The sequence below is a fragment of the Papaver somniferum genome, chromosome 1 (assembly GCF_003573695.1).
Source record: "Papaver somniferum cultivar HN1 chromosome 1, ASM357369v1, whole genome shotgun sequence".
Classification (NCBI taxonomy): domain Eukaryota; kingdom Viridiplantae; phylum Streptophyta; class Magnoliopsida; order Ranunculales; family Papaveraceae; genus Papaver; species Papaver somniferum.
In genome coordinates, this window is record NC_039358.1 from 110,813,273 (window position 1) to 110,885,361 (window position 72,089).

Consider the following 72,089-nt stretch of genomic DNA (forward strand, 5'->3'; position numbering starts at 1 on the left):
TTGAGGAGATGCGCAAGCAAATTTCTGAACTATTGGAGGCAGGCTACATACAACCGTCTAAAGCTCCATTTGGTGCTCCGGTTCTGTTCCAAAAGAAGCAAGATGGCTCGCTTCGTATGTGTGTTGATTATAGGGCTTTGAACAAGTTAACTGTGAAGAACAAGTACCCAATTCCGCTAGTGGAAGACTTGTTTGATCAGTTGGCCAAAGCTAAATCCTTCACCAAATTGGATTTGCGCTCAGGTTATTACCAAGTGCGCATAGCAGAAGGTGATGAACCAAAGACTGCAACGGTAACAAGGTATGGCTCATTTGAATACCGTGTTATGCCATTCGGCTTGACGAATGCTCTAGCAACATTTTGCAACCTGATGAATGATGTGTTTGCCGAGTACACTGATCGTTTTGTGGCAGTATACTTGGATGACATAGTCATATACAGTGAGACTTTGGAAGAGCATGCGATGCATCTTCGCAAAGTGTTTGCAAAGCTTAGAGAAGTAAGTTTATATGTGAAGAAGGAAAAGTGTGAGTTTGCCCAGACCACAATTACTTTCCTTGGACATGTGATATCGCAAGGGTGCGTGCATATGGACCAGAAAAAGGTGAAGGCCATTTTGGATTGGCCAGAACCTAAGAAGCTTGGAGAGCTTCGTTCTTTCTTGGGTTTAGCTAACTATTACCGGCGATTCATAGTTGGTTATTCAAAGAAAGTGGCCCCTTTGACAGATTTGTTGAGGAAGGACAAATTTTGGGCGTGGACTGACGAGTGTCAGTGGTCATTCGATGCATTGAAGGAAGCGGTCTCGACATAACCAGTTCTTCGCTTGCCTAGCTTCGATGTACCATTTGAAGTGCACACTGATGCTTCAGACATGGCTCTAGGGGGAGTCTTGGTGCAAGAAGGCCATCCAGTGGCTTACGAGAGTCGTAATCTTAATGATGCTGAAGGGATATACATTGTGCATGAGAAAGAGATGTTGGCAGTGATACATTGCCTAAGAACATGACGCCATTATTTGTTGGGAACTTATTTCATCATAAGGACGGATAATGTGGCCATTACGTTCTTTAACAGCCAGAAGAAACTTTCGCCAAAACAAGCAAGGTGGCTTGACTTTTTGAGCGAGTTCGAATACAAGTTCGAGCATAAGCCAGGAAGGCTTAATTCTGTGCCAGATGCGTTAAGCCGAAAGATGGTAGCAGAATATGTAGCAGCACTGACCACGATTGAGGCAGAGTTGTAGCCTCGAATCAAAGAAGAGATCAATAATGATCAGGCATGTGTGCGCCTAACTAAGCAGATATGTGATGGGATCGTTCGTCGATATTGGCTAGATGATGGAGTCATTTACGCCAAAGGAGGAAGAATTTATGTACCTAATTCAGGTGGATTGAGAAGGGAACTCTTGCGAGAGCCGCATGATTCCATTTGGGCTGGTCATCCAGACATGGAACGAACGCATACTTTGATATTTCGTTCCTATTACTGGTCTAAGATGGAAGAAAATGTTGAATTGTATGTGAAGACATGCTTAGTGTGTCAACTAGACAAAACGGAAAGGAGAAGCGCATCAGGATTGCTACAACCTTTTCCAATTCCAGACAAGCCATGGCAGTGCTTGTCGATGGACTTTATTAACGGGCAGCCAAAGGTGCAAGGCTTTAGCTCGATGATGGTCGTCGTTGATCGCTTTTCAAAGTATGCTACATTCATTCCCTGCCCCCATTCTTGCAATGCAGACGTCGCAACGGAGCTGTTCTTCAAGAATGTAGTAAAGTATTGGGGAATTCCTCAAGATATTGTGAGTAATAGAGACTCACGGTTTACAGGCAGGTTTTGGACCGCCTTGTTTGGAATGCTTGGTTCCGAACTAAAGTTTTCTACTAGCAGTCATCCCCAAACCGATGGTCAAAAGGAGCAGATAAATGCATTGCTAGAAGAGTATTTACGTCACTATGTGACTGCAAGCCAGGGAAATTGGGTGGCGTTGATGGATACGACCCAATTTTGTTACAATTTGCACAAGAGTTCATCTACGGAGCTGAGTCCTTTCGAGTTAGCTACAGGCCAGCATCCATTAACCCCTCATGAGGTGCCAAAGGCTAAGAAGCAAGGTTCCTGTCCAGCAGCTTATCGTTATGCAAGGTCAAAGACGGATATGACTGAGCAGGCGCGTGAGGGCTGCACATGGGTCGGTTTGGGTCGGTTTTGGCCTCACCCACCACCCAACCCACTGATGGTGGGTAACACAAGTTGTAACCCGCAACCAACCCAACATCACAATCGGTCGGTTTTCACCCGACCCACATTACGGCGGGTTGGATAGGGTGGGTGGCGGGTATACCCGCTATTTATTCTTGATAACTCTTGACAATCTCTATGATTCATCCACTTTTGGGTATATAAAATCATTTTCTATTGTGAAAGTAGAAATTGATTTTTCAATAAGATATCTTCATTTTCTGGGGTTTGAATTCAATTAAAAAGTACCCATACGAACACAATCCAGATTCACGGCATAGAAAGAGAACTAAGATGAAACTTGTACATCCAAATTAGCAATAATCACAATTTTTCAATTTCAATTTCTGATACCCAAAAATATCAAAAATTTAGAAAACAACAAAACCCTCTATGAAAATCCTTCTATTAACTTCAATTTTACTCATCCTTTTCATTTCAAAATTACATGATTAAGCAAGGAAATTCATGTGTTTGTAAAAGAAAAATAAGCTAATAACTTTTAAGATAATTTCGGTTTAAATAGAAATCAGAAATCAAACAATCAATTAATCAATCACTTGGTGGATGAAGCTTTATCTTGTGATTCTTGTCCATGTTGGGTGACTATTCTTCAGCTCTGTTGTGCGGTTGTTCTTCCATGTTCGGTGACTGTTCTTTAGCTTCGTACCATAATCATTGGGTTCTATTCGTATTTAATTAGGTTGGGGATACTACTGTAAGTGTAACTTTACGGTGATTTGATGTGTTACTGAGGTGATGTGAACAAGACTGAAAAACAGAAGAAGAAGATGAAAATAAGCGATTAGGGTTAGGTTATATTTTTGTACTATATATAAGAATTGAATGGCTAGGATTAGTAGTTGGGATCTAATCTAAGGGTTAGGGTATTTAGGCGGTTGGTTGGGTTGGATCGGGTGAGAGAAGTTTCTACCCGCACCCAACCCAATGCTAGGAGGGTTTTGAAGTTGTCACCCATAGTCGACCCGCGCATAGGCGGGTTGGTTCGGGTGCGGGTAATTTTTGGCGGTGCGGGTTGGGTCGATTTTGTGCAGCCCTACGCGTGATAGTTTATCTAAGGCGCAAAGGAGAATGAAGAAGTATGCTGATTTGCATCGCAGAGATGTAGAGTTTGAGGTGGAAGACATGGTGCTGCTAAAGCTAACACCCAAGATTTGGAAGAAGATTTCTAGCAAGACAGTGCATAGAGGCCTAATTCCAAGATATGATGGTCCCTTTAAAGTGATAAAAAGAGTTGGTAAGGTGGCTTACAGACTTGAGTTGCCGGACAGGTTGAAAGTGCATCCCACTTTTCATGTCATCTTTTTGAAAAGATACCATCCTGATTTGCTGGACACTTCGAGACAACAAGCGAAGCGTGCACCACCAGTAATCAGATCACAATTCGACAAGCAAGTTGAGGCTATACTTGATGGTCGAGTTGAGGGGCAAAGCAAGAAGAATAGAAAAACTTATTTTCTGATTAAGTGGCAAGGGTTGCCAGATTCAGAAGCTTCTTTGGAGACTACATTGTGGCAATTTGAAGAACAAATTCAGGCTTACCTACGACAAAAAGAATCGACGAGGGCGTCGAGTTCAGTTGGTGGGGGAGGTCTGTAACGGTGATGTCAAGTAGCCAAGTGATGATGCATAATGATGATGCATCACCAGCGGCTTGGCCAAAGTCAGAGATGTCAGTACTCCGCTTTAATGGTGCAATGCGAAGCTATAAATAGGGCTGCACATGGGTCGGGTTGGGTCGGGTTTGTCCTCACCCACCACCCGACCCACTGCTGGTGGGTAATTGAACTTTTCACCCGCAACCGACCCACCATAACAATGGGTCGCTTTTCACCCGACCCACAATAAGGAGGGTTGGGTTGGGTTGGGTCGGGTCGGGTGGTGGGTTACCCGTCATAACTTGCAAATTACTTGTATCATGATTCATGAAGAATTACAGAATTCAAGTGTAGAAAATTAAAGTTACTTAAAAATGAAGGAGACAAATATTTTCCATAAACTTCTTTGTTAACACCTAATTTACTACTAGGGGTGGATAAACCATTTCCGACGAGGCATGCTGATCAGCTGATGAAGCATCCATTAATCAATTTAGGGAAGAAGAGTCTCCGTGACTCTGTTTCTGAGAAGGAGAGAAGAAGAGGCCGAAGTGATAGGTGTGGGCTGCGAGTGCGATGCTTAGTTAGGGTTAGGTATTTTATTTTTTCAATCCAATGGCTGAGATTCATTCTAGGATAGAAAATCTAAGGGCTAGCATGCTAGGGAATATTGGGCGGGTTGGTGGGTCGGTTCGGGTGAAGGAAGTTCCTACCCGCAACCGACCCAACATACGGTGGGTTTTCACGTGCCTCACCCATAGTCGACCCATACCTAAATGGGTCAGTCCGGGTACGGATATTTTTCGACGGGTGTGGGTCGGGTCGGAGGGTCGAGTCGGTTATGTGCAGCCCTAGCTATAATAGTGCAACGCAAGCCATAATAGCGATATTCTGAGTGCATGTCTGAGCTGCATCTAGAGGATGGCATGTACCAAACAGGGTTTGGACATGGCCAAGGATGCGAGATTAGCATCACGAGATGCCAAATGAGTTTGGCATGTAACCTGTATGCATGAGGCGTGCAGGCATGCAAGAAAGACTTGCATTAGCACACTTGCATCATTGGCGGAATGATGTACAGCCGTGATGGCGCAATATTTGGCTGGAAGATGCATTATCATGCAACGAGGAAAGATGACATCTGCAGGGCACATGTACTCGATAGTTAGAGTTGGTTACACGATAAGTGGGTTTGCTTTATGCTTTCTTAACTGTTAGGAAGGTCCCGTTTGGCTTGGCAGGCGGTTTGGCAAGTTTGGCACAGTTAGCTAACTGCCAAGTTGTAAAGTAAATCTGTAACTACTTGCAGTTAGTTGTACATAGGTTTTTATAAGGCTATATAAGCCTGATCTTGTGAAGGGATTGGGTAATCCGGAACAAGAAGAGTGTGTAACCCTCAGTGTGCAATAAATAAAAGGGCTAAGTCCTGATTTAAAAGAAAAGTTCTGTTGTTGCATATTTCCCTTTGGTTTGGCTTAATTGTTTATGCATCAAGCGGAGTGTGTGCATTTGATTGAAGGCTTGGAAGATTAGTGAACAGAACCTCTATTTAGTATGTGATAAATAGAGTTTTAGTCAAGAAGTTGAAGTATTGGCTAAGTGCGAGTTGGTTGAAATTGTGTCGTGGAGCATAGTTGTCATTGTCTGGTTGGTTTAGCATTTAAGAAGTGCGAACCTGTGACACACGGAGATATGAGATGGCTTTCGTTGGGACCCGTACTAGTTGGGTTTTTCATTCTCTAGTCCACCCTTCTCAGGCCTGGTACCCAAAGATCCAAATATGCCAATTTTAAAACGAGTTAATCCTTTTCTAAGGATTCAGTCCAAAATTGAAATGTTTTGCTTTCCCCCCTTTCTGCATAACCGTTTTTTCCAAAAAATTATCCCAAAATTCTTATCTTCTGAATTTCTTCATCTCCAAATCTAAATCTACTCGGGTTTGATATATCAGATTTTCCAAGTAGATTCGGGTTTTGTAATTAGTTTTTAATGTTTTCAATATTATCTGTGATTTTAGGTTTTAGGGTTTGTTTTTTATTTTACTGTTGATATCTCATGGCTATTTCATGTCATATGAGTGTATTTATATGCGCCATTAGTGTGATTTCCTATAGCCTTCTGGCGCTTCAATTGGAATCCGATGATATATTCAAGTATATCTTCGAAGACAATCAATTTACGTGTGACGATGATCAAGATTCAATCAAGCAAGATCAATGGCTACTGGAATTGGTTATGATAATGATTTTTAGTGCAAATTATCCTTCTTGTGAAGGATTTTCTCTTAATGAAGAAGAAGAAATTTTTTCCAAATGATGGATGCAGAATCAAAACACCATCCCTCCAATTACATCGATTATTTCCATGGTCAACAATTATGTACTTTTTTTATATTACTGACACCAACTGGCTTTGATACCAACTTGATACAAATTGATTTTTGTACCTTGGTGACTATTATTATAGAGGCGGAATTCAGAATAATAATAGACGAAAATTAGAAAACAGAACACACTAGAAACCAAATTCGAAGAAAATATCTTCTCTAAATTATGAACAAGAAAAATATTACAATTCTCTTTTTGTTACACTCACAATCTCTCTAAACAGTGGATAACCTTAAACTGTTTTACTAAGCTTGCTTTTACAATAATGATTGTCTCACAAACTTATCTCTAGGGATTTGTCTCACAAACCTCCTTTCTTTGATCTAGGTGAGTCTGTATCACAAACCACACTTTAGATGTCTTAGCTATGAGTTAAACATCTCTATTTATAGGTTTAACGGTTTCCAAAACCTTATAGGAATTTATTTCCTTATCTAGGAATAATTCCTTTTCTAGGTATATTTCCTGTTCTAGGAATTTTACCTTGTTCTAGGAATATTCCTTATCTAAGAATACTGCCTAAAAATCATTATTCCTTCCTTAAATTACAATTCTATCCCAATTCCATCTTGAGGATTACTAGTTCCCGGAGAGAGGAAGATACACATGTATCATGCGTCCCCCCTCAAGAGCTTGAACTCCTGTGAAAGTTATGTTTGGAGGTTAGGGAACCCGAGAGTTCCTTTCACCCTGCTGAACCATCTCTCTTTGCTAGAAACTTGACCTCGACGTCTAATTAGAAAAGCGTCCTTATCTTCTTATCTTGTCTTAGTCACTCTTCGCTCCGTAACGCAATCCTCTTCGAGTAGTTCGTCTCTACCAAACCACAACTTTTCCACATGTGTCAAGATCATCTTTTTATCTCCATTGTATCCTTGTAACGATGGATCAAACAACTTCAATTGTTCGGTATCAATAACCGAGCAAACTCTTAGATAAGGTGGTAAATCAAGACTAAAGGCATTGTTACCAATCTGACCGAAAATACGAAAGGATCCACATCTCAATGGATTCAACTTATTACCTTCTGATGTGTTTTCAAAGTTGTTGTAGATAGTGATAGAATGGTTGTTTTAAGACTTGTGAAGGCATTTAGACTTAATAAAAATAAAGCAAATTAATTTTCAAAGAGTGATGTCAAGATTTAAAATGGACTAAGGCTCCGGATTCACTATTACTTCAAGTTGATTGGTTACAAAAATATTTCATAGTTATTATCTAGCTCTTTTTCCATTAAATCACTTATTAATATATAAGGTGTCCAAATATTAAATTGTAATCCTTAAGCATGATTTATCAAAGAATTAATTCTAAGCATAAAACATCAAACTGATTCACAACTAATTAAGAAAACCATTTTTATCTCTTTTTTTTATTGATCCAAGTGAATTAAATAAAATAAATAATTAAGAAATTATAAAAAGAATTTACCAATCAAACATGAGTGAATAGCTCCTCCGTCGCCTCAGTCACCAGGTATTTTAGCCGCTCATCATGTTGGAAAACCTCTCAAAATATTTCATTGATGCTCACAAGTGTTTTACAAATGATGAAAAGGAAAATAATTGAGTAAATCGGGTGTTTGCAACACTTATAATTGTTGCAGAACACTGTTACAGAAACGATAGAAATAAACTGCTGCTGACGGTAATTCTAAGACCCTCACGTGTTAGTCGTTATCACTGTTGAAGAACGACTGTCCTGGTCTGTCCGTTCTTCGTGTTCTTCAATGGCAGCAGCAGCATAAACTTTCCTGTAACTTGATTTTCTCGCTATGTTAATGCTCTATACTTCTCCAAAACTCTCCCTAAACTTGCTAGCCCCTTCCTTCTCGACATTAGGGACCTATTTATACACAACAGGTCACTCAAATCCTCGTAATAATTCCAAGAATATCCGTCCATTAAAGAAAATATTCCGAAATTTTTTTCTTTAATTCTCTGATTTGTTACGGATTGTTCCCTGTTTTATCTCTTCTCACGCGTCATCCCTGAGCTGTAGGGATTGTTTCCAGCCAATAGAATCAACCCATGCACGTCTCTTCCATCCAAGAATTCCAATAATAGAATATTTTCCTTGATTTGATTCCCACCGGTTATCTAACCAATTTTGACCGAATCCAACACCCATACCAGCTCTATCTAGGCCCTAGGAACAAACCCATTTAATTTGGGCCATTGAATCTCACTGGAACACCTTCAAATCCTCAACCCTAGTCACGGCAGTTCAAGAACAATTTTTCCCGCCAAAATTTGAAATTCAAAAAGGTTGAAGATGATATGCCCCCTATCCTGAACCGGGGTGCGAATAGCAGATGCCTTAGGGGTGACCTGGGGCTGCCCCTTAGTAATTAGGTTACCCCTTATCCAAAAGTGAGAGTCCGAATAACACTTGTCCTCCGGGTGCCAAAATCAACTTTTCGAGCGAAATTTTCCAAAAATGTTTATTTCCTAAAAATACATAAAAACACAATATTAGTACAAAAATAGAGTTCCAACGATACAGACATTGAGGACAAAGTAGACACAAAAATGTGTCTATCACCTTTGTCATACGATCGTTCCTTATCTACCTTCAACCACTCCATGGTCATCTTGTTATTCTAACGTTTTCTTTCTTCTCGAGTAACTCGCCAAGTTGTTTGTAGAAAGACCTAGTGAAGACCATAAACCACAGGAATCCTCCCTAAAAGAAATGAACCTGGCTTTGATACCAACTTGATATGTATTGATCTTTGTACCTTGGTGACTATTATTATACAGGCGGAATTTAGAATAATAATAGAAGAAAACTAGAAAAACAGAACATACTAGAAACCAGATTCGAAGAAAATATCTTCTCTAGATTATGAACAAGAAAACTATTACAATTCTCTCTTTATTACACTCACAATCTCTCTAAACAGTGGATAACATTAAACTATTTTACTAAGCTTGCTTTTACAATAATGATTGTCTCACAAACTTATCTCTAGGGATTTGTCTCACAAACCTCCTTTCTTTGATCTAGATGAGTCTGTATCACAAACCACACTCTAGATGTCTTAGTTATGAGCTAAACATCTCTATTTATAGGTTTAACGGTTTCCAAAACCTTATAGGAATTTATTTCCTTATCTAGGAATAATTCCTTTTTTAGGTATATTTCCTGTTCTAGGAATATTACCTTGTTCTAGGAATATTCCTTATCTAGGAATATTTCCTTATTCTAAGAATACTGCCTAAAAATCAGTATTTTTTCCTTACATTACAATTATATCCCAAATCCGTCTTGAGGATTACTAGTTCCCGGAGAGAGGAAGATACACATGTATCAATTACGATTCTTATGTTGTTCTAATATTTTGCTTTTGTACTTATATGTTGTATCAATCCGATGTAATTGAATTAGCCTGTTCATGACTTCCAACTAATATAATCTAAAGAGGTATATCCTCTTATTTCCTTCAAAAAAAAAGTCCAAAACTATATTTTTTTAATAGGTAAAATGCCTTTTGTATAAAAATTAATATACTCCCTCTGTTTCAAAATAATAGGTATTTTATTCCAGTTTTATTCTTTTTGGGTTTCTTTGCTAGCAAATATATGAAAGGAAGACCATTTTCACATTTGAAATCAATATTATGGCTTTGATATGGTCTTTAGTAGGAAGGGTTTCATTTTTCGCTTTTTCTCCATCACATTATTCTTTTGTTGGTGATGAGTTGGTGCTTATTCGATGAGTTTTATGGTATTCTCAACATGGTGTTCGTCTAAGATTTGGATATTTTTTTATTTTTTTTGTTATGGTTCAGATTCAGATTTGATTACAAATGATAAAAGGTTCTTCATCAAATCACAACTAGTTTGTTCTTCTCAAATCTGATTCTGCTTATTCTAAAACACTGGTAATCCCTTTTTCAGTTTTCAATTTCAATTTCCATTTTCTGAATCCTTCACATATGTCTTCTATGATCGATTCATGGAAACGGTGTGAGAAACCTTTTATTCATTGATTAAATTGATTTACTTACTTTATCAATCAACTTTGTTCTTAGTCCATTCCCGTGTTGATGAGCACATGATAAATCAGTTTGTTGTTGGTTTAGAAAAACCGAAAGATTTACCCGACAAACTAAATTAACGGAATGTCCAGTAAGGCAGTAACCAGTTGATCGCTCTTTGTATAAAAACATACACCACCCTTAGAGCAACGACTATGGATGGACTGTTTCAATAGTTGATCCCTTTCAAAATGAAATAAACTCTAGGTGATTGAGTATAATCGCTATTATGGCCATTAGAAGTGCAAATAAAATGCCTTATATTAAAAGAATTTGAAATAAAAAAAAAACAGATAAAGTTAATTAAGGACGAGACACAAATAAAAACTTAAAAATATAAAAACAAACAAATTATGCTATGGGTAGGACCTAAATCAATTTTTTTTTTAAAAAGGAAAAGTTTACTATGAAAGGGATGATAATTCGCCATATTACCTCTCATTTTTTTTTCTCCATTTTTTCATACTTTATGTTGTGTAATGGAGACTGTCACCCACTCATTCAGCCGAACGACACGTGACGGAGTTTGGGGGTGAAAAGGGGTTTCTCTAGCCGTAGTAGCCTCAAATTTGATCAAATTCAATGAAATTTTTTATCTTGTTGATTTTCTCAACCCCACAGTCCGTGCTCTTAGGCCAGTTACTAGGGAGTATGTCAAAATATTCTATTTGTTATACCAGCTAGCCTGGCAAACTAGCAGTGTCACTATGAAAAAATGGCTCAACGGTATAAAGATTCTATCATTGGTGATTTAGTTAATTTCTCTCGGTGGAAAGTCAATTTCCTAAGGCTCTTTTTATGTCACCTATAAATAGGTGATATTCAAACTTAATTTTTACAGAAATATTTTCTCTCTTTCTCAAAATATTTTAAATGGTAGAATTTCAAGCCCAACTTGATTGCCAAAGTTGAAAATTAAGAAATTAATTAACTTGGTTTTACTTGGTGCAGCTGGTGCTTTATTGTCAAAGCATAGGCAAATTTTGACTATAATTCATTGGGCTTGTATTCGGTTTTGAAGATAAGTATTCTAAAGCCCGAAGCGTTGTTGTTGTTCTTGTCAAATGTAATTTTATGCAAATTCTTTTCTTATAAGAGTCTCCAATATTCTCAGTTATTAAACTAAGTTGTCTAAATTTGTACCCCTTGTTTACATATGTAATCGAAATAAATTGACAACTCATATTTCCCTTAGAAACGAACTTGTGCTTACTACTATATGTTTATCCATATTTGTGAGGCAGAGAATTTGAAAATTATTTTGCTTGGATAACAACCGACCAACAATATTCTGTGATAGGAAATAAAGAAAATGAATCTCCATTATTAATAGAATCTAGCTTTGAGTATCAAATGAATAAATATGAACAATAATATATTGAGTTATATATATGTTCAATATTTCTTGACATGTGAACTTTCCTGTTCCAACTTATGTCATCATCGAAACCCATTAAGCAAGTATTAGATAATTCTAAAAACATAAGTCAGAACCAATTTAAGACCGATCACGAGATCAAATATGTGATCATCATTTGAATTCGAAACTTAATTTGAGTTCAAACTAGCTTTAACCTATGTTTCTCAAAATTCTTTCTAGCATGTTTTCAAAGCATAGCTTCAAGTCATAAATTGAACATTAAACAATACCAAGTATATTGGTATTGTTATGTCAAAATCACGAAAATATAAAAAAGTATAATATGTAACTTAATATAATAAGTTGTAGAAACAACTAATATATATCCTTCTGCTTGGTACTTTAATAATATATATTAATCAAATCATCTAAATATTAAAGTCATGCAAACAAATTTCGCATGTTATGTTTCAATGAATACGACTATAAGAACTTGATAGAAATGGAACAAGTCAAGTCAATAGTCACTAACCTCGATATGAAGGATGATGTCTTTGTTTTCTCTTCAAAACTTCTTAAAGTCTTCAATGAGTAACTAGAAATTGTCTCAACATATCTTTGTCTTAAGTCTGACCTAACAAAAGGGCCAATAACGTCTGGTACCACAATAGAAGTTAACGAAACACAAAATACCACAACTTAAAGACTACCAGTTTAGAAATCTGATTCATATATAAACAGTTTTAACCCTAACAAAAGAATTTATTACTTTTATATCCTTATAAAAAACGTCGCACATAACTCAGTTCCAGTTTGTTCACCTAATTACAGTTAGCTCAAATCTCTGATATACTCGATTTGATGATAAAATCAAGTAGTTATCTCAACATCTTCGCGTATTAGAGGTGATGAAAGGTTTTTAGGGTTAGTTTGTACACTTGGTTTATGTTTATCTTAGTCGAATTAAGTTTCTGTTTAAATTAGGTTTTAAGATTTGTTTCTTTTCGATTGAATGTATTAAGGTTTTATCGGTTCTTGTAAATCTTAGTTGTCAGTTAGGGTTTTAACAATGAAGGTTGATGGAAATAATTAGGATAACAGGAAGGTTCGGATGGTTTTCAAGTTAAAGAACAAGAAAGGAAAGATTGATGAAGAAGATGACTGTTGAGTCAGACTCGAGTCAGTGATTCAGGAATGTCGAAATTGAATCACTATAATGTCACATAGATATCCAAAAATTCATGGGGTATCACCTCTATGTCGCACAGAGATCGCACATGGTTCTAGTATTTGATGGTAGAGTATTAAGAGCCGAGATGATTTTACTCAGCTTGGGGTCGTGGGTATCACCTCTATGTCGCACAGAGTCACATGATTCTAATATTTGATGATAGAGTATTAAGAGCCGAGATGATTTTACTCGGTTGGGTTCGTCGGTATCACCTCTATGTCGCACAAAGATCGCACATGGTTCTAATTTTTGATGGTATTTTTTAAGAGCATCCTTGTCATCGTGTCTTCTTCACTCATTATGATTGAATTCCTTATATTTATCCTCTTCAGGTTTATAGCATGCTTAAAGAGATGTGGAGACTGTACTAGCAATGAGAATTATGGAAGATGTAATCATTATTCCCGAGCCAGCAAGAGGTAACTTTTTTCATTCTTCTGAACTGCATCATGATTTTGTGTAATCACTCCTAGTTTTTTTTTGTTTTTTTTTTTGATTTACTATGAAACTCGGGTTCTTATATGTTTGCAGATAAATTGATTCGACAATTAACTGTGTTGAGCGTTTTAATAGAGGTTTCTCTGCTGGTGGTGGAATTTCAAATGGGTAAGTGAATATTACACTGATGCAGTCTATGCACCCATGGAGGTATCAACCACTAACATTTTCCTGTCGTGTACTACTAGACTATGTCACTATCGCAATTATAATCAATAAATTGGCTTCCAAGACAACTGCCCTGGGTGGTCATCCATAGACATAAATGAATGTACAACTTGAAATTCCTAAATTATATGTATAAGTCTATAGTATCTTCCTGAAGAGCCCAACTGCCATCAACTAATTTTAATACAGCAAAAATCTATAAGCATAATTTTTACCATATAAATCTATTGTGTTCTAATTTCTATGAGAAATTAGATGGTGCCATTAGCGAGTCAAACTTAAACAGATCTTGGCATGTTCAAGTAACATTCAGAATTTCCAAGCACTACACATATAAGTTAAGCATATTTATATTCCCTACATGTTAGTACCACATGAGACCCAAATCAATTCATCTTTCAAGGAAGCAACACACATATAGTTGGATTAATCTAAACTATACACAATTTCCTAACTAGAAGAATATGGACAAAGTGATCAAAGAGATAATTTGACAACCAATCCCACTTCCCTGCAAAATAAAAATGAGTTTATGACATTTCAAAACATCCATCAAAGTTTATAATCACACAACACAGAAATACTTGATTACCACAAATACAGTAGATTATACGGTAATATAGATATAAATTTTAGAGACCTAGTTCTATGATAAACCCTTGATATTCAACTACAGAACCCAATTTAAACCTAAAGTTTTCCCTAACACAGAGACAAAGCAAACTTGCCTCAAACTGCCGCACACAAATTCCCTCCAACTTATGCAGAACTACTTCAACTGATCAAGCCCTAAGAAAAAAAAAAACAAGAGATCCAGTTCAAAAACTAAATTGTGATCTGGTTAATCAATATTTATATCAGAAGTCGTATCAAAATTAACTGGATCTACTAATAAAATCTCATTGAAATGAAGAAAAAACTAAAAAACCTCCAATAAATCCATATCTTGCAAAGATAGTTTCTTAAAGATTATCCCAAGTGCATCAGGAAGTAGTTCATCGCAGCATCTCAATTCACCTCCTTCCGTATAAACAATCCCTGCATAAATAAAAAAATAACAAATCAGAAATCCATCACACACGAAAACCCCAATCCTGAAATCAAAACCGACCATGGACAACGCTTTTGTGAATTTAACAGAGAGAAAGTAAGGGCTTTCAAGCTTGAGTAAATAAAATGTAGAAGCTTTTTGTCTGGTTTTTGTTGTGGTGATTTGGTTTTAGAAATTCTTCCATAGGGTTTTGATTTTGGAATTTAAAATTTCAGTGGCATGAATTGAAAAATGTAATTGATAGTTGTAGCTTTGAATCTGATCTCACCAAACAACGATTTGTTATGGCACCAGTAATCTGAATTAGAAAAAAAAAAGAAAAAAAAAGGAAAAAAACGAGAGTATGATTGATGTCTGAATAAACTAGGGCTCATCCGGAACGAGAGATAGGAGAGAGAGTTATTTTTCTCGAATGACCTACTTTCAAATTTATATGGCCAAGTTATATATGATGGAGTTGCGACGTTAGTTTAGGATACGCACGTTATTTATGAGAAAGATACTAACTGGCTTGGGTATATTGGAAAGCTCATGGTAGTTTATCAAACTATTTTCAAGTCGTGGTATCGAGCATAAATATATCTCCCGATGTGCCTTCCAAACATAAATTAATCCCTAACAAAGTTTATTTTAGTAAGTAATTCAGGCGGTGGGTTTTGGAACTAAACTTGACATACCAAAAAATGGTAGGTTCGACCGAGAAATTCTTTAGAAATTAATGTTGGTGGCGTCTTAATACATCGTGTGTTCAAATAGAACGAAGTACCGATCTTTTCTGCTTTGCAATTTTCCTCGTTAAATAAATTTTCTGGTGTGTGCTTTGCTTTACTTTTAATATCCGCATTATACTTATTTTATCTTTATGATCAAAAGTACAAACAAGTTGTAAGTTAATCAATCTTTGTGATTCAATATCTATTTTAGATATTATCCAAAGTAGTTACTTGTGTTTAACTCTGTTTAAGGTCTACAGAATTAAGTTTTAAAATGAAAGATTTGGTGGTGCACTTCATAACCTTCTCCTTTTAAATGGTGTATCATTACAACATTGATGTTAGAGATTAAGATAAGGTTGATCAGAGAGCTGCCAAAGTTTCGTGGAATGGCTAATTACAATCCAAATAAACATCTAATGGATTTTCACAAGATAGTCATGTCCATGCTACCCAAGGATACCGATGCAAATGAAATCATGCTATGTTATTTTTCATATTCCTTGGTATACAAGGCTAAAGAATGGATATAGTATTTACCTTATAACAATATGACATCCTGAAAGATATTGAAGAATTTTTTCTTAGAGATGTATTTTCCAGCATAGAAAATTACTCGGATTCAGAAAGAGATTTGTGGTATTAAAAGATGCCAGGTGATACATTATATATGGGAACGCTACAAGATATTGGTGGTTAGATACATGCATCAATAATTCAGTGACAGGTCTCTAAGAACTGGATTTCCTCATGGAAAGTATATGGAGGATCGGGTAGCAGAGTTTGAAGAAACTCAAGTAATACCTTAGAGGCACAAAGCTCGAGTCCCAAGTTAGGAACTTCAATTAGGGATACTCGACGATCGCCAGAATCATCATTACCCCCAAACTCAAGGTGAAAAATATCCTCTACTGTACCAAAATCTATGAGATAGATTTTAGGGTCCATAAAGTCAGAACAATGACTAGCTTCTTTTGGGGACTGGTCATCTAAACGAAAAACATCATCATACAATAAATCATCAAAGAAAATCTCTATCATATGCTCATCAACTAATGTGTTCGTCATGGTTACTTCCTCCGAATCACTGAAGGATCAGGAACTAAAATGTTAATCATGTTCACCACTTCTAAAACATTCATCTCATAGTTTGAAAAAACTTAAATGATAGTATATTTGAAGTTAATATTTTGGGGATACACTCGTCTTATAGTGATCTAGATGCCCACAAAAAATGAGCACATTCTGAAATACCAAGAACCCCCAATTGGGGGATAATTATGGTTACATGGGGTTGAATTTTGGTTAAGTGGGTGTTTTTCTTTGATGATGAAATATACATACTGACATTTACCCTATTAGAAAATAAAAACAAAACCTAGAAAATACTAATGTATCCCCTTCATTCATATGCCGACTCTTCTCATCCTCTTCCTCTTCATTTGATGATTTGTCGACCTGAGGCTCGTGCTAGAGATCCTGTTGGTGGTTGTGCTCATTTAATTCGTGATCTTCAATTCAAGATTGCTCGCTACAAAGATGGACTTGAGTATGTTCTTAATCAAATCGATACATGTATCGAGCAGCAGCTCAAGCTCAATCTGTGGTTGACGTTAATGTTAATGTTGTTGTTCCTCCTCCAAGCGACATGGGGAGGATAGAGGAATTATTAATAATCAAAATATTTTTGATCTTATAATCATCAAAATATGTTGTATAAGTTCCACGATATGCAATAACATCACGATATGCAACAACAACGACAACCTTACAATGTTATTCCAACGCCGACAACCTTACAATATTACTTAGTGTCTGATTTAGGGTTGGGGTTTTGCGTTTTTTCATGGATGGAAGTTTGATTCTCTGATAGGTGTCTTAAACAACATGATATTTATCTATAGTTTATGCTTCCTCCGCGAGTTTTCTTGTAAATTATGTATCTTATGATTGGTTTTAAGTGTTTTAGGTACTTTGGAGTCATTATGAGCAAAAGAATGAGAAATCGTCCAATTGGAACTAAATGGAGTGAGAAGGTCAATTCACAAACGATATTTGGAGCATGCTAGATTGTTTTAAGAGGAGCTATGCTGGAAATTAGACGGTCAGTCTCCTGGAACTGACAGTTGAACAGAGAATTAGGTTGTCGGTTTTCTGAAACCGACAGGCCACATATGAGCTGGTCAGCCCTTATCCATTTTAACGGGTGCCTATAGTGATTTTACACCTTTAATCCTGAATCGAGAGAATTGGGTTCTCATTTAGTCATTTCAATTATTCATCCGAGTTCTTCCTGTAAGAAAAGAGGGGAGATATGGTTAGAGAGATTGCGAATTAAAGACAGAGAACGATAAAGAAGAAGATAGATCAGCTCTTTTCGAAGGGCAAATCGTGGGTCTGAATGAGTTTTAGAAGCCGAGAAGGGGATCTGATAATGGTTTGATTTAGGGTTCTGCAAGGAATTGATTGGGAGTTTTGAGAAGAGTCAGTGGCTGGTTTGATGGGAAATGAAGAAGATGGACATGTACATTGTTTCTGCACCTGAAGAGTAGAGTTCAGACCAAGAGAAAAGGGAATCTGGTGCTAATTGAAACAAGGAGTTTGGTTGATTCAATCAAGAGATGAGAATTTCAGTACAAGGATGAGATGGAGATGGGTTTTGGAGTTGGACTGAATTGGTGCAGCGATTCAAGCTTGCTGTAGTATGGGGATGTTCAGTGAAGAGATGGTGTTGCAGTGGCTTCGATTGGAGGTTTTACTGGTGGAGTTGTGCACTTGCAGGCAGATGTTGATGCTAGCTCAGACGTGGATGCAGTTGCAGTTGGTGGATAAGACTGAGATGGACTAGGTTACAATTGTTGTGGCAGGATTGCTAGAGAGAAAAGAAGATGATGCTGCTGGTGAAGGAAACAGATGCGATTTGATGCTGTTATCAATCAAATAGGTTTTGAGCTGAACTGGTGTTGGTCCTTGGGTGATTGTTGCAGCAGAAATTGAGATGAATTGCTGCCAGAACAAGGTAGAGATGAATTTGTGCTTCAATACATGGAAAAGATAGAAGATGGGGTTTTGCTGCTAAGAGTCATGGTGCAGTGAACACAAGAACAAGAAGTGGAGGATGTTGCAAATGGTGGTGTTCGCTGGAACTGATGGGTTTATTCTTGAGTTCGATTGGCAGAAGGATGAGATTGAATTTGTGATGAAGTTAATGTCGTCATTGAAGCAGAGAAGAACTGCAGGACGGGTTTGAGTTTGTTCCTAAGCTCAACTAGAATAAGGTGCAAGCTGGTGATGGTAGTGTGAACTTAAATGGGAAGTGACTGAGACATGATGTTGTTGAGGGAACTGGAAGAGGTATTGCTGTTGAACTGGAATGGTAAGAATGGCTTAAGGAAATGGCTTGTGCTGGTGAACTACAGGTGATGGAAGTGATTGCAGGTCAGCTGAATGGGATGGAGTTGTTGCCATGTGCGATACAGGGAAGATTGAGAAATTAAGATGATGTTGATATCAAGAAGGTACTGGGGTGAACTTGCCTGAGCTGGTACTGATGGTTCATTGTGTTGGTGGTTTGCAAGAAGTAGCAGATGGAAGTATGTTGTTGTCGTGTTCGGCTGAGTTGCAGAATACAGTGATAATGGCTTGCAGGCAGTTACAGGTGATAGGATTGGTGACTTCAGCTGAGACAGATGTTGTGCAGCTGGAATAGTGGCTTTATTTGTAGGAGCTACAGGATTTGAAGTGCTGTGGCAGTGCAGTTGAGAGATAAAGAAGACTACAGGGTTAGGTTGGCTATGAGTATGGGATTGCAGTCAAGAGCATCATGGAGTCTGCTGGTAGTGGTTACTGAAGCAATGGAGAATGAGATTCAGGGTTGGAGATGGTCGTGCAAGTATTACCGCAATGACCAGGAATATGGTTGTCTAGCAGGGCATGAATGAAATGGTGTATGTCACTATTTAGATGAATGTTAGGACTTGCAGGGGAGGAGCTGTAATTGAATTTAGCCTGAGAACGATGAAAATATAGCCAGAACTTACTAATTTCTGGTCAGACGAGTCGACTCAGTGATCCGAACCATCTGACCATGTTTGACTCAGGGAATGGACCCATGTAGACTGGGCTTGGCTAATGGGCTCAGAGACTTTTGGCCGCTGGAATGAGAAGAGAAAGTATATAAAAAAGGCCAAGACTTCTCCCTGAGATATCTAATCTTTTCCTTCTACTTTTGTTTCCAGGGTTTTACAACATGAAAGCTTTTCTTTTTCTTCTTGTTATGAACTCCATGAATATGAGCTAGAGTTTTATTATTGGTTAATGATTAAGTCGATTTCACATAACATGATTCTTTGATTCAATATATTAGTTTGTCTCATATTTATCGTTCATGATTTTTTGAAAATATAGTTGCATGATTGATGTATTGCAACATGATTTGAGTATTTGTTTTGTCAAGTTGCAAATTGGTAGAACTCATATCCATATCTATAGCTAGTTTAGGATTAATCATCCAGCGATAATCCTTGAACACAAGTAGCATAAATATGATTGTAGGTTATAGTGATATATCCTTGTAATCATATGTGAATCGTGACCCTTGTTCGAATTGTTTGCGCAATGTATTTCAATTGCATTGATTAGCCTAATTTCATGAATCTTAATGCTCCATGGGAATTGAACTTGATTAGCGCAAGGCGTTAGGTTATTCTTTTGGTAGAATTCATATTTGCATCGTTTTACATTTATGTGTGATGATAAGAGGAAATTGCGGGATATTCTTTCGACTAGGTATCTTAGGGCTTTTGATAATGAGAGATTAAATATCAATTCTAGTTATTAAGACAAGAACATGTTTGTGAATGAAAACGAATCCTTTATCAATATCTTTATATCCTTGATTTGCGTGTTTGTTTTGCTTTATTTGTTTTATGTATAACTTAGTTTATTAAAAATCAAAAAAATCCCTCCATTGTTTCATATAAGAAACCGAAACATATTGAAAACCTAGTCCTCTCTGTGGGAACGATCATTTCTTGCCCTTGCTTCATTATATATTTTGAGTAGTAAGAAAGTGTAATTATTTTTGACGCATACGACAACGATCATTCTCTACAAAAGGTTGCAATTGATAATCTTATAAAAGGGTTCTTCAAATTGCTTCATAGTGTTTTTTATTTTATTTTTGTTTTTCGAGTATCCCTTAATTTGTGAGAGTATCCCCTAATTGTGGGTTCATGCCAAACCTCATCGTAATTCAATCTTGATTTTAACGGTTGAAAAACCGTTAATTTTTAACAGTTGATATTCTAAGTAGTAGATGGTGGAGTTATACATCTCAGAATGTACTCGTTTCTTATGGGTTTGCATAAATTCGTAAGACAAATATATTCCCAAAATTTTAATTTTAAATATGCTACCGCTTGATTTTTTGAAAATACATTAGTACCCATAATGTAAGGTAGTGTGAACACAGGAGTGTGAGGGATCATCCTCCCTCAATTATAATAGGCTAAACTTACAGGACAGTTTAGCCAACAGTGAAAAGAAAAGGTTAAATTCAACTATCATAAGACAAATAAGACAGATCTCAAACAAACCCCAATGTTGGGGTAAGAAAACTACGTTTGACACGGTGTTTCTCTTAGAATACTAATTAAAGAAGTACAGATATTATAAAACTAAAATCCCTCCCCAATGGTACTAAGTATGGTAATGGTAGGATACTTAACTAATATGTATGCTCTCGTAGCATTTGCAACAAAATCCGTGAACCATAGTTGACCAAAGATATCTTTTAAAGCCGAGGTACTACTAACCTTTTTCTATCAGTCATTCAGAACCATCTGGGAATGCTTGCAGAGCATCTTGATTGCCATTAACATAAAAATCGACAACTGCTTTCATTCTTGGAAGCTTATCTGGGTGGTAATTCACATGATCACGGGCTTTAACTTCTCAGTTTGTCATCTTTCCTGACCGTCTTGAAGAGTACTTTGTTGTTCATGAAATTATAATAATCCATTACTCTCTTAGATGCATGAAGACCCGCGTGTCCAGGATGTGAAGGGTAGAATAGCTCTTCACCAAATACAACCTGGTCCCATGCATTTTCTTTGGAAATCTGGTCAGTGATAGACATATTTATGTGTCTGATATGATCTCAATTATATGTGTTGATAGTGCTCGATTTATATTAATTATGGCTTTTTATGTCTTTGAAGGTGTTTCTGGAGAAATAAGATTTTGCGGCGAAATTAGCTCGAAAAATGGTTTATGTGCTCGTGGGAGAAAATTACTAAAGGTATCCCTCATTTGGATAAGGGGCACCTCAATTACTAAGGGGCATCTATGGATGAAGACACCCGATTCAGGGCACCCATAACAGCTGTTAAGGGCACACTGGAACAGGATAAGGGGACTCCATCACCTTCCCTGAATTTTGGCGGGAAAGCGCAGGTTCAAACTTTAGTTTCCTACGTAAGTTTCTGAGTTGAATCTCGGGAAGATTTCATCTTTTTTGATTATTGGATTCGAATGGTATGGACCTGATAAGGGGACTCCATCACCTTCCCTGAATTTTGGCAGGAAAACGCAGGTTCAAACTTTAGTTTCCTGCGTAAGTTTCTGAGCAGTGACGGGGAGGGGTGGCTTACCTGTTGCCCCCCCCCCCCCTCCCCCCCCCCCCCCCCCCCCCCCCACACACACAAACCCCAGTAAAAGTTTTACTTGTGCCTTGTAATTGTCCAGAAAAAAATAAAAGCCCAGGTGGTATTTTGGTTTAGCCCAATAGTCATCAAAAGGCAACCAACTGGCAGCTGCCAACGAGATGTAATCTGGAGCACGATACAATGGCACATAATGGTTTGTTTGCAAGTGATTGTATATGTATTACTGTGAAAAGGAGATTGGAGGGCGGAAAGTCAGGACGCGTTACTCGATAAAACATGTTTGGGCAGGATGAAATTACACCTCTGCACCCCCAACAATTTCAATCCGATAATATTAAGTTTGATTTGAATAATGAGCTAGCCCTTAAATATGTATTAACATCTTATTTTAAGCCATTGATGTGAAATGTCAATTCAATAATAATATTAAGCTAGATTTCAAACCATTAAGGTATAAAAAAATATCAAGTTTTTTTTTTTTTTTTTGTAAGTTAAAATGCATTCAAAAGACTAACTTGGGAGTTAGTAATCCGTACAACATGGTGAGTAGAGCCATCTAATGTTGGGCCAGAGGAATTGACCGGAACATTTGATTTATCTACTTCTAAAGCTACTCTAATACATTCTGGAGGTTCCTTCCTCCAATTAAGAGGGAAGCTGAAGTTTTTGGCTTTTTTGGCCTTTTGAGTCAGCTACATTGTTAGCTGTTCTCGGTACAAAATAAAATCCCCAAAAGTTATTATAAGATATCAAGTTTTTGGCTTCTTTGGCCATTAAAAAAATATCAAGTTTCTCCCTCATTTTTGTGGAAAAAATCGGCGGCCTTTGGCCGCCTTAGGCAGGCTTGACAATATAGCGTCGCTGAAGCCAAAATTTTGCGAATATTGTATTAACATCTATATTTTTTCTAGGCTTTTGTTAACTTGTATACCCGTATATATGTTAAGGTTTAATAAAGAGTTATATTATATCATTGGAAATTGTGTGTTTTTGTCTTATTCTACTAGAAATTGGTTTTTCTTGCATGAGAAATAATAAATCTTTTTCCCAAATGCAAAAAAATCATTGTTTTCAATGCAATAAACAAACAAATCTTGTTTCCAATGCAAAAAATAATTGTTTTAATGCACCTTAACATGTATACGGGTATACAAGTTAACAAAATCCTTTTTTCTAATGTATGGTCATAAAAGTCCTAAATATTCAGTTTGCATATGGCTAGGAGCCTAGGGCCTTCTCAAACTGTGAGATTGCCTTGTATTTTACTGCATTTTTCTTTATCGCCTTTGAGACGAATAAAATTGATAATTCATGAAGAAAAGAATTTTAGCCCACCCAAGCTTAAATTCCTGATTCCGTCGTTGTTTCTGAGTTAAATCTCGGGAAGATTTCATCGGATTTGATTATTGGATTCGACTGGTATGGACCTGTTAGAGCGTAACAGGGTTAGTAAAAGTGATTGGATCGACTGAACTGGGTTGTATCATCGAGATCAAGCTACACAGAGGCGGGAAGAATCATATTCACCTGCGAACTCCCTGAGTTGGATTTAGACAAGTTTTTCTCGGGTTTCTTCGTGGATTAGGATATATATGGGCCTGTTATATATGATAAACCATGGATGGTTGATGGTTTAGTTTCGAAGAAAAACACGAGTTCAATGATTCCTCGACAAAACAGGGAGTGAGAAAAGTTCTCGAGATTTTGCACGGAGATTTTGCACGTTCAAGGCAGCTTATCTTCTCACCATAATATTGGAAACAATGACGTGTTTAGGACCTTAAAATATAAAACAAATCTTGGTATGTTTGGAAGATTATCTAAACTAGGAAATACTGCGTAAAGAAGAGAAGAAAATATCTCGTGACTTCGCGTAGAAGAAAAGAGAAGAATTTCTAGGGATTTCTTTGCCTTGTGGTGTTTAAATACGAGAGAGGAGTCTTACATGCGATTGTAGAGAGTTTGGGGTGAAGGCAGAGGCCACAAAGCCGAAGAAATGAAGTGCGGGAAAGCTTCCTGCTGCTGCTGGTGAAGAAGGAGCTGAAGAACAAAAGCATGTAGAAGTCAGTCGCAAATTCCGCTACAATATTAAGCTGTCGTTCTTGCTACAGTACAACACCATTGTAACAGTTGACTTGTAACGATTATAAATGTTACAGTTTTATGTTTTTATTACTTTTCTCCTTTTCACCATTGTAAACACACCTTTTGAGCTATGAATCCATATTGTGAGTGTGTCTCCAACACAATGAGCTAAACCCCAACACTGAGACGACGGAGGAAGCCTTAGTTCACAATTGTTTGGTAACTATATTTGGTTCTTTTGACTTTTTGCATTGTTCTTAATTGATTTATGATTTTCACTAATTAGTTTTGATTTCGTTTGATGGTGTATGCTTAGACGTAAGAGCTTTTGATATACCATGCTTGTGATTTACATCTAATATTTTAGAAATCTACCTTGGAAAAGTAATAGAGTCCACAAAAGAGCTATAATTGTTAAGAGTCAATGTATGAACCAATTGATTGTGATTAATGGTGGAATCCCGAGTCTCAGTATCTCTCGATATTGTAACAATCTTATTGTAAATACTTTCTTTATTTTCTATTTTTAAGTCTTAAATCAAACCTTCACAAGTCTGAGCAACGAACCTTATTCTTACCACTTCAAAATTACATCAATTTTTGGCGCCGCCGACGCGGACTTGTATTTAGGTTTTAGGTTTATTTGTATTTATTTTTAAAATTTTTTTTGTTCTCTTTTACGCCTTTGGTATTTTTTGATTCTTTTCAGGTTTGGAATAAAGCTACAAGGAAAGAAAAAGCGCTATAAAAGGAAAACAAAGGCAAAGAAGGAAAGAAAGGAGGAATCCAAAAGGAGTGAAGAAGATTTTTTTTAATTTTTAGAAAACTGTATTAGGGTTTGTTATATTTTCTGTAAGTTTTCTTTTTATTTTTGGACTTCTTGGACTTTATTTTTGGGACATTCTTTTGGACATTATTATTATTATTAAAACCCTAAGGAAGGGTTGATTTTAAATAAAACTGCTGCAGGGAATGACGACAGTTACGATACTGTCTCGGCCCCTCGGGTTCGTACACTGACATAGGAGTCGGTGGCCCGAGTTGACTACAACCGATTCGTCGCCTGTCTGGTACGGGAGGTAAAATTCTTTCCACCCACGAATCCCTGTCAGTGGGTTTTCTTTTGTGTTGAAGCTCTGAAAGCACAAACATAAACACACACGTGCACAACATTATCGCATTGTCTGGCACTGATTATTAGGAAAACACGTGCGTTAGTACGGTGAACCCTTTTGGCGTTATCATCCGAAACACCACAAGCCTTAACCTCGTACCTTTGACCAGTCTTTGATTGTAAGTATATTATGCTAAAGGTAACCCAAGCCTACTCTAAATAGTCAACCCCAACATTTGCATTTGCACGTACACAATTATGTCGAACCGGTATTACAATAGCCAATACAATGATTATCGACTGATCAAAATGGACATTATTCTTTTTATAACCATAATGTGAATAGTGGTTGGGAACATCAATGTTTTCAAGGTTATGGATCACACCATGGTGAGATCAATTACTATCCGCATAAACACTGGCCATACGAGCAAGAAAATAAGGAATATTATAGTACTAGTTCCTCGTCTTTGGACAATATAATGAAAATGTTGAAAACTAGTCCCTATTATGATCCTTCTTAACCTGTTCTTCCTCTAGAAGAGTCTCTCAAATAATTAACTGAGAATACAAATAGGTTTGTGCTAGAAATGAATAAACAAAATGTACCCATGAGTGAACCTTCTATGCATAATGCCATAAGGAAGTCATGTGAGTCGACTCAAAAGCTTTTGTTAGAGGCCCAGAACAGAACTTCTCGAAATAATCTTAATTTCCAATATAGTGTTTCCAATAGTACCCTTGAAAATGAGGATAGTAATTTGCATAATCAAGATGACGAGGTTAGAATTTGTAACACTAATTTTTTAGATGAGGTTCGACTATTTTCATGTTATTATAGTGATGATTATGATGAGGATAGTGTTGATGAAGAATCAGACACATATAGGCATAGTGATCAGGAATTTGTTACTCCAATTGATGTTTACAATGCTAATATTATTTCTAGTTCAAATCCAAATAATTTTAATAATTATTCACCTATTCAAAAGGACGAGGATTTGACTAGAGATACCACCGTTTTAGACGATGTAGAATTTCCTAGTTACAAAGCCGATAATGATTTAGAGGAACGAGTTTATTCTAAGAATATTATTTTAGAGTCTAACGATTTAAAAACAATAGTCTTAGACAAAGAAGATGAACTCGTAGAGATTTTAAAATGAGTGAGGATGCATTACCTGAGTATAATCTACATGAAGCAATTGACCATTTTCAGGATTCTGATGATCTAGAAATTAGGAAAATTGTATCTAGTCTATCTAGAGACATCCAAAACTCTAAGTCTGGGGGTGATTATCATTCTCCTTGTGCCTTACCTTTAGCTCTTACAAAGATCCCTCACTGGGAACTTGACATATGTGCCTCAACCATTTTAAAAGATTATCTTCATACACGTTTTCCTGAACCTAGTGATGTCTATAAGGAAGTTAAGTTATTAGAAACCAATCTGCTGCTTGATGTGGTTAACCCAGGCTACGATACCTCGATTGACTTTGTTTTCCCACCAAAAACTTTTTCTCCAATTGTAGGAACTTATGAAATTCAAATGTGTCAGATATTAAGTTTTGAGACTAAACCTAAGTACTTTAGGAGGTTAGAATCGATACATTTGCCTAAGATTGACCAGCACATTCATCGTGGTCAATTGTGTGAGTCAAAACTGATTGACTTTAAGGATCCGCAATTATTTAGGTTATTATTAAGTGCTTCTTAGTTTTTACTTGAGTTTTTCCAGACCCTAATACATGAATCGGATCTTAGCTACGAGGAAATGCAGTCCACGAAAATATTTATCTGGACCCAGTTATTGAACCTGAACCTGAACCACAACTAGATGTAGTTGTCTTAAACAGGAAGCTATACAAGGGTGTGCTTTATTTGTTAACTTTCTTGGCATGTTGCAGATTCATTTTACTTGTGATAGCGCTATTTGGTTTTGGTGATCCGCAGTTATTCCGGCTATTACTTTATAATTTTATGAGGTGACTAATCCTTTCTTAGTCTGGCTAAAGATGTTAAACTTAACACTTCTTGGGAAGTAAGCCATGCTCATGCAACACGGTAATATCCTTCCTTAACTCTTTTGCTTCAAGTGGTAACAGTTTCTCCTTGTTCATGCTTTTAATTTCATCTTTAGAACATTGAGGACAATGTTAGATTTAAGTTTGGGGGTATGGGAGAAACTTTTTAGTTGCATTATTAAACTCTAGAGCCTAGAAATTTATGCCTATTAAAGATAGCACCAACCAATCTAAGTGGATGGAAGCATCTTGGTTGTAGGAGTTGAGGAACCAATCTGATTAGATGGAAACATCTAAAAAGTCTATTCATAAAAGCACAGAGCTCAGGTGTTATAAATGACATGGTAGTTTCACCGTATCTCAGAATCATCTTATTACTTCTGTTTTTGTTTTTGCAAAATTTTTATGTTGATGTCTGCTGGGTTGAAATAGAGTGATTGAGTTACTTTGGAAAAAAAAAAATTTTGAGACCAGACCATCAGAACAACCAGAATAAATTCAATAAAGTCGACCACTGGTACCCTTGTATATGCCAGTTGTGTTGACCTAGAGTTAGGATTATCGTCTACTGGTTCCCTCGTATATGCCAGCTGTGTTGATATTAGTCAAGACCAGTATCTCAATCCATTAGGTCATAGGATTTATCTTGGCATTGACGTCCATTTGCAACCATCTATCTCTATCTCCATATTTTTTATCTATTCATGTGATTTGTTTGATTCCGGATATTGATGTCCATAGTGCGACTTTCTGAGTAGAGATTTGTCACTTACATATGAATTTTAGTATGCTTGAGTGCAAACTCGTGTACATCAATTGGAATTTCGCATCAGGGTACTTCCTCCTGTAGTCAATGAGAGTATGCCAGCCAAGGAGGTTCTTTAGTATTATTCCAAGGTTCTGCATAGATAACTAGGGTCTAGAGTAAAGGTTTTGTGGGTATACCTCTTGTAAACCCTCCCGAGACTAGAACTCGGACACTAGGGCTACCTAGGGGTTTAAAGGCTTGTTGCACATGCTAAGTGCAATCGCGATGCCTGCGACACTGAGTTAGGATTTTATTTTGTAGATTTTAATTTGCTCAGAACTAGCAAATAATAAGTTTGGGGGTATTTGATAGACACATTTATGTGTCTGATATGATCTCAATTCTATGTATTAATAGTGCTTGATTTTATATTAATTATGGCTTTTTATGTCTTTGTAAGTGTTTTTGGAGAAATAAGCTTTTGCGGTGAAATTGGCTCGAAAAGTGGTTTTTGCGCTCGTGGGAGAAAATTACTAAAGGTACCCCTAATTTGGATAAGGGGCACCTAAGGTTGAAGACACCTTTGATTCAAGGCACCCCAGAACAGTTGTTAAGGGCACACTGGAACAGGATAAGGGGACTCCATCACCTTCCCTGAATTTTGGCGGGAAAACGCAGGTTCAAACTTTAATTTCCTGCGTAAGTTTCTGAGTTGAATCTCGAAAAGATTTCATCGGATTTGATTGTTGGATGCGACTGGTATGGACCTGTTAGAGCGTAACAGGGTTGGTAAGAGTGATTGGATCGACTGAACTGGGTTGTATCATCGAGATCAAGCTACACATAGGCGGGAAGAATCATATTCACCTGCGAACTCCCTGAGTTGGATTTAGACGAGTTTTTCTCGGGTTTCTTCGTGGATTAGGATATATATGGGCATGTTATGATAAACCATGGATGGTAGGTGGTTTAGTTTCGAAGAAAAACATGAGTTCAATGATTCCTCGACAAAACAGGGAGTGGGAAAAGTTCTCGAGATTTTGCACAGAGATTTGCACGTTCAAGGCAGTTTATCTTCTAGTCATAATATTGGAAACAATGACGTGTTTGTGACCTTAAATAGAAAACAAATCTTGGTATATTTGGAAGATTATCTAAAACAGGAAATATTGCGTAAAGAAGAGAAGACAATATCTCGTGACTTTGCGTAGAAGAAAAGAGAAGAATTTCTAGGGATTTCTTTGCCATGTAGAAATTATGATTTTAGAAATCCATCAAATTATGATTTAAGAAATTAAGAATTATGATTTTCACTAATTAATTGTGATTTCGTTTGATGGTGTACGCTTAGACGTAAGAGCTTTTGATATGCCATGCTTGTGATTTACATCTAATATTTTAGAAATCTACCTTGGCAAAATAATAGAGTCCACAAAGAGGTATAATTGTTAAGAGTCAATATATGAACCAATTGATTGTGATTAATGGTGGAATCCCGAGTCTCAGTATCTCTCGATATTGTGACAATCTTATTGTAAATACTTTCCTTATTTTCTATTTTCAAATCTTAAATCAAACCTTCACAAGTCTGAGCAACGAACCTTATTCTTACCACTTCAAAATTACATCAGTCAGCCACCCTATAGAGAAGTTCAATTACAGGAATTGTTGGCCTTATGTAAAAGAAGCCGGAATTAAAAACCCACACCCTCATTATGTGTGCATAAAGACCCCAACCCATAAAATGTTCATCAAAGACATCATCAAATCCATAAGTTGTTGAGTTGTTGTGACCATCGGTCATGGACTCCACATCTGAATCCCGATAGATATGATCAAATGGGTCTTGCAAGTACACTATGTCAACGTCGGATAGAAGAACATTATAACCAAGTCGTAACAACTCCCTCAACACATGAAACTTCAACCCTGAAACAACATGATTACCTCATGTTCTCACAATTTCATCAACATTTTGATCAGGATCTCTTTTATAAACAGGATCATGATTCAGCTCAAAGAAATTTACAATATCATCGTCTTGTGCAACGACTAAATAATTAGGTATGCCCGCTCTCTTGATGTTATTAAATCAAACCTCTAGCATTTCCTTCACATTAGAGTTCGCCAAACAAACAATCAGCTCTTTTCTGAAAGCTACTTTCTCGAGTAGCTTTGCCAGTCTAGGGTTAACAGACGGATCAGCAACAATGGTGAGGTTTGACCTCAAAGACTTAACAGTGCCGAAAGGACCAGCTTTATGTGGATTACCCATAACCAAAACCTGCTTTTAAGCTTGATCCCTCCCTTGTTCAGCTAATCGAAGCTTCTCAGTCAATTCCTGACCTGCTTCTTCAATTCAGCGTTCTTATCTGATACATAAACCAATTTCAACTTCAACATGTTCGCCTTTTCATCTGATTCACATGCCGCAGAACCAACCTGACATTGACAAAACAATCAGCAAACATACATTTCAAAGACTTCGCATATAAAATCAAATACTCCACAATCATCATGTATTAAATTCAACAATCATGATGCAGTCTTGATATTAGAGATGTACAAGTTATATTAAATTAGTTTCAAGATGTAAACTTGATAGATCTCAATCCTAAAAATTACTTATTTAATATTAGTCTTTATCTTATCATGAAGTTAGGTCAATGCATATTTAATGCGGTCATACTCCTATATTAAACGATAATCTAAACCTCACAAGTCTTGTATTTTTATTATCAATGCGATCAAACTAAATGATCCTTTGTTTTTGTATTTCTATTATAAATAGGCCCATAATTTCCAATTTACACTAATCTTATTCAATTCTTCGGTTATATTGTTGGATAGTAGGTAGGAAATCCAAATCACATTTAATGCATGTTTTTTCGTATCATACTATATTGATGGATCCACGTGAAATTTGAGTGGATTGTTTTCATCCAATCAAACTATTTTCTTCCTGAATAAAGCATTTTTTTTTTTGAAAGTTAATATATTGAAGAAACAAAATTAAAGGAAGTTGTTAGACCTGTTGACTGCTCTTATCTCATTAATAAAAACTGAGATATGAGAACCTGCCAACAGATTATTGTCCTCATAATGTATCGTGTTTTTGGATATTTGAAATGAGTTCCAACAATAAATTATAAAAATTTTGAGTTGTAGGAGTAAAGTGTAGATTAAAAAATTATTATATCGTCAATGTCACCAAAAGTTAACCAATTGTGGGGGTTCAGTTGATCAGTGGGGTGCACCGGGAAGGTCATATATTCTTAAAATGAAGACTTGGAACACTGTTAACCACTTTGAAGTGGATCTGATCCAGATATGTGCAGGCCAACATTGCCCTTTGTTTCATACTGCAAACGCATAAACTCCAATTCCAGAAAAGCTTCTCTGTATACTCAAGGAGAGAAATGTTGCAGCTGTATCGAGGTAGACACAAAAATCCTTTTGGCCATTTGTTCGCGGAAATAAAATGCTTAAACATGCCCGAGCAAGCAAAGAAGCTCGTTATAGATAGAAGCGTAAGATTTTGTTAGAAAAATTAACCAAAGATAACCATGATACCCAAGTCCGGAGAGACCAGAGATAGGATTCATCCCTTTATGCTACTTATGCTACTTATGAAATATACAGAGCTTATAAGCTTGTTGGTCGACTTCTTTCGGCCTCAAGTCGATGTGAATCTCTTCTTTGTAATTATCATATGTTAACTTATTGGAAAATGCACAAAACAGTCCTAGTATTAGGACCCGATTCACAAAAGCATTCTACTGTTACAAACTATTAACAAAATGATCATACTTCCATTAAAAGAGAGTTAAGTGGTGACTCACAGTTAAATATGTTAATGAAATTACCTGTATCCTTCATATTTATCGCTCCATACACAATTTTAACTTCTGCTTTCATTATAATTTTTTTACGGTGGTGCTATTTGTAGGTGGTGGTGGTGTCGCTTACATATCGTTACACAACATTCAGGATTGTAAAACCGCATTCAGGTTCGTTACATCGCATTCACCCAAAGGGTTCATCGCTTCCCATTCGGGGTTTAGCAGAGATTCTTAAGCTTCCACCACCACCACCACCGCTTCATCACCACCTGTTGGAAACAAAGCACTATAATCAAATTACACAAAGAAACCGCTGAGTCGCGTACTAGGTCGCTATCTTTAAGGTGTTTCGCGACTCTGCCTCTTGATTGTGCTAGCAGTCAGTTTTTTGTCGAAACCCTATGGGATAAAACAGCTTATCTCTTTCGATTTCTCTGCACTGAGAAATCGAATCAATAATAACTCTTTCAACAACACTTGCTCAGAAAAACTTGACGAAATAAAAATAACGTTCACTCTCTTTTCTTCCAGAAACCAGTTTTTATAATCAAAAAGAATCAATGGAATTAATGGAAAATTAATTTTCGATTAAATGCCAATTAAATTTCTTTGTAACAGCAAAAAAAAAAACGGCCGTATTAAAATTTCAACATTAACTGTAATTAATCATGATATAATTATCTTAATACGTTTTGAAAATTTAAGTTAAAAACAAACAAAAAAAAATTGTTTCTGGATCAGCAGACCTCCCAAGACCCCCAAGGCCCCGCTCCCGGACTAATGTAATATAATATATAGTATAAATAGTATATACCCTAGTGAAATTGTGTGGGGTGGGAATTGAACCCATGCCTATAGTGTGGGAGCTCAAAACAATGCCACCATACTATCTCTCTAACTTTGGCATATTATTACAAAACTATGTTTTTAAATATATACCCCAACAATCCCCCACTTCAGCCAATTAGTTAACTAGGAAGGGTATTTTGAGGGAGGGTATTTTCAGAAAAAATAACACCGTTTTATTCAAAAGTGTTAAATCGGATGTAAAAAGACCATTTTGTAAATGAAATACAAAAATATGATCATTTTGTGACCGAATTACAAAAAGTATGACCATTCTGTAATTGGCCCCAACTTATTCCGGTTTGGGAAATATGGACTGTTTTTATCCTCTCTTCTTTTTCTCCTAACTGCTATAATCAAGGCTGCAGGAAAGGCGTGGTACCAAAGATATCAACTATAAGAAAGACAATGTAAATCTCAGACTAATGCATTTAAAACCCAAAGTTGTTACATGATTATGATAGGCTAAACTTACAGGGCAGTTTGGCCGGGAGTGAAAAGCAAAAGTTACATTCAACTATAAAAAAGACAAATAACACGTCTCATAAAAACCCCAATGCTGGGGCAAGAAAACTATTCTAGCAAAATCCCTCCGCAATGGTACTGAGTATGCTTATGGTAGGATACATAACCAATGAAAAGCCATGAACCCTAGTGACCAGATATATCTTTTAAAGCCGACGTACACCTAACCTTTTTCTACCAATCATTCAGAACCATCTGGGAATGCTTGCAGAGCATCTTGATTACCATTAACATAGAAATCGACAACTGCTTTCATTCTTGGAAGCTTATCTGGGTGGTAATTCACATGGACAATCACGGGCTTTAACTTTCTCAGTTTGTCATCTTTCCGGACGGTCTTGAAGAGTATTTTGCTGTTCATGAAGTTATAATAATCCATTACTCTCTTAGATGCATGAAGACCCTCGTACCCAGGATGCGAAGGGTAGAATAGCTCTTCATTGAATACAGCCTGGTCCCATGCATTTTCCTTAGCAAGCCGATCAGCCACCCTATCCAAAAGTTCGATTGCAGGAATTGTTGGCCTTATGTAGAAGAAACCGGAGTTAAAAACCCACACCCTCATTGTGTGTGCATAACGAGCCCAACCCATAGAAGGTTCATCAAAGACATCATTAAATCCATAAGCTGTTGAGTTATTGTGACCATCAGTCATGGACTCGACATCTGAATCCCGATAGATGTGATCAAACGGGTCTTGCAAGTACACTATGTCAACGTCGGATAGAAGAACACTGTAACCAAGTTGCAAGAACTCCCTCAACACACGAAACTTCAACCCTGAAACAGCATGATTACCTCCTGTTCTCGCAATTTCATCAACATTTTGATCAGGATCTCTTTTATAAACAGGAACATGATTCAGCTCGCAGAAATTTGCAATATCATCGTCCAGTGCAACAACTAAATAATTAGGTATGCCCACTCTCTTGATGTTATTAAACCAAACCTCTAGCATTTCCTTCACATTCGAGTTCGCCAAACAAACAATCAGCTCTTTTCTGAAAGCAACTTTCTCGAGTAGCTTCGCCAGTCTAGGATTAACAGACGGATCAGCAACAACAGTGGGATTAGTCCTCAAAGACTTAACAGTGCCGAAAGGACCAGCTTTATGTGGATTACCCATAACCAAAACCTGCTTTTGAGCTTGATCCTTCCCTTGCTCAGCTAATCGAAGCTTCTCAGTCAATTCCCTGACCTGCTTCTTCAATTCAGCATTCTTATCCGATACAGAAACCAATTCCAACTTCAACATGTTCGCCTTTTCATCTGATTCACATGCGGCAGAACCAACCTAACATTGGCAAACCAATCAGCAAACATACATTTCCAAGAATCCCCATATAAAATCAAATGCTACACAATCCTGAGTTGAAACTCTTGATACTAGAGATGCAAAGTGTAAGACTCAAACAATGTACTCAACAATCATGATGTAGTCTATGTACAGATTATTTTAAATTAGTTTCAAGATGTAAACTTTAAGTCTCAAAACAATACAAATTCTACAGTTTGACTTAAAAATGACAGCAACCATACAGAACAACATTCACAATCATGAGAAATTCATTCAAATGAACTAATTTTTTATAGATCTCAATCCTAAAAATTGAAGGGAAAAAAAGTCAAATTCAGTGTGTAAAGGAGAAGAATTGGTACCTGGAGATTGTTGGTAGCAATTCGACGATTCTGAATTCGGGAAGGAGAATTAGCAACAAAGAATCCATGAGGGAAACAAAATGCAAAAACACAACCAAGTAGAATTCCGATACCAATAGCAATAGCAATTCTAGATCCACGAATTGAATGAACATTGCTCCTCATTAACGATCCATCTCTTCTTCCTGACATCATATGCAACCCCTTTTCTTTCTATTATTAATCTAGGGTTTCCTAATTTTTCTGAGTTACTGATTCCACCCACAGTGATCAAAATAAGAAAAAATGAAGTTAATTTATTCTAAAATTGATGAGTATCTCTACGAGAGAATAAATGTACTTCTTTGTGTTTTGATTTTCTAACTAAACATGAACAGTATTAATGAAAGAAGCCCAAAGAAGAAGAAAAAGGAAAGTAGGAGGAGCAGAAGAAGAAGAAACCGAGAACCCTAAATCTTCTTCAGCCTCCTTCTGTGCGTCTTAAGATCAAAATTGTGAATGTGAGTTAGTGGTGAAGTCGTCGTCAGCTGTTAGCACATGATTTCTCTTTGGGCAGAGACGACTCAGACAAATTTTAAAATTATTTTTTCCATTTTTTGAACCATTTAATTTATTTTGTATTATGAGCGTACCCTGAGGAGGACTGTCGTATCGCCGAAAAACAATAACGTGGTTTTACGTGGTTGGGGGATTCGATGGGATGAGCCAATGAGGCTATGGCTTGTGAGGGTGATGGTCAGATCTTGAACTGAGATACGGATGTGAAACATTCATTGTACATACCCGATCGAGTATACTATTTGATCTGTGCACCAAAATTAGGCATATCAAGTGGGGCCCACGTATTAATGTCAGGGTCGTAGAAGGAAAAGTTGGGAGGCTAAATGGTAGAGCAGGTGAATAGTGGGGAATGGGTGGAAAAATGTGTTTGGGGTCGTAAGTTTAGACTACTTGCAGGCTAGGACCAAATTAGAGTCCAAGACATTAAAAGGTGGTGCTATGTTTGCCAATATTTTTTCCTTCTCACTAAAGATATCACTTTTTTTGAAACAGATGTAGCATATGGTTTGGGTGTCGAGGTACATAAGCTGTTGTAACTTGTAACTAACAAAATGCAGAGAATATGATGTGCTTCATGGTTTGCACGTTCCCCTCACCAGCATCTCCTAACAAAAACAGTATTGAATAATCACAAGCAGAGACGAGAGAAACTAAAAAGACAAAATATTTGTCCTGGGTTGGTGGTCTTTTTTAGAGTGTCGATTTTCTTAGCCTCTTTTGGGTTGGTGTTCTCGTTCAGAAAGCTGATTTTGTTGGCATCTGATAAGTTAAGAGTTAGTTTATCATCTCAAATTTAGCACTCATCTTGTCACAAAGGAAAGCAACAAATTATTTACTAACAGTATCATCCTGGCACCATGAGAACGCTGTTTCCTTTTAGTTAACTATTTACATGAGTTGTTTATTTCTTTGTTGACAGAATATCAACTAGAAACACAAAAAACCTGATTCATGAGAGCATCTACATTTTTCTTCAACTAGTTGGAGTAGAAAACATCTTCCTAAACTGTAATGGGGGGAAATGAACAGAAATTTGACTAGAGAAGAAGAGGGAGAAAAAACATCTGTTGTTTCCGAGTCTAGAGGAGTCTGAGGCACATTTCATTCTTTTATCAACCTCATCTACATTTTTCTTCAACTAGTTGGAGTAGAAAACATCTTCCTAAACTGTAATGGGGGGAAATGAACAGAAATTTGACTAGAGAAGAGGGAGAAAAAACATCTGTTGTTTCCGAGTCTAGAGGAGTCTGAGGCACATTTCATTCTTTTATCAACCTCTTGACTCGGCTGAATCATGGTTTTCTGTTGAGGATGCTGGTGCTGCAGGGGTGTCTCCTACAGCCTTACGCCCATTTTCTGTTGCGGGTGCTGGTGCTGTAGGGGTGTCTCCTACCGCCTTCTGCCCTTGTATTGGGCTAGTTGGATGAAGGACACCCTGTATCATCTGGTTTGCTGATTCCACATAGAGAAAAAATTTCTTTCAGTTCCAGCCTCTCACAAGAAAAGAATTTTGAAAGCAGAAGCTAAAACTGACAGCAACTCAGCATAAAGGATGATAATGCTACATACCTGATGCTATTATCTTCATGACCACTGACCTTGCGAACTCAATCTCTCCTTGGTGAGAGTTGGCAAACTTGGCCTGTATTGAGAAATCATTAAAAAATAAAGAACTTTGGAATTTCACGTATGGCTCGTGATGTTAATAGAAGTTATTATGTATAGTTGAAAAAATCAGCTACTTAGCTCAAACGTGTTCGATACAATCACAACCATTAATATGGAAGTACACCAGGTTGGGTACAGTACAGTACCAGTCATGTAGTGACTACAAGGTTGGGACATGTTCATCGAGATTCAAGTCCCGATAAAGTTTCAAGGGATTTTTTTTTTTTTTGAAATTCGTAGCTTGTAAAATCTGACCACATTATTGCGAGAATACCTAACAAATAGAATAACTGATGGATCATAAGATTATAAACAGCTGGGGATTGCCTAAGAAGATAAATTAAACAACCAAGTCCAGAGGTCGGGTTCCATTCCTACCAATATATCCAAGATGGGTTGCACTGACAGTTTCCTACTTCTTCTGAAGATACATTAAATGTTTGGTCATGATGGGGAAGTTCCTCATCATGACCAAATTATTTAAGATGTATATAGTTGAGGAAATATCTGAATTAAAGAATTGGAGAAAGGTGCCACTTAAAGTACCAGAAAACCAATCTCTTATTCAGTATGATACTTCTAAAATGTAAACGTAGCGGCATGCTTAGGATACCCCTTGCCTGCAGCGACAGTAGTCACCATGAGATATATCGACACCCTACGGGTAGGGTAAAGGTATTTGGTATCCAGATTGCATATGATGCACAATAACCCATACTTAAGCTGAGGGCATACTGAAATCACAGTTATCTTACCAGTTCACGGTATGTGCCATCTGCCACTTTATCTAATCGAGCTTGATGCCTCAACAGAAATGGGCGTATATGCCTCTCGTACAAGATCTTTGCTCCCTGATACACACAGCAACCAAATATTCAAATCTAGAAATGGAAGGACCCTTCTACAAGATACACGATGATAATCAAATCATCTTATAGCATTTTCTAGGGTTAACCAGTAAAAAGCTTTAGAAACAGTTACAAAGAGTTTCAATACCAAATAATTTAGGAACGTCACTAAAGCTATAGGAAAATAGGTGCCAACCATTAACACAAGTGGAAGGGCAATACGCTCAAACATCTGAGATGGTGGGGAATCATCAGTATTAAATCTAAAAGAAATTATGTTTTACTCACATCGACAGATGGAAGTTGGAGCCACACGAGAAATGCAAATTTAATGTGGTAGTACATGGGACACCTGCAAACAGACAAAAAATCACATAAGCCTGGGTATCATGCCTCCAAATCATCTCTATCCTTTTTAACAAAGTTCTGAATAGGCCATTAAATTTATAAGTGTAGGAAAACTAGGGGTATAGTTGATCATAGTATACATTGTGAAAGAAAAAAAGGCCTAAGAACCACTTACCAGGATAGAATTCTGTCAGAGAAGATCTCCACAAGGCTAAAAGTACCAAATGCTGCACAAACATATAATTAGTAGGTGAAAACAGCAGTATGTGAAGGTATGGCAAGCTGATAAGGTATGATAAGTTGGAAATTGACATAATTATTTAAAGAAATCTTATTGCTCTTCATTTAAGTATTAACTTTCTACTTTTCGACCTAAGAGCTTCGGAAGATATACGAGGGACTCTGAAGGTACTTTATCATAGGAAATCGACAATTATAGTGTGTCACTTACTGAATTTTTGCTATTGACTAAAAGCTAATGCAGGACAATGTTGTGATGGGTAAAGATAACAAAGCACAAACCTGCCCAGTATACAAGCCACTTTTTTTGTTGAACAGGATCCTTCTTCTCAATAGCCTTGAATGTATTGTACACAGGCAACGCAATCCCAACGGTGCAACTGCAAAAGCATTAAAAGAGATTCCCATTCAGACAAAACAAAGGGTCTGTTGATTCAGATAAGCATACCAAAGTAAGCCATGATCGGTTCAGCAATCACAACCAGATTAAAAATTTGAAACCACCAAGGCAAAATCAACAATGCAAAAAAAAAAAAAAACTACGCAAATTAGATAAGATAATAGACTCACCAAGCTGTTCTTATTACGACATTAGTACCAAGTGGGGATAGAAGTAATCTCAAGCCAACCTGCATCAACATAACTAGGTCATCAATAGATAATAAAGGAACAGAAACTTATACGCACACAAAAAATTCCTCAATTGTGTTCCTCTTGTATTAACACTAGAACAAACGGAAACATTCAATTATTAAGAAACCCTAAGATTCAATTCTCAAACTGATTACTTAGGAAATTGAAAGTAACATAGAATTCAAATAAGCTTAACTACGACCTTCATGATAAGCAACAACAATTGCAAGAAATTAAAACTCAGAAATTAGATTAAGATGAAAAATCACGTTTCATTACCTCACCAGAAATCGCAGATCCTAATAAAGCCATTTAGATCATAAGGCGGTTCGTAAACCCTAGTTTTACTTTTTTTTTGTTTTTTTTGTATGTTCTTCTTTTCTGCTTTCCTTTCGTTTTCTCTATGCAGTGTTCCGCGATCTACTCTACAATACAGTAGTCCGGTAGGCCAATTCATAAACTCGATAATTTAATGGGCCTTGAATTCGTGGTCTCATCCAGTAGTCCACTATGAAGTCGGCGCCTTTTTTTTTTTTTTTTTTTTTTTTTTTTTTTGACCTAAAGAAGAATAATAAGAGACTGTCCGTTCTAGATGACTGTCAGTTTATTTCAACCCACATTTTTTTTTTTGGGGACCAAAAAAAGAGACTGTTACATAGTTACGTTCCGGATGATTGTCAGTTTATCGGGATATTTTATGTTGCAGTCGAAATAAACTTTTAGTGTCAATTATTGTAGTGTGCCAATAAAAAATTATACTAACTGCAATACAAAGTATTTCCAAATTATCTGAGCATCCTCTAATTTTCCACCTTTATTTTTAATAGGTTTATTAGTCATGTCAATGTTTGAATTTCTAAAAAGAAATTTCACTTTTTTGGCTGATATTGCATCAAAGTTCTGCAAAAGAACTAGAATCTTGGATAAATGGTTGGATGTATCCCGAAGCTTTCTTAATCGTCGATTGTAATCTTTAGTTACTCTTTTTCAACGAATAGTTTTTACTAGCAACAAAAAATAATTAAGAGATATCCAATAACAAAAATTAAGAAATAAAAGCAGGATTGTTGCCTAACCAAGATGCATAAACTTTTTTTTTTTTACAAACGTGTTTGACTAAATCATCTGCACAATAATTTGTTTCCGAATAAACATATCCAGTTTTTAAATGAATGCGAAATTTAAATGATGTCTTCGGCAATACTTTTTAGTTCCCAAATGGAACATCAGATTCTCTTCCATAAATAGCTTTGATCAGACCTTGACAATTTGCTTCTAATATATTATGCACACCCATTGACCTAAGCTAATTAACTGCTTATACTAGTGCAAGACATTCCAGATGTTCATGACCCGTGGCTTCCTTGAAACTGCAGCACCTTGATCTTAAGTGTTGACCAGCATAATTAAGAATTATCAGTCAATATCCGCCAAGCAGGGTTCTATATATATAAGAGGCGTCCCATAATTGTAAAAAAAATTGGACTCCATTTGGAGATGTACTAATAAGATTAGCAAATCTAGACTCAACAGAAACTATGTTGTGGTTTTCAAGAAAAGTTTTTTGTTGTGACAAAGTTGTTGAGTTCTTGTTTTTGAAAAATGTAGAACACATGTCCTTCCAAAAGAACCAAGTTGTAGTAGGCATCTGATTAACGATACCAGCTTAAAACTGATCTAACCAACTCTATATCCACTCACAGATACTATGAAAACTATGAGGATCATCTCTATAACCTTCTACAGAGAAATACACTACTCTTGCAAAGGGGAACTCAAGAAGAATATGTTTAACAGTTTCACAAGCATGCTTGCATCTGTCATGAATTACTAGGATGATATTTTAGACTATATACGGCATTATAGGCAAATTTCACTAAAAAGACTCATTTCTTAATTATTTTCATACAACTCTATCTTAAATGCTAATGAGAACCCTCATGCTAAGAATTTTCTGAGCGGTAAAAAAATCAAATAGACTGAGCACCAAATATTGTTTTCAAGACTGAGTCATTCCATCAATTAGTTTAGCTGCATATGGAAGTTACTGTAATTAGCAGCATCAGAAGAAGGAACATGAGGCATGCCCACATGTAGAATCCATTTGTATTTCCAGATTAGGATTTGAGAGCCATTACCAAACGACCAAAAGTTATTATTCTTGATGAAATCTGATGAGTGTGTAAACATGTCATGTTTTCATCTAAATTTACATTTATTTAATATATATTTGATGATTTTGTTTCATTTTACAGAATTTAATGAATAAAACTGAAAAATGTGAGGTACCAAAATACACCACTAACTTTTTCTTAGGCAACCTGTATGGACTAAACTCGAATACAATGTTGAGAGTTAAATTTAATGAATCTCAATCAATGAATTATATGAATGAGTTTATATCTCTTTCTCTCACAATTAGAATGTTTACAAAACCAAGTCCGTGAATCTAATTGTGTGTGAGAGTACTTGACGATATCCAAAGATTAATATCCAAGAATCAATCAAGTCGTATCCAACAAACAATGATGGATATATCTACTTTGATTGATTGACATACAACTTGTGATATTTCAATTAAAAGATAAACAATATAATGTGAAAAAATAAATAACACAAATACCAGAAATTTCGTTAACGATGAAACCGCAAATGCAGAAAAACCCCGGGACCTAGTCCTGACTTGAACACCAAACTGTATTAAACTGCTACAGACACTAGCCTACTATCAAAACTTCGGACTGGAATGTAGTTGAGACCGAATAAAATCGTCACAACAATTCAGTTACAGATGCGTTCTTTATGCCTCTTGAATCCCAACAGGACTCCGCACAATTGATTCCCTTAGCTGACGTCCTTTACAGCCTAAGAGTTGCTTCAACTCAATTGAAGACTTTAAACCAATCTTCCTCCCACAGATAAGCCTATATGTGATTTTCGTTCTAATCAAAGATCAAGGTGAGGTAAGAAATCGATAGCAATAGACAAAGTCTAGTTGAGAATGACATAACTGAAGACTCTGACATGGGTGTCGCCGAAGCTATTAATGATGTTGATCCTAGGAAAAACAAAAGAACGGGAAACTCTGATCTTAATAATGAACCCTCCAGTAATCCTCATAACATTCATATCAAAACCCTTATGCATAATAATGCTACCAATGATCCAAATGATGTCGTGAATAATCTTATTGTAATGGACATAAATAATTTTGATTCAGGAGTAATGTCCACCACTCATGGAAACCAAGGAAATTATGTACCTCAGGTAATCTTTTTTATTTGTTTTATTTTACTATTCATCACTTTTTTTTTTCTTTTTTTTTTCATATTCCATTGTGGTCTGCAGTCCTTCTCAATGGTTCTCCATGCAAGTCCTTTCATCCTACAAGAGGTATAAGACAAGGGGAACATTTATTCCCTTATTTATTTAGTATAGCAATAAATTCCTTTTTAAGAAAGATAGTTTTTTATGATCAGAAAAACTTGCTAACTGGGGTTAAAATTGCTAGAAGAGCTCCTAAAATAAATCCCATTTTGTTTGGGGATGACTAACTCTTATTCTGTAAGGACAATGTCTCTCAAACAAGGTATTTGTTACAAGTAATTGAAAAAATTAGTAAGTGTTCTAGTGGGCTAATTAATTTTAACAAATCCTTAATCTACTTCAGTGATAACATGGATCCACATGCTTGCCAAGATTTAACGGGTATATTGCAAGTACCCATAATGGACTCGAAAGAAAAATATTTGGGCATTTCTTTCTTTATCAACGGAAATAAGAAAGTTTCATTCTCAATTGTCATTGAGAAAATGGAGTCAAGGCTTCAAAGTGGCCATCATCTAACTTGTATGAAGTTGGTCGAACATTTATGGTCAAGCATGTCCTCAATGTTATACCGGTTCATCACATGTCTTCTTTCAAACTACCAGATACTACTATCAAGTCCCTGAATTCAGTTCAAGCTAAATTATGGAGAAAGAAAGATTATAATAAGGGAGCTATTATTTCTTGGAATTCTCTATGTAAAGACAAAGAAAAAGGTGGCCTTGGTTTTCGAGATTTAAAATGCTTCAATAAAGATCTGCTAGACAAATCTGCTTTGAGGTTGAATACTAGAACAAGTGATACATGGTCACAATGTTTAAGTGCTAAATACTTTCCCAATTAACGTTTTCAATTTTATGCATAAGAAGACTCTTCTTTTTCTAAGAAGAGTATAAGTGTTGAGTTGCAATTTACTAAGGATAACAGCTGCTGGTGTCTAAGTAATGGTACCGGGATCAGAATTTGGATTCGTAAATGGATTCATGGCTTAAATCATCCTCATCCTAAGATTAATGTTGTTAATCCTTCTAGTTACATGCAGGTAAATCAACTATTCAATTCTTCTAATGATGGACGAAACTTTAATCTACTACAAGGGTTATTTTCTCTGAAACTGGTCAGGATGATCTCGACTATCTATATTCACCCAGGACCGAATGATACTTTGATATGGAAGCTTGAGAAGAATGGGTGTTTTTTCCGTTAAATTTGCATACAAGAAATATTATGAAGATAAGCACAAAATAAACAATAATAATCAAACAATAAAAGAAACCTACTTGTTATGGATCTTACCTGTTATCCGTAAAGTGGAGCATTTTCGTCGAAAATTCATAAAAACATATTACCAATCAGGGAGAGAATTGTTAGACATAATATGAACATAAAAGTCAGCTATCTTTTTTGTGAAAATGACGTTGAGAACGTCTCTCATGTTATCGTGCAATGTACTTATAGTATCGCAGTTTTGTAAGCTATGCTTGGAATGCACTCTAATAACCAGATGATTATTCTTCAAGTTTTAACAGAATGACCCACAAAAATGAAATAAGTGTTAGGGCACTGCTCGGTTGAACTCGCAAGCGTTGCTATCTCAAGCTTGTTTGTCAAGTTTAGGTGATCAAAACTATAAGTCTTGATTTTTAGTCTACTTATAGCTATGTCTCGGATTAGGATAGAATGTGTAGTTGAGCTTTAGACTTCACGGCGTTCATCGATTGAAGACGAAGATCTACTGAGGAGAGCTTGGAGGAACTTCATCAATAAAAGGTATATGGAGACTTAAACTCATCTATCACTCAGAATTCTATTCTATTTTATCTCCTATTGAGACTAAGTCGTATAGATATATATACTTTTACATTATACACATTTGATATTTCGAGTTGAGTTTAACTCGCTTATCTATTTCTCGAAATATGTGTTGGAAAGCTTTTTGCTTTAACTACGCTCATCATTATTCTTGACGAGTTTAGTTGAAAACAATTTATTTGTTGGAAACTAAATAATGAGTCAAAAGATGATCATGTGAAAATCGCCCTGTAATATCTTACATGATTTGTGTGAGACGGTCATTTGATATAAACTCGCAATGTTTCGTATTGATCATTCGATCACTTGAAAATTACTTATAAGCTAATAGTTTGTGTGAGATAGTTGTTACCGTCTTTTAAGGATGTTTCAATGATTAAAATGGAAGTTTAGAATAATTAAACCATTATCTGGATATAGCACAGTATGCATACCAGTATGCAAACTGTTGTAGTATGATTCGGATCTGGGAACCAAGTTTGCATACCTGTATGCGAACGATTGTAACTGTTAAAGTCCGGAAACCAAGTTCGCATACCCGTTTGCAAACTGTTTCACCTGAGTTCGGTCTGGAACGACAATATGCGTACCATTTGCGAACTGTCGTACATGACCAAAGTACGGAACTCTAGTTTGCGTACCCGTTTGCAAACTGAGTTGGTTTAAGTTCTAAAATCGTTTGGAGATTCTATGATCGTTTCCGTAAGAAGTCACAAATCTGAAATTTTCATCAAGACAATGCATCAAGGTCGCAGGCAAGCAACAATAGGCTAGCTTCCGCACGCATAGAATCATGGAAGAACTACTTCACCGAAAGAAGAGGAAAAAAAGGAGAATAAGGAATAAGTTTTATGAAAGGAAGAAACCTTTCATTTGGGCTATAACGGACGATCAAAGCCTGCTCGTGGTCGTGGCCACCTTTACTCGCGCATACGCTTAGCCAATGTCTTTGCTCGTACAAACGGTCATACCTGCTCCAACCTGGTCGTAGTTGTTGCCAACGATTTCCTAACCAGTTTATGAGGACATATCCTTTATGACATCGAAATGAAAGATAAGTACTCACCCTTTGTCTTATGAAATTCAAATTTCTTTGAGATCCTATGTAGTGTGAACGTCACCATCTAGCGCATACCATGAAACATTATTGTTCCGTGCTAAGCAAGGGACTTAATGTTGATGGTGGGTTTTTGACAAGGGCAAAACTTGTAAAAATCGCCTCTGAACCTACATCAGAGTCATATCTATAATCATATATGTACTAGGGTTTCACCCAACTGAACTTTCGGTATTCTATATATGTTTATGAATATATATAAATTCCTGACCTGACATCAGAATTATAGATTCGTACTTCTACATTATATTCTGCAAGAGAATTGAGAATGCGTATTCATCTAACGAGCACACTGGCCTTCAATATGCCTGCAAGATTTAGAGCTTCACTCGGCCGAACTATCATTATCTTATGTACAGCTACATGAATTGCCATGCACTGATCAGTCTACATTAATGGTGCAAATTATAAATATTCAGAATAAGTTACTACGTTATTGTGAATAAAAAATACTACCAGAAGCATACTATTTAGAACATTACTTCGAGTCACGGAACTTCCACGAATGAATTCCTCGAATATGTTTCGTATGCTACAAATGAAGTGTTAGCGTCAACATGGCCGCGCTCCATAACCAGGTCATAGACATTAACTCCCTAGCTAGCCAACTATCTATCCATGCCACGACTTCCTTATCTCTTAGCCCGGTCATGTCTTTGGCCACGACTATCCCTAGCTAGCCAACTAGTTAAGGCCGTGACCACCAATTCCTTAACTAGCCACGACCTCCTAGTCTATCCCAACCGTCCATGGATACCTTGTCTTGGCCACGGCCTCTTTACCTCTTAGCTTGGTCGTTGGCCACGGTTATCTTATCTATTAGCCTGGCCATGCCTTTGGTTTAACCTAGCCATATAGCCACGGCCTCCTTGTCTTCAGGCCTAGACTATCCATAGCAACGACCACCTTGATTTACGACCTAGATTAGCCATATGGATACGACCTCCTTGCCTCCTATTCTGGCCTAGCCTAGCTTCCTAACTAGCCAACTAGCTAGTCAGGCCACAGACTCCTTATCTCCCAGCTACGGCCTCCACGTCTCTCGGTTCGGCCTGGCCCACGACTACCAACCTAGTTGGCCACCTTACCTCTCAACTATGGCCTCCTTACTAGTTGGCCAAGCCCCTAACTATCCACGGTTTCCTTCCTAGCCGGCCTAGCCTAGCCTAGCTGGTCATGGCCCTCTTATTTCTCGGCCTACCATGCTCATCGCCACGATCACCTAGTTTCCCGTCCAAGCTATGTCCATGGTCATGATCCGTCCCACCAAAGTTCGTGGCCACAACCACGAACCAACGTAGCCAAAAACTTTATAAGCACCCATGTACATGCCGGCTCGGCTAGCTATCAACTAGGTCGCACCTCACGACACGACTTATGACTAGTCATTATCTTGGTATCTGTATCTTGGTGTATTATTATGGTTAGTTATTTATGATGTCATCTTATGGCAAACTCGTTAGTCACACATACCCTTGGATTGAGTTGTCTCTTCAATATACGCCGACAAAGTCTGGCTAGCTTAGGCTATTACTCAGTCAAGTATCGTGACAATCTAGACAAGACTATAAAAAAAATCCATGACTCTACTAATTCCTACGAGAAATCAAAACATGTTACATGAGGGATTATTTATGGGTATTGATTCGGTGGTTTATAGCAACATGCGGCATGGCAACATCCCATGATAAGGAAGTTACAGGTAGTGGTAAGAAGTTAAAGGAAGTGGCTAAGTAATGGAGTGATGGTTTACAGGTTTCCATAAACTTCCGGCATAACCAAACCATTATCTCCACTATTCCCATCTCTCGATATCTCCACAATTTCCACTACTTACGAGGAAATAATGAGTGATCCCTACAATTATAAATAGACTACTTTGTCTATTCAGAAGACAGAACAAGCTTATCATTCCCAAGCTCTTCTTCTTCCATAGTTCAATAACCTCACACCCAATTCAATCACCACTGATTTCCTCAACTTTCTTTACTTTCCCTCCCCTAAGATCAACCCATTTCCTCTCTTTGTAATTGAAGCAAAACGTGAACGGCCAACTTCTTGGCTTAGGCTCGTTTTGTATGATTTTGATTTTCGAACCTAAATAAAGTACTTTGACAATACATTGTTTTACATAGGAGCGATTGTTGGGTATTTACAACGCCATAATCACAACACATATAGAGGCAAACGCCATGAGAGATAACTCAATCTGTAAACACATATTAGAAAACAAAGTAAATAATTAGTTACACATCATGAGAAAAGAAACTTTGAAAAATGAAAGAAACTAATTATTATTGGTGTAAAAAACAGATTAATGATGATATGACATGAATAACTTAGGAAAAAATCATGAAAGAAACCAAAGGAAAGAGATAGAATCAAGATTATAAGAACATATGAGATAGAAAAAAGAGAACAAATGATAAACTGAGTTGACTCGTTTTAGTCGCCTGATTTGCAGAGCATTATTAGCTCAGAGTAGGTCTTGTTGGCAGAGGAGTTTGTTGCGAAAAGAGAAACTCAAAAGAGAAAAATAAGATGAAAGAACTCAAAAACTCAAAAATTCAGTAAAAGATTGGCTGATACACCACCAAATTGTATTAGTGCTCAACTTGTGATAGATATGGAATGGGGAAACTTAGGGGCAGGCCCAAAAAAAAAATATTCTTATTGTCAGGCCCACAATTAATTTTAGATGTCGTGACACCCAAAATAATCCGAAATTACTAAGAATCAATACATAATTCGTTATGCATACTATTTTTCAGGCATAACTCGTTATGCAACCTAATTTTTCAGGGGTATAATTGACAACGCAACTTGGATATAACATATCTAAAAATCCGCACCTTGAAATTTTACAAATTTTATATCGTTGGAAATCTTTTTAAGAGAGCTACACAACGAGTACAAACAACAATATCAAATTTTTGTTTTTCACGAAAAAGTCGGAGGTGATCATCGTTTTAGGGAAATTTTTCGAAAACTGACTACATATTCATTATGCAGCCTCCAAAACAGATGCATAACACATTATGCAGACACATAACTAATTATGCAACAATTTTTCGAATGCATAACAAAGTTATGCATCTATAAAGAGTTATGTAGCTATTGTTTTGGTTGATTTTAGTCCGTACATAAAACAAATTGATGCATAATTGGTTATGCAGCCATATTTAAGGATGCATATCAGGTTATGCATCCATTTTCTCGATGCATAAAAGATTATGCAACAATTTCTCGATGCATAATGCATTATGCAGCCGTATTTTGGATGCATATCAGGTTATGCATCCATTTTCTCGACTGCGTGATGCATTATGCATCAATTTTCAATTTCACACAAAATAACAAAGATGCCGGCTAATGTGTTACACATCCATTTTTTAACTGCATGACATGTTATGCACTCATAACAACATCTTCTTCTTCTTCTTCTTCTTCTTCGTTGTTCATCATCCAAGCTCAAATAAGCTTTATTATTATTCCCTGTATTTTCTAAATCTCAAATTAACTTTTCTTCTTGTTCCACTTGATTGAAACATTTACAAAACCCTATCTCCATCTCAGAACACATCTCAGATCCATCTTCTCAATCATAATACCTAATTAAAAAAAAACATTCATACATCTTTCGGAAATAACAAACAACAAGATCTCGATTCATCTCATAACATCACCTCAAACCCTAACTTTCGATTTCATTCATCTATTGTTTCCAATCTTCATATGATTATACTGTCTATCATAGTAAGTTACAGTTGGGAGGAAGAAAAGAAAAATAATTGAAGAAGAAATTCCCGTGAAGAAGAAGAAGAAGAAAAGATACGAAGAAACCAAATTTTATAAATTATGAGTTTGGGAGAAATTTTCTCACGAAAATTAGATGCGCGCGTGAACTTTTCCGCCGGTGAATTTCACGGTGTAGAAAATCTATAGAATGGGTCTCCCCGTAGTTTTCACTATGGAATGGGCTGTTTTACCTTGATGAAATTTCTTTTCCTACCAACATAAAATAAAACGCATAACATAAACCATCATGACAGACAAAAAGCCGCCCATTGGGACCTACTTCATGGTCCTACCGTAAACCAATAAGTAGGGACTTTTGATGCAATCACCTCCCCGGTCCTACATGTACGTTGGTTTTTTCGTTCAGCCTATCGCAAAGGAAGAGGAGGGAAGTTCATGGAACACATTCGGCAGAACCACTGCGGCAGCTGCATATGAACAAGCCTTATTTATTACATGAGGCAAATCTGGTCCAAGTTGAATGATCTCCGAGAATTAGGCCTGCATATTGTGCATATAATGTGGCTAGTTGCAGATAGTTAGCATACTGCATATGTATGAAATTAATCAACTGGGACCGAGTGGTTGTACCGACAGAGTGGGCAATAGAGTTTGGTAAATCTCTGTTTGTGGTGTAAGACTAAAGAAGAGTAAAGAGGGAAGTTTATGGAGATAGGAGAGGACCAAGAAGGACAGCTTTTCAGCGTTACAATTTGGGATTTCTTTCTCTCAAGTGGGCCAAAAAGACATGAAAGCTTAAGCAAGAAACAAACGAGCGTGAAAATGGAAATCTTCTTCAATCCAACCAGCTCTTCTTTTTCTCTTCTTTTAAAAAGGAGAGGAGATGGGAGATAGAGGGGACCAAGACTGCATTAACCATTTCAAAAGGCGATATGGGATCATCACAAGTGAATTTATCAATAATCTCTCGTCCGTCATTGTGCTTTGGGAGAGTGGCTGGCTCTAGCTGGTGGTCTTTCAAAAGAAGACTTCAACTCACTATTCTGGCAAAGCTCGTTAGATGAAAATGAGGTCTATGAACAAGCTGTGTATCAACAGTTTTCATGAATCCATAACAAAACTTCTAACATTCCCATGAAAAGCATTTGACACATGCTCTTACACTTACATCTAGCTCGCATGTAACTGGCTAACAACATTTCAACACTTGAATCAAGGATCACATGAAACAAACTTACCATTCAACCTTTCATTATCATCATATCACTATATTAAAGAGAGAACAGTATATGCAGAACACATGCACACAGTATGCTCGTTGATTTGTACCAACAGTTAATGGACTTCAAGCCGATACATATAACACCAACTTAACCGCCTAGGAAGATCTAGTGTTGTCAAAAAATTTAATCAAGAGATTTAGAACAGTTGAGTTTTGTTTCTTTTTTTTCTTTTTTCTTTTTACAGGATCTAATTCTAAACCATATGGGATGAGGATCATCCCATACTCCCAACACTTGGACACTCTACGGACCTAGGCCCAACCGTGTGCTTGAGAGTCCGTGTAGGATATATATGATATTAACAAAATATAATAGAAGGGAAAAAGCGAGGAGAAGTGGGTCGGTTCTGTCTCACGTGGTATTGCTATTGCTACTGCTAGTGATATAAGAGACAACAACAGTGATGTCATCGAGCTTGCCTCCATAATAGCGGAAACCAGCATCTTGAGCTGCTGTTGAGAAAGGTGTTTGCCTGTTTTTATCTTGTGCACGCTGTCGTGCTAGTGCGGCTATCTTCTGAGACATCACCTGAGGTCCAAAGCCAGCCCTTACTGCGTGAACAACCACGGCTGTGACTTCGTTGTTGTACAAGTTATCAAACAACCCATCAGTGCCAGCAACAATGACGTCCCCCGCCGCAACAGGAATAGTAAAAACCTGTTCAGTTATAAGCACATGTAAGATGAAACCCGTCCAGAAGGGATTTTACATTTTTATATACAAGAAAAATAGTGTCTAGTTGACAGTGAAACACAATGTAAGAGCTTTACTAAGTTCTTGATGGGCATGTCAACACTGTCAATATATGATAAACCATAAATGTTTTATCTGACCTGCCCAGAGCTTGGTAGATCACCATCAGTTCCACTCTCCAGTTGAAATGTGAAATTGAAATCGTGCTGCTGGACAGGAGATTTGAAGACGGTGCATCCATCTCTAACAATTACAAACCCACTATCTCCAAGATTAATCGCATGGATTCCCTGCAGTAAAGGGTATAATCAAACTGATGAAACCAAAAAATCTGATTCCAATCTATCAGTAGTTTAAAATTTTGATTGATTACAACTATTCATAAAATCATAGAAAATCCCCAAGAACGAAGATTCAATTCTAGAAACACCCAGACGTATTGATCATACAAAAAGGACCACAATAAAAGTGCTGATACATCAACTCATCCCGACAACAGATTGTGATATGAGAAAATTAATACCTGCGGTGTGAGTGCTATGATGCACGCCGTGGAGGAACCTTTTGCCTTGGTTCTCGAGTGAGCTTTTTCCAAAACCCTGGCAGGGTCTATAGAACCTTTTGGCTCATCTTGAATCGCAGACACCGAGTTAGACATCAATTCTCGAGCATATACTCCTGCATCCACTCCAAGATCTGCCCAACCTCCAACACCATCAGCCACACCTATCGCTTGTTCATCTACACATATAAAGTGTGCATCCTCCCCGCCAGTTTCTTCCTTGTCAGGGTGTGGCAAATAACACGATCCTGATAGCAACTTCAAGCTTTGCTCACTCAAAATCTTCCTGTGGACAGCATTAAACAATAAAACTTATTCAAACTTCAAATGATAAGGAGGTTTTCGTTGACGAAGAATACTAAAAACCACTTGGTATAATCCCCAAAACATACTGATCATTTGAAGCCGTAGAACTGGTAAGCTGTTCTTCCCGTGGAGACCCATCAATAGAGACGTCAGGTGCAGTACCGGCAGAGTAACATCCATAAGATGAGTGATGAAGATCTCTTTTCTCTGGCCCATGAAATGGATTGGAGTTGCAACTCCTGCGAGTTACATCCAAAAGGATATACCCATGTAGATGCTTAACACTGGATGGTTCTTGGCTCCTCAAAATCATGCTTGCTTTCCTGGAACTCTGAAGAGCCTTAATTCTGCCAGAAAAAGATGACTCCAAGAGAAGCCCATCCTTTGAAGCCAATCTAGATATACAGGGGTCATCACGCAGCACAGCTTTTGAAGCACGAGCTACAGCTACTGATGACTTCTCTAATACATTAGCCGGAGATAATTTGGCAGAATTCGATACCACTCGATCAATGTGATATTCACAAGACTGAAATGAGGGGCCAGCAACTGAAGGAGTAGAAAATGTACGCGAAAGTGTGCCCATCATAGATATGTTCTTTCCCTGATTAACTACATGAGAATCCGACCTCAGAGCTAAAACTGTTCCAGCCCGTAAAAATAAATGTACATCTCCTATTGTTGAGAATGGTATCGAGAAAGACAACCCAGAATCCCCTAATAACAACTTTCCCCGATCAAGTAGAGTTTCAACCGTGTTTCTGAGTCCTTGGCCACCAGTGACCTGTCTCCCAGACCCAGACTGCTGCAAAGCTCGATTCAACCTCGAGAAGTATGATTGCATTTTACCCTCTCCAATGAAACAAAGTTACTTGAATTCTTCTATTGTTGAATTTACAAGTATCAAAACTACTCCAAGAGGGAAATTTCATAACTCCCTTCAATACATTTGTTCACAATAAATGAATCACCAACAACTGCCACCTCCACCTTCACCAGATATGAATTATGCTGCAAACATCAGGACTGATTGAAAGATGGGCAAGATAGTATTTTTAAAGAACAAAAAAATGGGATCTTCATAATAGACAAGATGGGCAATTAACAGAAAAGTCTCAAAATCAAATCAATCACATAAATTGAGATAAATCTCCTTATCCTGAAATTGGTGCCCAGAAAGCAAAACATCTTCTACTGATATTCAATATATCTAACCAAACTATCAACTTTGTTCCAAAAAGATAAGAAAATACAATGAAAATCAAAACCCCTAAGAAAAGAACTAGCTTGGTAAGAACCCATTCCAGATTTCTGGACGAAAAAGATAAAAGAAAACTCCAAATATAAAAATAGTCTTTCAAAAAGATATAGACAACAATTCTATAACAAAATATCGGATTCCCCCGAAAAACATCCACAGAATTCAGAAATTTAGTCTACTTTATCAACAATTGTAAACATACCTGATGAGATGAATGACTTTTTTTGTTTGTATGAAGCTGAAACCCTAGACTTTGAAACTCCAAGAGTCAGAAATTTTCTGCTGTTTCGTGGAAACCACGTGGTTCGTTTCTATTTTCCTTGTTTTACCTTGTGGTTTAAAAAGTTGGAAAGCAGCAGCAGAATTTAGCTCCTCCGTACGATATTTTTTTTTTTGACTAATTATTTTTTTTTAGTGAAAGGAAAGGAAGAAAATGAAACCCTAAATTAAGTCAAATAAAAGTCTCCAATTTTAACAGATTTGTATCAGTATTTACTTAACTACCCTTCAACTTTGTGTCTTACTAGATAACGTAAAGTCCAATCTTGTGTCAGTGTTAGCATTGTTGTTTAGGTGTTTTATTGAGGTGTTTTTAGTCAGTTACGGTTGTAGAAGTCAAGTTCATTAATCAGTTTCTGCTCCAGAAGGTTAATAATTAGGCGTTGTTTCTTCTTCTCTAACATACGGCGGTTGCCGCTTGCGAATCTTTGTTATCCAAAAGTAACGTAATTTAAAGTGGGCCCATATTTCAGCCTAATTTATGTCTGGGCTTGACACCCGAACTGTGATTTTACGATTCACGAAATGTGTGAATACAATCCTAGGAAAGTAACAGAAGTAGGATGTCTTGTAGCTTCTGATATAGGTGGTGAGAAGCTCTCATTTCCCTCGATTATCTCTTTTCTATGGACAGAGACAAAATGTCAAACTGATACTATCCCTAGCAAGTAGCACCAATTGTAGTGATGTGTTTGCAAGGTCGGTATTAGTGGTACCTATCAAAAACAAGTCTAGATAATGCAAGACAACCTTTGCTTAAATATCAGAAACGAATGCTCTCCGAGCATATGGGTGCAGATAAATCATAACCAGCAGGTATTTCGAGTTTTATAGGGGGAGTGGACACATTCTTGTCCTTGGTGCATAATAATTCTTATATTTCAATTTTTTTGACTAATTCAGTCATGCTGACTGCAAGTTTCATGCCTCAACCTTCTTTTGTACTCCGAGCATGAAGATAGTAACTTCTCAATCACCGCAAATACTTGAAACGGCTCATCCATGAGCATACCTTCAGCAAGAATCTAGTTAATGACATCTTGAAGTTCAATGGATTGATCCACAACAGACTTATTATTAGAGATCTTAAAATCCATAAACATAGTAACCAATAATTTCTTGCTTCTAACAGTCTAAACTGATACTTTGCTTCTAATATAGTCCACAAATCAAAAGCATTGAAGTTTTCTTTAGCATTATAAAAACCATTCATCACATCATCAAAATAGTTCACAATGTGATTTTTAGTCATAAAGTGCTTCATGTTTCATTCTCAAGTTCAGTTTCCCGTCCTTCTTCATTCAATCTCATGATGTAACACCTGTACTTTTCGCATGGCACATGCTTAAAGATGTGTCATTTGATGAGATAAAGCTTTATTGCAATCCTATGGTGCGTGTTTATGGAAAGTTATCTCAGGACTAAAATCGCACCATCATGGTGCATCACGCACATGGTACGCTGGCCAAGAGCGATTATAGTGGAATACTCAAGTTGGTCATTGGGCCAGAACTAAATTCGCACCATTATGGCGCATTACTCAAGGGTGCATAACATTTTTTTTTTTTGATCGGTCAAGAGAAAATTCATTGATAAGAGGGGTACCTCAACCCAATGAATACAAGAGGGAACAAAAAAGCGAAGTGCAATTCTCCAAACCCAAAACAACAAAGATCAAGTTCACAAAGGCCGAAATAAAGAGTCTCATAAAGCAATCACCATATTCGCCGTTAGACCTAGCATCCTTGTGTTCGATTCCCCCCAAAAGAAGGCTTGTAGTTTAACGTTTCTAATGAGGCTTACCAAATTTTTCTTTTTGTTTTCAAAGACTCTTGCATTTCGCTCTCTCCATATGCACCACCAAATTGCAACTGGAATGTTATTCCAAATTCGACTAAGTCTTTCGTCACCCCAATTAAACTTCCAAGATTTCACATTTATTGTGACGTTTGAATTGTAAGTCCAAGAAAAACGGCATCCTTCAACAAAGTAATCCCAAATTCTCCGAGTTCTCCAACATTCATAGAATAAATGCGAACTAGTCTCATCGTTTTCGTTACAAAAACAACATAAGCTAGAAACATTCATACCCCTTCTTAAAAGCTTATCCGCCGTCATTATCATATCATGAGAAAGAAGCCAAAGGAAAAAATTGATTTTGCAAGGATACTCCCGGCTCCAAACAACATCGGTTGGAAAATTTGGCGCACCTTGATCTTCTTCACTCCTAATTATATCCTTAACCGTATATTGACCGTGATTATTTCCGACCCAAACTCGGCTATCCAAAACACCTTCTTGAATAGAGATGGAAGAAATAAGATTTGATATAGATGTTACTTCACTTGAAATGGTGTGAGAGTATCTTTGCCTAGACATAAACCCCCACCTTATACAACCTTCCCTAACTTCATACATACTAGCCACCACAAACTCCTTGGTCCTTGAAGCTTCATAAGCCAAAGGAAACATATCACATAATCTTCCTTCATCAAGCCAAGAATCTTCCCAAAATCTAGTTTCCTTGCCCAACCATGATTAGTGAAGCAGGCATGTCAAAGTGCTCCCCAACTTTAATTTGTATAAATATCAATAAGACATATATAGGGATGGGTAGTTGATGGTGCAGGAAGGAGAAATACGTCATTAACCTCTATAGCTTAGCTAGTGAAGTACATATTATGCGAAAGCATCAATATTTTTATGTAGCCTTGTCGATATAACATATGATGCGTAGACATCATTGTTGTTGCGCAAACTAAAGATGCACCACTATGGTGCAAAATGAAGGAAATGCTAATGATGCACAATCTTGCGTATTATTTGGTGAAGGAACCTTTGGTCTATCTGGATTAGTCTTTGCTTGAACTTAGGCCTTGCAACACGAGTTGTCTTTAGTCGTTTATCCCGACATTGATGAAATACGATCAGCGTTTGATCTTTTCGAGTTATTGAGGAGGGTACGTAGGCCGCCGCAATAAGTTGCAGCATTAGTGGTCCGACACTTTGTCCCTCATATGGTCTAATTGTGAGGTAATTGCGATATTACGATAACTCATGTCATCTGGCTCGGCAATGCAATGTAAAAGATGATTATTTCCATACTTGATGAGGTAAGTTGCACTCCATTTCTTGGGATGCTATTACTGCCTATCAAGCCACTCGACATAGGCATACACTAATTACGAATTGGGCATTGCCAGGAAAGGAAGCTAACTGGTATGCAAGTTAAGAGAGCTTGCATACGCCACTTGCATCATCCATGTATAGCACGAGCCTGACTGATGCACCCTTGGAACAGGAAAGATTAGTGCATGCTATCAGATCACGAAATAATCAACCTTAGTTCGGAAACTTATCAGGTTAGATCTCAAACGAAAACATTTAGATAAATCATCGATCTATACAACAAGCTTAACAAGTCTCTACGAGATAAACAAGCTTGTCGGATCCTAGTTAATCAAGTGTACAAAGTTATCACAAAGATCATAATACCAAAAAGAAATCATCCAGTCTTCAAAGTACATGCACAAACAACTTGATTCCACTATTGATCGATTACACACATAATGGAATCAATTAGAAAAGGATGATCAAAAGTCATATCTTCAGATCTTGAATCAAAAGATCAGTTCTGAAATCGTTTATCCTTGAATAGTTGAAATGAAGGATCACAGAATAAACAAACTATATTAATCAAGGTTCAATGCGTCGTTAGTCAATCAAATCAATAATATAAAACTAAATAACAATACGATTCTAGTTTCTCAACGATACTACTAGTGCTTCTTTGATCCCGCAAAAGTCTTTAGACGAACTGCACATAAGAGATTTCACCAAATTATGATACGCTCCTCTGGAACGAGAATACTTCAGTGGGATTGACACACAATCGGTTAGATTAGTACGTCCAAGGGATAAGTTTTTAAGAATAACAAACTTCACTATTTATAATGACCTAGGTAGTTTGGACAACAAGGAATTTCCAAATCTGAAAATACTAAAAATATGTAATAAATGTTTATTTTCAAATTCATAATCTTCCAATTGTATTTCAACTGTTATAACGAAATCTCTTTTGAAATGACAACAAAATATTAGCTTGCATCAAACATATACTTTACTAATATAGTTACAAGAGACGTGTTTATCCATAGGGATATGACTGCCACATAAATTCTGAATATAAAAAAATGTTATAGAATATTTCAGTCCGGAATCACATCTCAAGGAAAATACTTGAACATTAAGTAATAAGAGTTTAACCCATGTTCAGATACTATGGTGACATCTTATGAACTTTCCATATTAACCAAGTCGTATTTCCGATAGCTATCCAAACTCTAAGTTAAAAGTGGAATAGGAAACGTTTTTAATATGTTAACATTAAGGTTTGGTCCTGGAAGAGATCCTTGGGATCAGTCCTAGAATAGATACTTTGATTCCTTTCAATTACGAAACAAGTTTCGCAAGTCTAGTTTCTTAAACTAATGTAATAAACATAGTTTTCTAGGTATGAAATCAATCCAAAGTTTAACTAGTACCAAATTACCAAATAGTGCTATCTCGAATCTACGAAGTCCAAATAGCTAAACTATACTTCGTAATCCACTTATGTCAAAGTTGTATAAAACAACCAGTGTATGCTTTATTGACACTTTGATCATAATGAGATGATCAAGTCACTAATACTAGAGATAAATAAATACACTTCGTACATAATAATGTTTTCAATCTAAATGACTTGAAAGAAACATATATAGAAATGGAAGAAGTTAAGTATGTGTTACTAGCTCCAACAGAAGGATGATGTGTTCGTTGATGCCAATACGTCCTCAGGTTCTTCAGAGTACACGAGTGAGTCTCAAAATTTCTATTATTCCTAGTCCAACCTAACGAAGTTGACTCTGGTAATCTAATCAAGCAGTTACGAGTTATATATGGAGCTAAAATATGATAACCAAACTTGACATACCAATGCTTGGTGTGTTCAACCGAGCAATGCTCTAACACTTACAGATTTAAAAATAGTACTAAGAAAGAAAGAATTGGACATACCACCAAATTTTTCTCTAATAATTTTCATCCAAAGAGCACCTTTTTAATTGTCGTACCTCCAAATCTGTTAGACCATAGCGTGGTTGAACCCACCAAGCGTTGATATGTCAAGTTTGGTTATCATATTTTATTGACTCAAAACTCATCTAAAGTCGCTTGATTGTATACTAGAGTCAACTTTATTTAGGTTAGACTAGAAAGTCTAGGAATATTGAGACATACAAGTATTACTACGAAGACCTGAATAAAGTGAAGAAGAAGCGAACTACAATGACAACATCATCCTTCCTCTTGAGGTTAGTAAAATTGACTTGAACTGTTTCATTTCTAACGTATTCAAGTCGTTCTATTGAAAACATAACTGCAAAGTTGTATATATTGTACATATTGTATGATACTCTAGTGATGTGACATTGTCATGATTGTATAATCATAGTATTGAGGAATTAGACTATGAAGTATAACGCTTATCTTTTGAACTTCGTAGATATGACATCGATATAATCTTGTATATACTGTTATGATTATGTGAACGGGTTATGGTGAAGATTTCATCCTAGGAAACAATGTTTTACATTTGTTTAAAGGAAGTACATTCATGAACTTGTTTTATGAATCGAAAGGAAAATCATTAGGCTTATTGGTACGGCTATTCATTGCAAATCTTTGGATTACCAATATGTGTGAGATGGTAGAACCGATCGTAACTTTGTTATGTATCTTGGTATAATCACAGTGCCTGACTTATGATTTGGTATGACTAATTTTTATTAATTGGTGTAACCTATCCTAAGTAATCACCAAGAGATGGTATGATCGATATTTGTAATTGGTGTGACCGATCCTAGTAATTGGTGTGACCGATCACAGAGTGTTGTGTAATCGATCCTTGTAATTGGTGTAACCGATCCTGGTAAATGGTGTGACCGATCACAAGAAATACCATGAGTATATGATAACCGGTCCTGGTAATTGATGTAACTGATCCTGTTAACTGATGTAACCGGTCCTGGAAACTTGTGTGACCGATAACAAGTAATTCCATATTAAGGTATAACCGATCCTAGTGATGGGTAAGACCGATTGAACCCATGTATGTGATTTGATATTTAATCAATCACTTAGTAATCTTGGAATACAGGTGAATCAATTCTAAACTTTTTTGGAAGAGTGGTATAACCGATTCCAAGAATGTAAATTCATGTAAATATGAATAAGGATTTACAGTGAAAAGATGTCAATATACTTTGAATACGTACAATAGCTCTTATCATTTATTGTTCAAATATATTCCTTAGTACTCAAGGAGATCCCTGTGCCTAAATAAATTGAGAATCTTTTAATTAAGATTTTTGGTTGTATATGCTTTAATTACCAGCAATTAAATGCATATTTTTAGAGAATAAAAATTAGTAATGTGCATTTAATAATTGGAGATTTTCTATTCAGAGGTTTCATAAATTTTGGACAAGCATTTATTGGAATCAGGAAAACCGAATTTTGTTATTCATTGCATATCTTGAGAATATTTTCGGTTTTGGAAATTCCTTGGTGTTCAAACATCCTTGGTCTATAAATACCTAAGTTTGCATTTCTAGCAAACTATCCTAAGAGCCATTCAAACTTCATCTTTTTGTTGTTTCTGGTGGAGCCGTCTAATCGGAGAGGAAAGTATCATAATTAGGTGACATCTCTTACAACTGCTCGTTTAAAGACTTATGTGGGATCAAAAATCTCTACAAGTACCGTTGGTGGGAAACTAGATAATTGCAGTGTTATTAGTTTTCGATTGATTTGATTGACTAACGGTTGTTGAAACTTTGATTGCACCTAGTTTTTTTATTCTTGAGAATCTTATGTTCTGATATAAGATTCACTCAATCTAGATCGAAGTATCGACGAGATCTTTAGAAATGTTTGTAGATCTAAATACATCTTGTGATAATCCATTGTTCACAGACTCCGTTCTGTGTGTGATTGATCACAAGAGATTCAAGTGGTGTTGTGCAGGTGTTTATTGAAGATTTGAAGATGAAGAAGATTTCTTATTTGGTTCTCATATCTTTGGGTGTGCACAAACCTTGATCGGCTGGGATCCAACTAGAATCGGATTTATTCGATTGATTAGTTGCGTGAGATCGGCATCACTTTATAGTTTCTTGTTGAAATTTATATCGATTGATTTTGAATCTAAACTTGACTACTTTGGTAGTTATTGGATAGATTGATCTAACTAGGCAAATGAGTTTATTAGATTAAACGGAAGAGACTTTGCATATGACTTGAGATATCTTTATCTTGAAAGAATCTAAAGAGTTGTTACCAAACAGATTTTTTGTTACTTTACTGTTTGGAATATCATCCAAAGGAATTGTTCCAGTGCGTGCACTCGTTGAAGTCGGAAGCGCAGGGATATTGAGGGAACTAAGTGAACTAGGGTTAGTTGCTTGGTCTCAACTATACGAAGTTGGTTTAGATTTTGTATAGCGTCTTAATTCTGAGAGTATTCAATTCTAGACTAGGTCCCGAAGTTTTTCTGCATTTGCGGTTTCCTCGTTAACAAAATCTTGCTGTGTCTTTTACTTTTTTATTTTCGCAATTATAATTGTTTTATTATAATTAAAAGTAAAATACACAAACGTTAACTCCGATATACTTGATAGTGATCCTATAGAGTTTGGAATATCACACTTTGGTTGTCGTATTGTCTCGATCTCGTATCCATAGATAATCACACAAAGTGTGAATACCGATTTGTTGCATTGTCTCGACTTTGTCCATAGACGATCGCTTTCGGTAAGAGGACTTATAGGTGGATTAATAAAAGATTGTGGTGTATTTGGGTACCCTCGTCTTTCAAAATCCACTTATAATGTAGATCTTTGCTAACCAACTTCAGCTTTTTACAATACCCCCACCGTTCTTTGGCAGAATTGCCTTTGACCAAGCAACCCAACTTATTTTCCTTTTAGATGCAGATGAACCCTAAAGAAAGTTGCGCATAATCTTCTCTACTTCATAACACTGAAACATAATAGACAGGGAGATTGTAAATTAAACTGTTAATCATAATGAGTCTCTTCCTCTTTGAAAAATATCTTGTTTTCCAAGTACTTAACTTTTGCTGACAATTCTGAGTGATAACATCCCAATTAAGCCGGCATTTTAATCTACTCCTCAAAGGAATGCCTAGATAGTTAATAGGGAAATTGGTAAGCTGAAAATAAAAATAATTAGCACACTCCAGACCGTCATGAGAATCACCAATGCCTGTAATTGCACTTTTCTGAAGTGAACCTATAAATCTTCTACCAACTCAAATGCAGATAAAATGTTCTTCAAATTATTCAATTGAAATTCAGAATTATCACTATTAAATCATCTACAAATCGAGGCATATTAGTTATAGTGCCATTAGTAGAAACCTTGAAACCAAAAATTAAACCAATAGTAAATGCATTTTTCATCATCTTAGAGAGAATTTTGGCAATTATTTGATCTAAGCTCTCCATTTATTGCCAAATTCAAATTTTTTGAAGACCATGTCTAAAATTCCATTTTATATTGTCAAAAGTCTTTTCGAAATCCACATTGCATACTATTCCATATTATTCTCTCTCATTCTAGAATCAATTAGTTCAACTGAAATCAATATACCATCACTTATTTGTCTGTCTTGAACAACTGCATCCCGAGAGTTTGAAATGATATTTGGAAATACTAATTTTGAGTCTTTCTGCAAGAACCTTGGAAATTATTTTTGTATACCCTACCAATTAGACTAATACAATAGGTCTAAAATTGTGTAGAGTAATTGCACCAACACGTTTAGGAACAAGTTTAAGATTTGTGCAATTCAATATCCAATCAAGAGTTTCATTAGCTTCAAATTCTTTTAATACCAACATCATATTATGTTTAATGATATCCCAAGAGAATTTAGAAGTTCCATTGTGAAGCCATCAGGCCCTAGTGCCTTGTCATTGCCAAAACGACATACTACGTTTCTTACTTCATGATCAGACAAAGGTTTTTTAAGAGCAATACAATCATTAACATCTATCTGTGGTAGCTTTAATTCCTCAAAACTCTCAGTGACAAGAGTTGTATAGCTTCTTCTGTAATTTTCTCTTCATCGTAGCATTTAGAAACATCAATATAAAAAAATTTAATATAACTACACTTATACTTAAAAGAAGCAATTTGATGTAGATACTTAGTATTTATTCCACCACCTCTTGATGAATTGTATTTCGCTCCTTGACCCCACTTCCTAGCTAGATTTTAATACAAGGAAGCATGCTTCATTCTAGCTTCTTCTCTGGCAACAATGACTTCATTTGATAATTAAGATTTTTTTTCATTGAGGTCCCAGGAGTCAATTAAATCCTCCAATTGATCAACTTGCAATTGTAAATCACCTAAAGTTCTTTTCCAAGCATTAATAAAAATCTCAAGGTCCTTCAACTTTTTAACAAAAATAAAACTAGGTTTTCCAAAAAAAAAAAAAAAAGACTATGCCACCAAATTTTCGTATTCAATAAAAAAATTAAGATGGTGTAAGAGATAATTATCAAAGTTTGAATGGAGCCTTAAACTTCAAATTAGAATCGCAGGACAATAAGATAGGGGTATGATCATAAGTTGGCCTTTGTAATCTCATTTGTAAAATAACAGTGCAGTAAGCAAGATAATCTTTAGAAACTAAAAATCTGTCAAGCCAAATCAAAATAGGAGGTTGTTTTGAGTTAGCCCAAGTAAACTTACCTGCAAATATTGGAAATTCTATCAATTCATGCCCGCTCATAAATTTTTGAAGTACCTTTTATGATGGTAATGCAACCACGGGGTGAGTTTATTTCTGATTGGGAAAAGATGCATTAAAGTACCTTTGGAAGTTTTTGTTTTGCCTTGTTATCGCTAGTCTACCTCTAAAATTCAGTGCTTTCGCGATTCAAGAACTTTTGCTCTTTTAGCTGGTCTCTACGAGGGGATTTTGTTACCAATATATCCGGTTTTTCTTAAAGAGTTTTGATTTTGATTGTATCAATATTTATCGATTTTCTTTTTTTTTGAGATCGATCAATTTACAGATTAAGATAAACCTTACCACACTTTCGTGTTCAATAAATTTTTACGGACTTACCTTTATTCAGTCTGTATCATAAGTATATAACATAATGAGGTATCTTTAAAAATTAACATAACCAATATCTTATTTTCATTGATTATGCCGCTTAATAAAAATTACTTACCATACAGTAGCTAAAAACTAAATGGCAAACCCTCCGACCATAAAATTCCTTCAACTTTGTGATCTCACGAGATTCCATTATTTTGACACTATAAGATAAGTTATCAGAAATCTTGTAACCTTTTGCTGAAACTTAGAAGTTATATCTTTTTTCTTTTTTAGAAACTTCATGGCTTCTCAAACTCTGTAAAACCTAGTATTCTTTTTTCCTGACAAATGGTAGCATTGCCAATACCAAACCGTCTCAATCATTTTGAAAGCGCTTTAAAATGTTGAATTCTTGGTCAACCCATTTTCAAGTTCATCCTTGGCAGCAAAAACATCTCAATAAAAATATGTTGTACGAAGAGGAGAGGTGTTGTACGTTAGCATATGGAACTAGAGACTAGAGTTATCCTTTAATGACGGTCAATCATAACTAACACTAGAGCTAGAATCCTATAACCTTACGTATGATTTATTAACAATGGATGAGAATGTAAAAGGAATTAATATATAATATATATATATATATATATGTTTTTTTTGTTAGTTTTACTTATTAATTTTACAATTTTTGATAGTCTTTTTGTGTAAGTGAGAAATAAACAGTGTTTGTCTGTCTAGATCAGATCAACTATCTCAGTGTGAAACTATTTTATTTTTGAGAGAGAACAAGACCAAAAGAGTGTATTGTAAAAATAATAATTAAAAAAAAATTGGCAAGATAAATAAAGGCTTATGTTGAATGTAGCCTATATATTTATTATTTATAGCTCATATTAGTAAGTGATTGATTAAACAAACACACCTTAATAGTTATTCCTCATAGCCCAAAAAAATTATAGACACTTATTATATATAGCCCAGAATAATTGAATTAACTATCAAAATCCCTAAATCAACAAAAAAAAGTTTATTACATAATTTTCATAATTAAGTTTTGTGACATAACCGATGATTTTGAAGAATAGTCAATTCCCTAATCAATTTCAATACAATCACGGTTGAGGAATAAAACCATCTCAGACAATAAGATTTTTATAGATTATGTTTATGGAATTTTAGAAGAAATATTCTAGGAAAAGAATCATAACCATTTTAACTCTTTCGAATGGTGTTGTTGTGGAAATTTTCTGAGGCAATAATTAGAACTATTTAAAATTATAATTCAAAATACGGATTAAAGAAAGAGTTTGGTTTAGTTCGATTTTGGGGAAATATTATTAATTAGGTTTTAACCTTAGTAAATTCGTGAGAATATTGAGAGAAGAATTATAATTAGTCTATATTTATAATTAAGTTTAGATTTAATAAAAGGAGTTTTATATTAAAAAAAGTTCCTTTTTTTTTTGAAGAAGAAGTATGATCTTCGTTAAACTTATTGGGAAATAAATAATAAATGCACGGGTTACATATAAGAGGATCCTAAATAAAAATGGAAATAATACTTTTGCTAGATTTAAAAGGCATGTCATTTGGTTGCTCAATAAACATAATAAGATTAATACTGTATGGCGTTATTGTTTCATATTTCTCAAGTACAAGCCTTCATATAAAACACTGAGATCCCTACAGTAATCCGGTGTTGGATACACTTGTGTTACCTTATTAAAACCTTAACAAGGAAAACTCATAGAGATAAAACCTCGAAGAAGGAAAAAGTACAACACGATAAGTCCGAAAATGAAAATAATAATCAAAAAGGTCTTAGTATAATCTAAGCAAGAGTATGTCTTCAATAAACTAAAAAGTTCAGTTCTCCATCGGTACCCAATAAGAAGCCTTACAATGCTGGTAGAATATAAGAGTTCGCAAACAAGTTGTGGAAGGTGAGTGTCTCAGCCAAGTTTCTTGAATACTCTAGAGATAATTAAATCCCACAATCTCTTCAATACACCTTCTAATACATTTAATAACCATATACAAACACTTTCTCTAATTTTTGTCCACTTCTCTGAGCAGTAGCCCCTGATGAGTTTCTCCAATCTCTCCACATGAGGTTTAATGAGATTAATCAATGGGCTTTGTTCCACAATTTTCAAAGTTAAAGGGATCAATCTTAGATTTTCGTATTTCAACAGTGCCGACTCATGAGGTTGGCGATTCTTTGAAGATCTACTTAATTTTTGTAGATTTGGAACGCTGATTATTATCGGAGGAATTTAGACTTTGAGTTCATGGTTAGGGTTTGTAAAATGAGATCTGCTTTTGGCGCCATTTTACTGCTTGGTTTTATTTACACAAAATGGACGACTTGGTTAACGTGAAAAATGATTGTGTTAGATTGTGATCCATACCCATTGGAGCTAATAGGATGATGAGTAATCTGTGTGCCTAACATGCATATTACCAACGAAGGAAAGACTATAAATACTTCTTCTTGTGTTGTAATCTTTCTTTTGTCAATGTTATGTACTCTTTCTTTTGTACAATGTTATCTCATCGTATCTTTACGAGGCAACGTTTTTGAATGGTGTACAATGAGAAGGGAGTGTTGTAATTTCATAGGTTCATATATATCATTGCAGTAGTCTACCAAAGAACCATGTGAAGTAAGACTCACCCATTGTAACAGTTGAAGTGTCATGTTATGGGATATCCTTACCTATAAGTAGTTGCCTATATAAAGGCTTCACTTCTTTTAAATTTGAAGGAGTTTTGTGATGTGAAATAAAGAATGAAACACTTTTTTACAATCTTATATATATACAGTCTCTCTTTTGTTTCACATATAACTTTGAAGAAGTTCGTGTTTTTTTTTTTTGTACTAATATATTACTATGATCATGTAAACGAGAGAGCACTGGGGATGGATATCAAAGTAAAAGCTCAACGCTAATTGGCGATGGTTAATGCGAAAAAAGATTCATTTATTTATTTTACACATGTCTATTTAATTTAACTATTTTATCAATAGAAATATATCTATATTATAAGAAGAAGCGGCGTCTATGTGTCCTGGGAACAAGGATGGTTGAAATTTTGCGAATTGACTTTTTAAGAAGGATGGTCAGGATCACCCACGATCCGAATGCCAAATAATTACCGCGTCCAACCTTTAAAGATAATCAATTACACCTACGAAAAAAAAAACATCCCCTTTTTTAGCCATTAAATCTTTTCTGAGACTTGAAGGAATCTCTTAAATTTTGATACGTAAATAAAAACTAAGATGAATATCATTAGTTAGTAGAGAATGTTAGGATTGGTCAATGATAAATCAAAGAAATAATAAACAAATAAATTACATATCAAAATCACATAAAAGCAATATTTAACGTGATTCATTCGATTCGGCGTGCGTCCACGGACAAAACCCGAGAGGGTGAACTATATTTTTGATTATCAGAACATTCTGATATAATTACATTCACATTTGATGCTCCTATTTATAGAATATATATTCATAAATTAATTATTGTGACGAAACAAATATATAGTGCAAGCCAAGATTTAACTGAAGTACTTATCAGGGGGAGGATCGTAGTAAGAGGTATTTTATTGGAATATCAAGTTGTACTATTTTTCCTTCGTCAAGGTTTTTTCCCACTGGATTTTTCTTAAATAGGTTTTAACGAGACAACATTTGTGCGTCCATCACTACTCTGAATATTTTGTGCTCTTTTTCCTTCGCCTAGGTTTTTCCCTTCGATTTTTCCTAACAAGTTTTAATGAGGAAATTTTAGCAGTGTGGTGTGGTGTCATACAATGGGAGTGTTATGAAATAAATATATAATGGATTTAAAACATACTTACACTCCTCTTCACCATCATCCTTTCATCTCCTTTTCACCTCTTCACTTTCTACATTACTTTGTAACCACCACCACTAGTAGATGCATTCCCCTTAACTCCATTGTATATTGTTGGAATTTTTGAACAGAAATATAATTTAGTTAGTTAAAATTTAAACTAAAAAACTTTGTGTGGATGGATGTGTCCATTTACTCAAATCTTTTCAATATGAAGTGCCTTATCCTAAGGGACGTTGTAGTTGCAGGAAATCCTACACTACACCCCTCACAAGATTTCATTAACATTCAACTCATTTTTGGATTAGCAATCTTAATTTTATTGATGAATCTTTGAACAATCTTACAAGAAAAGATAAAGGAATCAAGAATAACCACTGCTCTAAATTTTCTCTCTCCTATTACTTGCTTCTCACTCAAAAAAGATCCCTCCCCTTTTCTTTACAACTGAATAACTATTTATAGGGAAATACATAGTGGATGGAAGCTAATCTGTCCTTTATTTTCGGGTATGGCTTGCGACATTCTCGCAACCTTACAAATGTTAATATCGTAAACTCCCTAATTTTCGCAGGACCATCACATTTTTCTCATGATTTAGCTGACGTCGCTTATTATGTTATTTCTGAAGTTGTTCTGCGACACTGTTGTGTTGTGTTGTTAATAATTTCGCTGAGGCATTATTGCTGCGAGATTCTGATCCTACATCTTTCCTCTTCTCATATATTCTCTGCGAAGTAGAAAACGATGTGAGAAATGCTGCAGCTGTCCATCTCTTCATATTCTGCATTTATCACACGTATCCTTTCTTCCATCTATTTCTTGACACGTCTTCTGTAACCGCTGATTTTCAACCACTCACGTCTTTTCGCATTAATGGTGTTTATTTCTTCGAGTAAAAAAAATCTTCTCTATATATTCTTCTTACTCTTCTTTTCATTTTCTTTTTACTTTCTCTTCTCTTTTTACTCTCTCATCTCTGCAACTCTATTGTTCTTCCGTAAGTTCTGCTACTGTAATTCTTCCTTCTTCAATCTTCTTACTTTTCATCCATTCCCATACCATATATTCAGATATGCCTCCAAGCGGTCAAAAACATGAGAAAATCTTAAAGGATGTTCAAAAAGATCTTGATGAGAAAGGTTTCACACTTTCTACCATTCCTGGTGAAAGTGCCAAGTCAATTCTTTCTATCAAACTTTTCTCTGATAAACATTGTGATGATCAATCAATCATAGTTTCGCTGGGTCAAATTCTCGCAGGTCTCCCCATTCCTATTTATGACCCAGATATTCCTCTGTTCTATGAAATTCTCGCTCACTTGGGATTTTCGCGAGCTATCTTCCAATTGAGTGGGGATTGCATCCGTCTGATGCTGGAGTTCGCTAACCGTGGTGCTGGTAAAGGATCTCTTTATTCCAAAGAACTTAGGGATCCTAAATTCGTATATCTAGAGATAGTCGCTGAGAAGTATACAGTAGCGAATTTCTTCGAAAATTATGAATTAATATCCATGAAGAAAGAGAATACTCGCTGGGGTATTCGCTTGAAAAGGAAGGATGTTATTGCTGAAGATAAAATGCTCATGCATGACATTGATTGGCACTCTGGTAAGAACAGAACCCCTCTCCAATCCAAAGATGATAAATGGTGCGTTTTTCCCTTGATGCTGAAAGGACCCTTACATTGCTGGGTCAAATGTTCTTCCTGAGAATCTCGCTACTTATCACCTTGGGTATTCTCTTGGCCCGAGAAAAAAGAGGTATGTTTCTTCCAGTTTCGCCCACTTTACATTTCTTTATTTTTCTTTATTCGCTGATTCTTGCGACATTCTACAGATCCAGAAACTGAAAGATAGCTACCATAGGACTGGAAAGCCAATACCTTGTTAGCTCTTCGCTCATACACAGATGAGGTAAGAAATATTTTTTATGATTTTAAACAATATATTGTTGCCTCTATTTCTTATCTTCATTTGTGTGTGAAGATTATTGCTGAAGTAGAAGAACCCACCAAAGCTGCGACGGCTGGTGATAAGGGTAAAGATATTCTTCGCAAAGGAAAATCATCTGCATCCTCTTCAAAGAAAAGAAAGAGAGGGAATTCTCCTCCTCCTTCAGATGTTCATTTCCCTGATGGTTCTGAAGATGATGAAGACAACAAAGATGATGATGACGACTCTGCTGCGAATAAAGATTCTCCACCTGAATCCTCTATGGCACAGTTATCTGGTATCTTCTCTGATTCTTGGCAAGGGATGGGAGATAATTGCCTCGCCAGTATATGCAAAGCTCTCGCAACTATTTGCGATACTCCTTTGTTGGATGGTGATAGTTCTCTTCGTGGGTCTCCGATCAGTGACTCCTAGCTTCCTAAATTCTCTCAATAGTTTGGTATGCCTTCGTCTTTTTACTTCTTCATTATTGTGACTCAAATTTCTTTTTATTTTAAATTTCTTTGTTTTTCGCAGGCTGGAAAAGCTTCTTTCGCTGTTGCCTCAGATTTAGAGGAGACGCGAAATTCTTGAAAAGAAGAATCTTCAATTTCGTACAAAATGAGGAACTGGAAACTGAAGCTAAGGGTCTTCGTGAGAAGAACGAACAATTAGAAGCTGAAGTCAAAGGTCTTCGCGAGAAGAACAAACAACTGAAAGACTTCTTCGCAAAGGAACAAAATCTCTACTCTTCAAAGCTAATATCACTCTATGGTATGCAATTTTTCTCCTTTCCTTCATTCATTCATCATCCTGTTGTTTATCTTATTTGATTAATCCTTTTTGCAGACATTTATGGTCTTTCTGATGAAGCTTCCTTCGTTCATTTCCTGCCTTGATAATGACACTCTTCTTGAACATCTTAATAAATCTTTGAATAGTTTCTCAATGATAAAATTTCATCTCTGCTCTTTGAATGAACTTAATCCAAATTTCGCCTCTTAGAGATTGATCATAGATCTAGTTTAGGTTTAGCCAACCAATTTAAACGTTTTTTTCAATTCTAAAGAGAAATCAATGAATAAAACCAAATTAGCAAACTCATAGATGATAAAGATCGTATTCTATCAAGGTGTTAAGGCTTTGGCGAAATTCCAAGAACTCTTCTTGAGGTTCAACTTGAACGGATGAAGCCAACGTCAAAATGCGTGCTTACGAGAGAGAAAACCAAGTTCGTTCTCGTCTCCTTATAAATAGTGAGATGAGTTCGCTTGGGATGCGAAATCTTGACGATGCCAGAAAAGATTTAGGTGTAAATGTTAGTCTCCAAGTTGAGCATACACCTTGATTAGAGATATGATTTCTGACAGAGAAGGTTATTAACTGTTCTTATTCACTAATCTTTTGTTTCTTATGAATTTTCATCAAGTTATTAATTGATTGCCTTTTGCTCGCGGATTCTGAAAGTAGATATCGCGAAAGAATTGAAGAACTTGAAGCTGAGAAAGGGGAACTCGCAAGGAATCTTTCTTCTCGCAACGACAAATATTCTAGATTGAAGAATCAATTCAAGATCATTGTTGCGAACTTTAAGAATGATGCTCTGCATTTTCGCAATCAAACTATTCAAATGGTTTGCGATGACCATAGTATTCCTCATTCTGACTATCCTCGTCTCTCAGAGGAGATCCAAAAGAACACTCCTAGTCTGATCATCTCTGATAGCGAAGCTGATGATGAGGAATCTGATGGTGATGAAGGTTCTGATGGAGGTAAAGGTTCTGATGAGGATGAAGAAGAGAGCAAATTTGATGAAGATGATGATGGATCAACTAAGAAGTAGTCTTTGTTTCTTTCTTTGATCTTCTGTAATACTTGTACATTTATTCATTCTTTTTGTATATTTGTGAATTCTTTTGGTTCCCCATATTCCTTAATATATGAGTTTGTTTCATTTCGACCTGCATTCATAAAACAATTCTTCCTTGCAATACGGTTAATCAACATAATCATTAATTTTTGAATTTTTGAGTAAATCTATCATGTGGAGACAAATAACATTTTCTAATTTCATTCATTCCCATACTTGCCTCTGTTATTTGTATCCAAATGAGAGATTTTGCAGATTTTTCTTATTTTGTGCCTCAACTTCGCAATTGTTTATGTATAATTTCGCAATCATATGCGAAGTGAATTTTGATTCTTTTCAAAATCTCATTCCTGTGTGGTCTTATTTTGCCTTTATAATTAAAGGTCTTATTATGCCACCTCTTGTCATTGCGACAAAATCGCAGGATGTCCTTGCACTTTCATGCAAAAACCCATTGATCTTGCCTTAACTTTTTTCTTTGTATTATTTCTTCTCCAGGATAGTTGCGACAATATGACAGGCCTAGATTTTCTTGCGAAAATAAATCCCCATGACATTGCCGTCTTGCGACGAAATCGCAGGACGTCTTCGCACTTTCATGCGAAAACCCATTGATCTCGCCTTATCTTTATCTTTAGTATTATTGTCTCTTCAGGATTGTCGCACAAATATGACAAGCTTTAATACCCTTGCGAGTAAAAAGCCTCATGACATTTGC

The 72,089-nt window shown here is 36.2% G+C and overlaps 3 protein-coding genes and 1 pseudogene across 6 annotated transcripts; all 4 read right to left on the reverse strand.

Annotated features, from left to right (window-relative positions):
• Window positions 1-21,143: 21,143 nt before the first annotated feature.
• Window positions 21,144-30,407, reverse strand: LOC113331913 (annotated as a pseudogene).
• Window positions 30,408-33,043: 2,636 nt separating this feature from the next.
• Window positions 33,044-35,420, reverse strand: LOC113296433 (arabinosyltransferase RRA2-like). The gene is made up of 2 exons (XM_026544742.1): window positions 34,826-35,420; window positions 33,044-34,460 (listed from the first exon to the last, which is right to left on the reverse strand). The coding sequence occupies exons 1-2, from the start codon at window positions 35,018-35,020 to the stop codon at window positions 33,348-33,350; spliced, it is 1,308 nt and encodes a 435-aa protein (XP_026400527.1). The 5' UTR covers window positions 35,021-35,420; the 3' UTR covers window positions 33,044-33,347.
• Window positions 35,421-36,191: 771 nt separating this feature from the next.
• On the reverse strand, window positions 36,192-39,545 carry LOC113296442 (HVA22-like protein k). 2 transcript variants are annotated; one of them, XM_026544755.1, is made up of 9 exons: window positions 39,403-39,545; window positions 39,061-39,119; window positions 38,773-38,870; window positions 38,426-38,477; window positions 38,191-38,254; window positions 37,810-37,905; window positions 36,956-37,028; window positions 36,662-36,838; window positions 36,192-36,503 (listed from the first exon to the last, which is right to left on the reverse strand). In XM_026544755.1, the coding sequence occupies exons 1-9, from the start codon at window positions 39,433-39,435 to the stop codon at window positions 36,499-36,501; spliced, it is 657 nt and encodes a 218-aa protein (XP_026400540.1). In that variant the 5' UTR covers window positions 39,436-39,545; the 3' UTR covers window positions 36,192-36,498. The 2 variants fall into 2 exon arrangements, with proteins under 2 accessions (XP_026400540.1, XP_026400536.1); XM_026544751.1 differs by having other exon boundaries at window positions 36,192-36,838.
• A 10,814-nt stretch (window positions 39,546-50,359) lies between these two features.
• Window positions 50,360-53,581, reverse strand: LOC113296450 (probable protein phosphatase 2C 55). 3 transcript variants are annotated; one of them, XM_026544759.1, is made up of 5 exons: window positions 53,446-53,581; window positions 52,069-52,993; window positions 51,638-51,962; window positions 51,255-51,404; window positions 50,360-51,078 (listed from the first exon to the last, which is right to left on the reverse strand). In XM_026544759.1, the coding sequence occupies exons 2-5, from the start codon at window positions 52,824-52,826 to the stop codon at window positions 50,773-50,775; spliced, it is 1,539 nt and encodes a 512-aa protein (XP_026400544.1). In that variant the 5' UTR covers window positions 52,827-52,993; window positions 53,446-53,581; the 3' UTR covers window positions 50,360-50,772. The 3 variants fall into 3 exon arrangements, with proteins under 3 accessions (XP_026400544.1, XP_026400551.1, XP_026400548.1); XM_026544766.1 differs by having other exon boundaries at window positions 52,069-52,972; window positions 53,446-53,576; XM_026544763.1 differs by lacking the exon at window positions 53,446-53,581 and having other exon boundaries at window positions 52,069-53,422.
• Window positions 53,582-72,089: the final 18,508 nt, after the last annotated feature.

Bases quoted from the DNA above. Each gene is read 5' to 3' on its own strand.
- LOC113296433 (XM_026544742.1), bottom strand. From the start codon at position 35,020: ATGATGTCAGGAAGAAGAGATGGATCGTTAATGAGGAGCAATGTTCAT. The intron at 34,461-34,825 runs GTACCAATTCTT...TGCCAATGTTAG, and splicing joins TTGCTACCAACAATCTCCAG to GTTGGTTCTGCCGCATGTGA.
- LOC113296442 (XM_026544755.1), bottom strand. From the start codon at position 39,435: ATGGCTTTATTAGGATCTGCGATTTCTGGTGAG. The intron at 38,871-39,060 runs GTGAGTCTATTA...ATGCTTTTGCAG, and splicing joins GTCGTAATAAGAACAGCTTG to TTGCACCGTTGGGATTGCGT. The intron at 38,478-38,772 runs GTTTGTGCTTTG...ATGTTTGTGCAG, and splicing joins GTGGCTTGTATACTGGGCAG to CATTTGGTACTTTTAGCCTT.
- LOC113296450 (XM_026544759.1), bottom strand. From the start codon at position 52,826: ATGCAATCATACTTCTCGAGGTTGAATCGAGCTTTGCAGCAGTCTGGG. The intron at 51,963-52,068 runs GTATGTTTTGGG...TGCTGTCCACAG, and splicing joins TCTACGGCTTCAAATGATCA to GAAGATTTTGAGTGAGCAAA. The intron at 51,405-51,637 runs GTATTAATTTTC...CCTTTACTGCAG, and splicing joins TCATAGCACTCACACCGCAG to GGAATCCATGCGATTAATCT.